Genomic DNA, 72,089 nt, shown 5'->3' with positions numbered 1-72,089 from the left:
GGGGGAGTGTAGAAAATAGTTATACGATTAGATGAATAACTGTTGCGGTTTGTAGTTAGTGTTTAGAAGTTGAGTAAACAATTACTTAGTTTTTGTTGGTGTTTTTAGAGTTAAGATAACAAAAAAAAATACTTAGCAAAATTTCTAGTTGCTTTTTTTTTTAATTTTCATCCAACAGATTACAATATATAAGTGGGGTGGTTACAAGTAATCAACTAATCTTACCAAAATTTCTAGGAAAAGTAAAAATAAAACTTGTACTCAAATGGATTAGGTAAATCAATACTTAAAAACATCCAATCAATACTAACTCTGCTTGCTTTAACAACTAATCTCAATCAAGCAAACTAAACAAAATATTGTTGTCAGCATACGTGAACCTTGCTTGCACTTCAATTGGGGGTTCACCAAAAAATTTAATAGCTCACACTTGATGTGCTCACAACTTAGGTCGAGCTCGCAACTTTGATGAGCTCGCGTCTTTGGATGAGCTCGCAGCTTCAGGTAAGCTTACAACTATAAAGCTCGCAGATAAGTTCGCAACTGCATGAATGGCCACTTTGCAACACTCCTCATTGGCTATAATGTTTCGAACTCCAATATCATGTATTAGCTTCTCAAACCTTATCTTTCTAAGAGGTTTTGTAAGAATATCAGCAAGTTGAACATCTGACCTGCAATGAACTGTGTTCACTTCATTTGATTGCTCGACCTCTCTAACAAAGTGATATTTTATCTTGAAATGTTTTGTCTTGCCATGAAAGATGAGGTTCTTTGCAATTGAAACAATAGATTGGTTGTCACAATATATCTCTGTTGCTCCCACTTCCTTCATATTTAGATCATTCATCAATTTTCTTAGCCAAAGTGCTTTACTTACTACAATAATGTATTCAGCTTTAGTGGTTGGTTGTACAACATCCTTTTGCTTCCTTGAGCTCTAAACGAATACACTTGATCCCAAGGTGCTCTTTATATCTTCAACAGAAACAGCCCAATCACTGTCTATGAACCCAGTCAACTTCAACTCCTTTTCTTTCACATACTCAACTTTGTAACTTAGGGTCCCTTTGACATATCTTAGAATCCCCTTCTCAACTTTAAAGTGAATTACATTGCAACAATGGATGTATCTTGAAAGCAAGCTAACAACGAACATGATATTTGGCCTTGACGTTGTTAAATAGAGTAAACATCCTATAAGACTTCTATAGGTTCCTTCATCAACTTTTTCAAGGTCATATTGGCTTGCGAGCTTTTCTCCTTGAGTAATAAAGTGCTTGCTGGCTTGTAGTTTTCCATACAAACCTGATCAAGATCTTTAAAACAAAGCTTTTTTGGCTGATAAAGATACCTCGTTCAAACTGAAACACTTCCAAACCAAGGAAATAAGTCATGTCTCCTAAATCAGACTTCTCAAATTCAACTCACATCTGATTCTTGAACTCCATCAATTGTCTTTTATAACCTCCAATTACCAGCGAGTCATCAACATATAAAGATATTGTCAGCGAGGTCTCTTTTCCTTCTTTCTTCACATACAAGGTGGGTTCACTGATGCTCCTATCGAATCCCAACCTCACCAAGTGCATATAAATTATTTCATACTAGGATCGTGGAGCCTGTTTAAGGCCATACAAAACCTTCTTAAACTTGCATACCATATGCTCTTTGCCATCGACTACAATTCCCTGTGGCTGTTCAACATAAACTTTTTCTTTCAAAATATAATTGAGGAATGTAGACTTTACGTAAAGCTGATGTATATTCCACCCTTTCTGAGCTACCATAGTCAGTAGCAGCTTGATGGTGTCCAATCTAGCTACTGATGTGAAGGTTTCAATATAGTCTACCCCATATTGTTGACTATAACCATTTGTGACCAGCCTGTCTTTAAGTTTGTTCACTGAACCATCAACATCTAACTTGGTCCTATAAATCCATTTTACTCCAATAACCTTCTTGCAAAATGGTCTTTCAACTAGCTCCCAAGTCTTATTCTTTTTTATCATGGCTAACTCAGCTTCCATAGCTTCTTTCCAGCCATTTTCATTTGCTGCCTCTTCATATCTCGTAGGCTCTAGCACAGCAACATCACACCTTTCATAAATATCATAGATAGGCCTGGTGCCTCTGACTGGTAGATCATCAACACTATGACCATCTTGGTGTTGAACTTCATCAGTTCCCACATTGAACTCAATTTGGCTTTGTTCAACCAAATCGGCTTTTGTAGCTTACCAATTCTATAAAGCTTCCTCATTAGACTTAACATATCTACTTTCAAACACTTTACTGGTAAAGGGATAAAAAATCCTATACCCTTTCTTGCAACTGCTATAACCAACAAAGATACCTAGTTGTGCTCTTCTTTCCAACTTATTCTCTGAACAATAGGAATGAGTGCATAACACAAGCAACCAAAGATCTTCAGGTGTGACACTGATGTTTTGAACCCAAACCATCCTTCTAATGGTGTCTTATCTTTCACAGCTCTTGTTGTCTATCTGTTGAGTAGATAAACAAAGGTTTTTGTAGCTTCAGCCCACAGCTTGTTTGGTAGCTTCTTCTTGAACAACAAACATCTCAACATATACATAACTATTCTATTCTTTTTTTCACATACACCAATTTTTTGAGGAGTGTATGTGTTTGCAATTGATGCTCAATCCCAGCATCTTCACAAAACTCTTGAAACATTTTAGAAGTGTACTTAATCCTATTGTCTAACCTAAGTATTCCTACCTTGCAACAAGCTTGATTCTCAACAGCAGCTTTAAACTTCCAAAATACCTCAACAACTTTATACTTGGTCTTCAAAAAATACACCCAACAATATCTAGTGTAGTCCTCAATAAACAAAATGAAGTACTTGCTATTGCTAAGTGAAACAGTCTTCATCAGTCTAATACATCAGTGTGAACTAGGTGTAGCTTCTCAGTAGCTCGTGATGCCTTGTTAACAGAAAATGGAAGTCTTGTTTGCTTCCCAAATTGACATACTTCATACACTACAGTTCATTCAACAACTTCAGACATGTTCTCAACCAAACCATGCTTACACAAAAGATCATATGACCTGAAATTGACATGCCCCAATCTTTTGTGCCACAAGTCAAAATCATCAGTAGAACTAGAGTAAGCTTTCAAGGTTACTAAGTTCCATTTTAGAATAAAGCTCCTATCTTTTTACTAACATAAGCTCATGACCATTTGAATCAGATATAACACACATTCTGCTATAAAAAAACAAAAGAATTTTTCTAAACAAGCTGACCTACACTAAGCAAGTTCTGATCAATATTAGGTACAAAGAGAACATCAGTAATAACTTTTATACCTGTTGGAGTGTTAACCTAAACATCTTCCTTTCCCTCTGCATCAATAATTTGGCTATTTCCAACTCTGATTCTCGAACTGAAGGACTTGTCAATTCTTTTGAACATGCTTTCATCTGAAACCATGTGGTTCGTACAACCACTGTCAATCAACCAAATTTTCTTCACATGGTTGTTGGTTGTGAAGCATGAGGCAGTGAATGTGAGCTCCTCTTGAGCTTGATTTTCATCAGTAGCTTGAGTGTGATTAGTGTGCTGCTATTGTTGTCGCTTTCTATTTTTACAAACTTTCTCAACATGACCGAATTGTTTACAGTTTCTACACTGCACACCAGGTCTAAACCAACAAAAATTTTCTGAGGGACTTGTCTTTTTGTAATGACTGCATGGTGGATACTTTTTCTTCTCACTATCTCTTTTTGGTCTGTCTTTTCTTTCATTCCATTTCTTCTTGCCTTTATTGCTTGAAGAACATGGACTTTTCTTATTTCTTGCTTGGAAAGCACCTTCAATGTTCCTCCTTCTCTGCTTGCTCTTCTTTGTTCCTGTGCATACAGAGTATTTAGAGCTCTGACAAAGAGATTGTTGTTAAGTCTCTCGAGTCCTCCAAGGATGAGATCTTAGACTCATACTTCTCTAGCAATGATGTGATAACTTTCTCAACAATTCTCCTGTCATTGAATTGATCACCAAGAAGCCATATGTTGTTGACAATAGACATGATCCTGTCTGCATATTGCTTGATCCTTCCAGTCTCTTTCATCTTCAAGTTCACAAAATTTCTCCTCAAGTTCAAAATTTGTTGTTGCCTTGTCTTCTCAGTCCCTTGGAACTCCTCTTTGAGCTTGTTTTAATCTTGTTTTGGTGTCTCACAAGCTATGATCCTTGTGAAGATAACATCTGACACACCATTTTAAAGGCATGATAAAGCCTTGTATTTATTAGTAGACTCATCATTATGTTGTCTGATTTCAACTATTGTTGGATTAGCTCGTAATGGTGCTGGCTCTCTATCTATCTCAACCACTTCCCATAAGTCATATGCTTGAAGATACATCTTCATCTCCACTACCCAAATCTGGTAGTTTTCACTAGAAAAAATAAGAAGTAGAGGTGGCATAAAGCTTCCAGATGACATGGTGACACTAACAAAATGCAATCAGCTTCTTCTTTCATAAAAACGAACACACACAAAAGGCCATCAAAGACTTAGGCTCTTGATACCAATTGTTGGTGTTTTTAGAGTTGAGATAACAGAACAAAAAAAATACTCGATAGAATTTCTACCTGCTTTTTTTTTAAATTTTCATCCAGTTGATTACAATATATAAGTGGAGTGGTTACAAGTAATCAACTAATCTTACCAAATTTTTGTAGGAAAAGTAAAAATAAAACTTGTACACAAATGGATTAGGTAAATCAATACCTAAAAACATCCAATCAATACTAACTCTATTTGCTTTAACAAGTAATCTCAATCACGCAGACTAAACAAAATATCGATGTCAGCATATGTGAACCCTGCTTACACTTCAACTGGGGTTTCACTAAAAACTTTAATAACTCACACGTGCTCACAACTTAGGTTGAGCTCGAAGCTTTAGATGAGCTCGCAACTGTAAAGCTCCCAGATGAGCTCATCACTTCATGAATGGCTACTTTGCAACAGTTTTGGCAATTAAAAGTAATATTGTACAACCCAATTTTGCCTAGGCCCAAATGGCCCATTACCCTAACCTAAACAGCACCCAAAACCCAACAGGCCCAAGCTACCTAACCCTAGCCCATTTTCAGAACAGAAAAGAAAAAAATAGCAGCAACCCTAGGTGCACTGCACCTATGGTCTTCTGCCCACCTGCCGCTCCTGCCACCGTGACATCACCCCATTTGCCTGCAGAGAAGTGACAAGCAAAAATATAGATTAAAAAATTGTCAAAATGGCTATAAAGCCATAGAAACTTTTGTAATAAAAGGGGGGAAGATCGGAAGAGGACCGATCTTGATGTTTGTAAAAGGGGGGCTCTCTTTTTTTGAATACAAGAATAGGGATTCAAACAAAAAAACAATAACGCAAAGTAGATCGAAAAAGGAAATCTGAATCGGAAAAGGTTATTTTTTCTTGAGTTTTCGAAATATTTCTTTATTTTTGGTTTATTTCAAAAGCTATACATATACATATATATAGCAAATATACAAAAAAAAATTACCGTTTAAACTTTTCGGCCACCGTGTATGGTGGCACCGTCGCGGACGACCGGTGGCCGATGCGGTGGCGACCGGTCAGAACTTCACCGGAGATCAGAGAGTGAGAGAGAGCGGAGAAAGCTCTCACAATTGTTTTTTTTAAAAAGAATAGGCAGAATGTTTTTTTAACAAAAATATTAGCTTTTATAGAGGTTCAAAACGACGTCGTTTTGAGCTCCAAGCCCAGGCACCAAAAGGACGTCGTTTTGGCTTTGACCCGATCCGTCCGACCCGACCCAGGCAGGATCCGCGTGTTTTTACGGAGGGGCAAATTTCACTTCTAGCCCCTCCGCGTTTTACTGTTTTCGCAATCAATTTTTTTATATTTTTAAATCTGCCCCTTTAGTTTATTTTCTATTTCAGTTTAGTCTACGCCAGAACTACGTCGTTTTGAGGGAAAGGAAAAATTGCTCTTTCAATCCCTCCATGTTATGCGCATCTTCAAAATGGTCTTTCTCTTTTAATTTCTTCATGGATTTGCCCCAAATTTCTATTTTAAGTTCAAATTAGTCCTTTTGTTGATATTTTTATTAAATTAATTAATTTCTAATCATTATTATCACTTCTCTTACTATTATTTTATCATTACTCATATTATTACTTTATTTTTACTATTACTACTATTATTATTGCTATTATTATTATTATTAACATTATTTGCTTATTTATACATTTTTAGATTTTAGATTTAATTATATATATACATACATATCTTGATATATGCATACTTCTACACTTTATATACTTTATAATTTATATATATATACGTTATACATATATTTTTATAATATATATACACATATATACCTATACATGTACATGTACATATTTTTATAACTTATTTATATATATGTATACATACATACATACTTATATATTCTATATATTTTATAATTTATATACATATCTATATATGTATTTATATACATTTTTACGAATACATATACATACTTATATGTTTTTTTTATAAACTTTATATACATAAACGTGTATATACATACTTGTATAAACTTTTATATTTAATAATTTTAAAATATATATACATATTTTTCTCATATTTTCATAATTTTATGTATCCACATACATATATGTTTCCTTTATATGTACATATATATTTTTACATTTTATAATTTTTATCTATTTTCTTTATTGTTATTATTGTTTTACTTGTTATTTATTTATATATTTATATGCCCGTATTTTTTAATATTTTAGTTTTTTTATTCACTTGTTTTGTATATATATGATTGATTTGATTTTTTTTATTTTTCGTTTTTTGCTCATATTATTTTTATTCACATTACCATGTTTATTATTCCATTATGCATATTAACACCATACTTCAAAAAAGGAAAATTTTTCTAAATAAGGTAATATTTTGCGTTTGGAAATTTGAGAAAACGTGCCCTAATGTGCTGGGTTTCGACTTTTCTCGTTTGACCAAATAGCCAAATATCCTTTTAAAAATTTCAAAATAAGGCAATATTTTGCGTTTGAAAATTCGAGAAAACGTGCCCTAATGTGCTGGGTTTCGATTTTTCTCGTTCGACCAAATAGCCAAATATCCTTTTAAAATTTCAAAGTAAGGCAATGTCTTGCGTTTAGAAATTCGAGAAGGTCGTACCCTAACTTACTGGGTTTCGATTTTTACGATGAATCTAAATACGCGAGTCTTTTTTCAAACCTAAGCTTTAAACGATTTCGGAAATTAAGAAAATATCAAGTTCTAACTTACTGGGCTTGATCTCTTTATTTTAAAATCCGAGATAGTTAAATATCTTTTAAATAAGCAAATTTTTAGCATCCATTCGCGTATCGGGAATTCGAAACATTGTGTCCTAACTTACTGGATATGATTCTCTTTCTCGATTAACGTGAAATATGCCCATTTTCCATAAAATTTTCAACATTTCAATAAAGGATCGTATTTTAAATCTCTTCAAAGTTTTCACTCTTCGACACTAAGACATTAACTAATCAACTAGGTACCAATTTTTGGGCGTTACGAGGGTGCTAATCCTTCCTAGTACGTAACCGACTCCTGAACCATTTTCTGTATTTTGCAGACCAAAATCGTTATTTTAATAAAATCAAATCGTTTATTAAAAAACAACCACTTTTTTCAAGGTTATTCGATCCCACCTTATAAAAAAGGATTGGTGGCGACTCCCGTTTTCGTTTTCAAAATCCAAGTCAACCCTGTTTTATCAAAAAAATGGTGTCAACAAATACTATATAAAGAAAACTTGTAACCTTATTTAGATGAATGAATTGAATCATTCTCCATTTCCAATTCTGTTCGAGCTTCTTCTTTGTAATTCATTGATTTCAGTGACCATTTTAACAATAGCCTTCCTTGGAAGGCTGAAATAACTGAAAGACTGGTGAGCTTTGATAACAAATGTGTGTTTTTTTTGCCTCTTTGAAGCTGAGTCTGTTGGCCATCTGTTTCTCCATTGTACTTTTGCAAAGTCCATTTGATTTGGTTGTAATCTAGGCATACGTACTCATCTTCTGAGGGAAACCCCAATAAGTGACTTCATAAAAGTTTGGTTGCTATCTGATAGGAATTCCCTCAACGTATGTCTTGACAAATTCCTAATGTTGGGTGTATTTTTATTCATAGATATGAAGTTATCTTCCAAGGCCTGGAAGCAAAACCATTTGAACCTCATTCATTATGCCAGACAGATCGCTCTACAATGGTTCTCTAGTTTCCAACAGCATACATATAGTTTGTCCTTCTCCAACAGCTCACCTGCTACTCCTACTCCATTCAAGTTAGCTAATGGTCCTTTTCCAAAAAGGTACGATGTGGCTTACCTATTAGTAAACAGACCAGGTCAATATCTAGCTTGGTACCACTGCACTTTATTCTGCAAATCATCAGGGAGGCTTTACTCATGCCAAGGAATTTCAATATTCTGATTGATCAATGTGGGTCAAAGCTCTATTATCTCTTCCAAACCGAAATCTCCTGTTTCACATCCGAAGATCCAAAGCTAAGTAGGAAAGTCAAACGATGGACTTTCAACCAGCATATTTTAGTTCAAAATCATAGTTTTCATATTTAATGTTCGGTCGTTTGTCACAAGCTTGTTGTTAATACGTTTGGCTTGTAAGTCTCCACCAGTCAAAGTTGATTCCGTATACGACATTTTATGACTACTTAAAAATCAATAATAGCCGCCCAGCACTTCAATTGCAATTTAATTTGACAAATGAGAAACACCTCAGTCACTTCTACTTAAATAGACAAAAATGCTTATGTATGCACTTACCTCACCTGCAAAACCAATCACACTTAACCAGTTCTTTTTCTTTTTTGTTTTACATGCAATATATTAAAATATCTAAAATATTACACGCATAATAAAAATATCAAATTTTATATAGATATATGGAATCAGACTAATATACTAAGCTTATGATTTAGTTTCAACAGTTTCGATGGCTACTCCTACCCAAGAGGAGCAGCAGCTTCACTTTGTGGTGTTTCCCTTCATGGCTCAAGGCCATATGACCCCTATGATTGACATTGCTAGATTGCTGGCACAGCGAGGCGTGATTATAACCATCATTACAACGCCTCGAAATGCAGCAAGATTTAAGGCAACCCTCGATCGTGCCATGGAATCGGGGCTCTCCATCCGTCTACTCGAGTTTCAGTTTCCATGTGCCGAATTTGGATTGCCGGAAGGGTGCGAGAGCTTTGACATGCTGCCTTCCTTTAGCTTAGCCTTGCATTTCTTCCAAGCAGCCAACATGCTCGAAAAACCAGTCAGAAAACTGTTCCCTGAGCTAACGCCACGCCCCACCTGTATCCTTTCTGATGTGTTGTTGCTCTACACGCTCGACATTGCCAACCAGTTTCAGATTCCGCGTATCGTGTTCCAGGGAGTTTGTTGCTTTCTTCTTGTTTGTCTCCATAATTTACGTATCTCCAACGTACTTGACCAAGTAACCTCCGAGACAGAGTACTTCGTTATGCCTAACATGCCCCACGAAGTTGAGTTCACTAAATGCCAAATCCCACAAGTTTTGCATGAAAACCTCAAGCAATATTCTGAGGAACGGAAAAAGGCAGATCTCGAGTCTTACGGTGTCATCGTAAACTCTTTTGAAGAGATGGAACCTGAATATGTTAAGGAATACAAGAAGACAAGGGAGGACAAAGTATGGTGCATTGGTCCGGTTTCTCTATGTAACAAGGAGGCAATGGATAAAGCTCAGAGAGGCAACAAGGCCTCGGTTGATGAACAACAGCTCTTGGGATGGCTTGATTCTCAAAAACCAGGTACCGTAATCTATGCTTGTCTGGGAAGCATATCGAATGTGACACCCCCACAAACAATACAGCTCGGTTTAGGCCTAGAGGCATCCAATAGGCCATTTATTTGGGTTATAAGAGGAAGTGATGCATCAAATGAATTAGACAAGTGGATTTCAGAGGATGGTTTCGAGGAAAGAACGAAAGGAAGAGGGCTTGTGATCCGGGGTTGGGCGCCGCAAGTGCTAATACTGTCGCATCCAGCTATTGGAGGGTTCTTAACTCATTGTGGTTGGAACTCGACGATCGAATGCATCTCCGCCGGTGTTCCATTAATAACTTGGCCGCTTTTTGCAGATCAGTTTGCCAATGAGAAACTGGCTGTACAAATTCTTGAAATCGGAGTGAGGGTGGGAGTAGAGGAGCCAATGAGGTGGGGCGAAGAAGAGAAAATTGGAGTATTAGTGAAGAAAGAAGATGTTAAAGAGGCTATTGAAAAGCTGATGGATGAAGGAGAGGAAGGAGAAGAGAGAAGAAAGAGAGCTAAGGGACTTGGAGAAATGGCAAATAAGGCTGTTGAAATAGGGGGATCTTCTCACCTCAACATTACACGGTTAATCCAAGATATCAGGCGAAGGGCTAATGAAAGGAAGCAACTTAGCACCTGAGACGATGCAGCAACGTCATATCTCCATTGTAATTTTCTTTACACAGATTCGGACATATCTCCAAATACATGAAACAATTTAGAAAAAATAGAACATACCCAACATGAGTCACCCACTCGTATAACTGGAGTTAGTTCATGGTCACTTGTATGCATTGCTATGAATACCCGAGAAATATATTTATAAAATGCAAATCGCCCAATCTCAAGAAAAATGAATGGAGTACAGGCTCACAGCACATCCCTGAACTTCCTCTGTATCTGCAAGAAATAACACAACTTAAAAAAAGCGTCAACAGGGTAAGACCAACAAGACCAAATAATCTAATGTTTTTCTCGGATAAACTAAATAATTACACGCACATAATAGAAAAATGTACTTTTAGACATAATGCTATAATTGGAAACCGACACACTCAGTAGTTAACATTGTGATTATAACAGAATTTATGAAACTATATTATCTCCATGAAATTTCATTATCATAGTGATGCATCCGAGGGATGATGAAATTAACAAAACCTTCCAAGGAACACAATCAATGTGTTTAAACTTATGTTGCTTTGACGCTTCATGTTTATTAAAATACTCATGCTCGATTCCCACGTGGATATGAAGATATAATTTAAAAAGATCCTTCAATCCTTGTCAGAAACCTACGGAGTAACATAGGCATAAACACAAAGTAGCTTCAATAGAGAGAACGCAGAATTGCATATGTTTAGAGAGAAATATTGGCATATGGTATAAATGAGACTTTACAATACTAAAAGTGGATTTGAAAGAAAACATAATAATTATTACATGATGATAACACTCAACCAAATATTTTTTTATCGAAATTAGGGTATTCATTGCCTTAGTAATAGGTAATTTCTTTGTCGCAAATACTCTCTAAAAAAGTAAATGGGGTTGGGATTGAATCTTCATTTCATTGTTAAGAGATGATATAAGCAACCACTACACGACACCTCAAGCAAACCTTTATTTATTTTTTTATAATTCAATAGAAACTTGAACAGGCCGATTTCCATTTATGGGTGAAATTTTTTAACTCATAATAGCAAATTATAATTATCACACCACCTTTTCCTATATTTTATACTTAAATTTTTATTTAACTCTGTTTTATAATCAGTCCAATTTTTTAATCAATAATTCTAATTTAAATTATAATTATTTTTAAATCTGTAATTACCACAATTCTTATTAAATTATAATTATTTCGCAACTTCTATTTTCTTTCTAAGTTAAATATTATAATTATTTTAAAATGTGAATTTAGTATTACAATTAACAATAAAGATATTCTTGTCAGTTCAAAAGTTTTTCCAAACTCATGCTTATATATATATATATATTATAAATTAGTTATACAAATAATTTTTATTTTCTTGAAAATTCATGACTTACTATTATTATTATTATTATTATTATTATTATTATTATTATTATTATCAATTGGTCTCAACTTAGTTGAGAAATTACAATAAACCCAATAGTTTTAGAAAACAATAAAAGTATTTTTGAGAGTGTTTTTGTATTTTACATACAATTTGGAAAATTACCTACATAATGAGATTTAAACTCAAGACCCCAAAATCTTTCTTCTGTTAATTTTACGATTTCAATAAAGCCACAACTAATTTTAATATAATTTTTTAATAGATTTCTTACATAAAATTTTTCACCCACATCGTGGATGTGTCATAATCTAGTTATTATATTGAAGTTTGACTTAGGTATCTAATATGAATTTGTTTGTATCACACTAAGTTTCCTTTAAACCCGAAATTGGGGATTTAATTGAATAAGACTGTAAGTTGGCGATCTTTATTGGAAAATCAAGAAAAGGTAAAAATGAAATTGAACATGGTTGAAATCTAATTCTGATTCGACCGGATCATAATCAGGCGGTTCCTTAGTGGGAGACAAAATGATTATGGACGAATGATTGTTATACGGTGGAAGACCACACATGAAGGGTTATAAATAGTTGGGAAATGACTTCCCGAGGAGGATTCAACTCCATTCTGTTTCATTTTCATCTTCCTTTCATCTTCTTCCTTAGTAGCTCCTAGAGGAGATGATTATAAGAAAACTTTGCATGGGGCAATGATATTAAGTAGGAAAAGTAGAGAATCCAGTAAGTTGGTAAGATCATGAATCCTTCTGTGTATGTAAGATTTAAGAACCAAAGTTAAGGACTTCCAAAAACCATTTTAAGGATTCTGCATGTTTCTAGAAAACTAAGCTTAAATTGGGATTACTAAGTTTAACCCATGAATTGGTTGTCTTGCTTAGTTTCCAAGAGAAGGGAAGATTCGGCTTTCGAAAAAAGCTAAGTGGATGAGACAAAGAAGCATCAAGTGAGTTTTTGCACTTCATCCCTAGATGTTAGGTATGTTAAGATCGTATAGGTATGTAAGTATCCGCCGCATTGGTTCAAAATACATGAATTGATTATGATACCATGGAAATTTATTTATGAGGTGCATTTATGGCATGTGGAACATGAAAGGGGAAACATTGATGGTTTAGATGAAGTTAGGATCAAGGAAACAAGACTTTCTATTAGATACCACCATACAATGTTACTATGTGCACTCGTGATGTGTAAAGCTCCAGGCCTTGTGAAGGGGACACTGCGGTGTTCGAGCATCAAGATTAGGAATAGTGAAATGGATGAATAGATGGAATGAAACAGATAGGTAAATATATAAAACGTGGCCAGGCCATATGACTGGTTGGAGGCTATACGCTTAAAATGAGTAAGACCATACCTGAAAGGCACTATGACATCATGATAAAAACTAGTAAGACAATAACTAAAAGATGTTATGACATCATGATAGAAATGAGTAAGACCATAGCTGAAAGATGTTAGGACATCATGTGAAAACTTGCCAGTGGCTAAATAGGACTAAGACCATGGCTAAAAAATGTTATGGCATCCTTCGATAATTCGTCAGATAGTAAACACGGGGTTATACTATGTAAGACCCTAGTTGAAAGACGTTTCGGTATCATAGATAATCCAATAGGATATTAAATGCGAGATGGCCAATCAAGATTGTACAAGCCCAATTTTGACCCGGGCCCATACCTGCAGATAATAATAAAGAGCAGTCCAGATACAATGGCCCAAAACCCACCTAAACCTACCCGGGCCCAAAACAACCCAACAAGCCCAAAACAATAACAGAAAAAAACAAAAAACCCTAACCCTAGGTGCGCCGCACCTAGGGCCTTCTAACTCTTCTGCCAGTGTTGCCACCGTCGCGCCGCACGTCACTGTTCACGTACCATTGTCCCATCACCCTACTTGCTACCTGCAACAAATAACAAAACCACAACAACAAGCAAATGAGGGATTTTGAAAGGGGATTTTTGTTTTGAAATCGGTATAAAAATTGATTGAAACCATTGTAACAGAGGGCTCTTTTTTTTTGTAATATTTTCACAGAAATAAGAAACAAAAATCAAAGGTGATTTCTTAGTCATTGTATTCTGTTTTCTTTTGATGTTCTAACTCCTTTTTATTTCATTTTATTTTTGTTTGTTTATTTGCGTATATATATAATATAAAGAAAAAAGAGAAACTCACCGGGGAAAGGGGCTTCAAAATCGCCGGCTATGGCGGTGGTGCGATGGGTGGATGAACGGCGTGGCGGAGGTTGTGGAACTCCAAAGGTTGGAGTCTGGAAGACTCCAAAGAGAGGATCTCTCTCTCTTTCTCTCTCTCTTTTTCAGCAAAAAATGAAGTTTTAGAATATTTTTTTTGATTTTAAAGATTATCAAAACGGTGCCGTTTTGACATGCCTGACCTGCGCGTCAACCCGATCCGACCCAGAGGATCCGCATGTTTTCTAAAAAGGGTATAATTGCGTGCGTAGTCCTCCGACTTTGCAACGCTTTGCAATTTGGCCCTTTTTCATTATTTTCTTTTACTTTTAATTTAGCCACAAGGTTTTATTTTTATTCCATTTTAGTCCACTGCAGTACCGCCTTCTTGGGGATTTGGTTTATTTGCTATTTGGTCCCCCTCTTTCGGAGCGTGTCACAATTTGGTCCTTTTCGTCTTTTTATTTCAAATTCGCCCAGTATTTTTGTTTTTATTTCGATTTAATCCCCCTTTTAGTAATTTTATTATTATTATTATTATCATTATTATTATTATTATTACTATTATTATTAGTATTAATATTATTGTTATTTCCCTTATATTTCTAGTTATATTTACTTATGTAAATTTTAGATATAGGTGTCTTATCATATTATTATTATTATATAATAGCTTATATATATATACATGTATATACCTTTTTATTTAATACATACATAAATACTCCTTTTTTATAAACATATCTATACGTATGTATGTCTATATACTTTTCTTTCCCGAATATGTATATACTTATTCGTATATATATATTTATATATTAAAATATGTATATTTTTATATATTAAAGTATGTATGTACGTACACTTATATAATTTTTTATGTATAGTAGTTTTAAAAAAAAGGATGTATACATGCACATGTTTTTCATACTTTCATCATTTTATACGTGTATATATATATATATATGTTTATATATCTTTTGTTAATTTTTTTCACTCATTTATTTACATGTTTATTATTGTTTGTTTTATTACTTCAGTTTCTTATTATTTGTTATTTTGCCCGTATGATTGTTTTTATTGTTTATTATTTTGCTTGTATCATTTTATTTACGTTGTCATCATTATTATTATTTTGCACCCATTTTACTTGATATATCAAAACTTGTTTTAAATAAATGGCATTTCGTGTTTAGATGCAAGAAGGTCGTACCCTAACTTACTGGGTTTCGATTTTCACAATAAATCTAAATGCGTGAATGTTCTAGAACTCAAGTTTTAAACGATCTCGGGAATTAAAAAAGATTATGTCCTAACTTACTGGGCATGATCCTTTTTTTCTCAAGTTCTAAACAATCTCGGGATTTGAAAAAGAGATCGCGTCCTAACTCACTGGTCGTGATCCCTCTTTTTTTTAAATCCGAGATAGCTAAATATCTTTTAAATAAGAATTTTTTTTTGGCATTCATTCATGTATCGGGAATTCGAGAAGTTGTGTCCTAACTTACTGGATATGATGTTTTTTTCTCGATTAACGTGAAATATACTCACTTTCCCAAAATTTTTTAACGTTTTAATACAAGGATCGTATTTTTAAAATTCTTCAAAGTTTTCAATTTTTTAACATTAAGACATTAACTAATCAACTAGGTACCAATTTTGGGCGTTACGAGGGTGTTAATCCTTCCTCGTACGTAACCGACTCCCGAACCTGATTTTCTAAATTTCGTGGACCAAAATCGTTGTTTTAATAAAATTAGATCGTTTATTAAAAACAACCACTTTTCAAGGTGATCCAATCACACCTTATCAAAAAGGATTGGTGGTGACTCCCGTTTTCGTTGTCGTTTTAAAAATCCAAGTTGACCCCGTTTTCATTAAAAAAAATGGTGTCAACAAAGATAATAAGCACAAGGATTATGGGGGTAAGACCATAGTTAGACTATGTCAACTAATGGAATCCACCAGGACATTAAACATGGAACCTAATGAGTAAGACCATAGTTTGACTATGGCAACCAATGGAGTTCGCCAAGACATTAAACATGGAACCTGAATGGTAAGACCATAGTTCGACTGTGGTAACCAATGGAGTCCGTCAGGACATTAAACATGGAACCTAACGAGTAAGACCATAGGTTAGCTGTGGAAGTATAAAAGGTCCATAGAGATAACAAACACGGGTGGAAAATCAGAACAAAAATCATGGGACAACCTATAAACAAGTAAAAAGGGTTGTATAAAAATTAGAAGTATGGGCATACATTAAATAGCCAACGGGATGAAGGAATTCACCAATAAATAAGGAAACATAAAGATAGAAAAGACTACTAGAATAACATTTATGAAAGCCAGAAAAGCATGTGGGAGGAAAGCCAAAAAGAAAAATCATGGAATTGGAAGCACTAGCGGTGCCTGATTCTAGATAAGGATCCATCAATAAAAGCTACTAGGGGACGCTCAGAGTAACCCTATATCCTAGTAGGTGGTCTTGGGAACCAGGTTAGACCTTAAGAAAAAGAAGGGCTAAATAGAACCCATTAACAAAAAAGGATACATGGGATGACGGATAAGTCTGTTAAGACTATTCTTCTTTAAGGCGAAATCATTGAGGACGTATCAACCAAATGGCGAACCATGAGGGGATGTAGTATGACAGAGAAATCATGAACTCAAAAAACCACACAGCGACATTCAACTGAGTACTAAAGTTCATAGTAGGCCTTAGCAGAAGGGCGTGCTACACTTAAAGGTAAGGTCATGCAACTGAAGTGGATTACAAAGAAGTAATCGAACCACTATTTAAGCTAAGCATGATTTAGTCTGCTAGGGTGGCATGGGACCTTACCAGTCATGCCAAAGGGTGAAAGGTGACCAAGTGATACGAGATTAAGATAAGGAAAGAGTCTACCATGGACTAAAGAGGTTGAGAATACTTACCAAGGGCCTTTAGCAGGGTAAAAGGCCGTATTAATAGGGCATAATGATGGGAAGAAGAAATCCACACTAGGGATAAGTGGAAGAAAGAATTTAATAAAAAAGAAAGATAGAGTCCACAGTGATGGCAAGACATTTGGAGGAAATGTTAAGGCTGATCGAATGCTGGTAGAATGATCGGAAGGAAATTGCTCAACGATCTATCCGCCAATGGATAGGATCGAGAATAGGATAAGGCCCGCTATGATAATTTCAGAGAAATGTTCCAAATGAGCAAGGAGTTTGTTGTATCTATTATTATTTATTTGGACCTCAACAAGGTGGCGAATATGTTTTGTAGTGAAGAAACTCTCTAAGTTCATTTGAACTTATAATGGTTGACTTGTGATTGCAGGGCTTGATAGATAAGGAACTCAGGGAGGGACTAAGCCAAATCGGGATAAGTCAAGAGGCATCAAAGGAAAGTGTTATGCACATAGGAAGAGGGTACATTTAGAAACTTCCCCTTGGGGACAAATATATATATGTGTTGTAAAAATTTAAATCCCTTAGAGTCCGGAGTTCGGACAATGAAATTTATATTGTCACTGTTGTAAATTTTATAACTAGGTAATACAAGATGTTTTTAACTTAGTGAGATCTTAGTATGAATAATAACCTGGTTCAGTTGTGACACCCATACCTGAACTCGACGAACGGATTGGATGAGGGTGTTAAATTTGGACTAATACAATCAAATAATAAATTAAAATTAAATAAAAAAAAGATAGCTTAAGAATAAAAATAGATGCACGTACCTAGCATGTCCCTCTAATATAGAGACAGGATCAAATTAGTCTCTTTATTATTAAATAGATCAGTTTAGTTCCTAAACTATTAAAAATAATCAAATAAGTCCAAATTTCAACAAAGATAGCATTTAGTACATAAAAATATAATTTACTCTTTCATAGAGTTTATATTTGTTATGATTCTACAAATGGATTTTTTTTTGTTTGCATTGAACTGTAAAGGAAAAAAAACTTCCATGTAATTTTTAAACAATAAATGTTAATTCTGCTCCAATTTGGTTTTATTTTATTCTTTTTAATAGTGGAATAATTAAATTGATTCGTTTAATATTAGTGGACGAATTTGATCCTATAACACCCCTTAAGTAAGGAATGTTACATTTATAAAATGATCACTTTAATTTTAGTTCTAAATTATACATTCAAGTTTTAGACCAATTTTTAAGGTCATTTAAGACTTTTCAAACCATTTCTAAATTTTCCGTACGTTTTGGCTTTGATTGGGAGTTGTTCTAGGGCCTTTCAAAGAAAAAGAAGAAAATTTCTAGGTGCAAGCCAATGTATCTCGATACATTACCCTAGAAATATAGAATTTTGATTCAATGTTGCCTTGTCTCAATACATAGTCTTAAGACAATGAACTATGTCTTGAGACAAAGCAACATATGTCTCGAGATAAAACTCAATATGTCTCGAGACATACTTCTGGGACTGTATTATTTTAGCTTCGAAGTTTGTTTGTCTCGAGACATAAGCCCTCATGTCTCGAGAATTAGGATAGAGACCTGGAAATTTTATTTTCAAACATTTACCAACCATACCAATTTTTTTCATAATCAATCCAAACATCACCAAAAACTCATAAATTATGTAATACCTTATATATTTCACTCAAAACACAATTAACATGAGTATTGAAACAACTAGACGTTGACTTACTAATTTCATTATTACATTTATGTACATGTCATTTTTTTAAATAAAAATTAATGGAGATGTCATACTCTTCTCCAAGTCCTTGGGATGTGATGATATGTGTTAAGGTCACTACTTCAGTCGAGAGCTTCAAACTGATCTTTCACCTACATGTTACGTAGCAACGCGTTAAGCTACATTGTAGCTTAGTAAGTACCCATGAATTCAAATATTACCATTTCTATAATTTATTAAATATTAAAAATATTACTATTATAATCTAACGACTACATCATAATAATCTAGAGGTTATTCAATATTTACAAAATTCATTATTTTATCACTTTACTACTTAACATGAATTATTATCAGAAATCAATTATCACGACTTTTAGCCCATGTTAGACATGTTTGAGTGAGATGAATATACAAAACATAATCACGATATATGGAGCACATAAGTGTTGGAAACACAGGCATCGAAGTGCATTACCAAAACAGAATGGCACCGAAGTGCAATATCACGATTAACACAGGAACACTTGGGTTCCTATAACATGCCAACTATATCCACGAAGTTCAACACTAGTCACATGGGCGCTTGAATACCACTAGAGTTACATTAGTTATACACAAATGTAATAGTTCACGATTTTCACAATTTCACTACATTTTTGCACTTATTCAATTTAGTCCTCATTTTCACGATTTAAAGCAAAATTGCAAATTTCAATTACAATAATCATGAAATTTTATTCACTAAATTCTTGGTCCATAATACATCATATGTTTCGTACTCTCTACATCATTTTCACTTATCAAATAATAACACATAGAACTTTCACATACTTTTCAATTTAGTCCCTTTTGCCACGAAATTCAATATCCAATACTTAGACACTTTAAATAAGTTCTCTTCCATGCAACATTTCAATTTAGTCCTTAACAATATAAAATTCAATAATTATTATAATATCATTTTAATTTCACATTTCATTCAAATTCACTATCAGATCAATCAATTAATTCATCATAATATCATATTTCACATATCTATTTTTTATGCACTTCACTTCTCTTATTTCAACTATAAATTTCACAAAGTTCACAATTCAGTCATTAGCATCATGAAAATTTAATATTTACTATAATTTCACTTTAACATCCCTTTATGTTTAATTCACTACCATATTACACTTCAGTGAAGCCTTCTATAATAACATTTTATTTCGCATATCAAATTACTTTACACTTTATTTTACTAGTTTACCACAAAATTCGTAAAGTTTACATTTTAGTCTTTAAGTAACAAGAGAATTCAAGGGTACTACCTATCTTCCACTTTAAATCCCTTGGTTTAATTTCTCAATTTCTTTCTTCGACAACACGTTAAGAACATAAAAATTTTCATGAGAAATCTTTTCTTTAACATCATTTCTATACCTTTTTAGCAAGATTCAACTTGAAAACATGATAACTTTGATATTCTTACCTTGTTCTCTTAATTTCAAGCCTTATCTTGATTTTCGCTCTCCACCAACATGAACATACAATCTTCCTTCTTGAAATCTAAGTTCACTAGATTGTTGAAGGCTTGATTTTACTAGAAGTTTTAAGGATTTCTCTCTTAATTTCAAGGAAATGACCAAATTGCGAAGAAACCAAAATTTATTTTCTCTATGGATGGTGATGGCGTGAACTTGAAAGAAAGATGGAGAGAATTATTTTCTTTTCAACTTTTACTTAATCATTAATCAATATAAAAATATCTTAAAATAAAATAATAGTAAAATAATAAAATATTTTAACTAACAATATTTCTACACCATTCATCCTTAATTATTACACTTAATATTTATCCAAATTATGAAATCGCCATTTTACCCTTCATAGTTCTCTACAATTCCATCCTTGAATCACTATTGACTTTTGGAAAATTATAATTTAGTCCCTCATATTTCTCCACTTATTCAATTCAGTCATTGCTTACCAATTTCGTGTCATAAGGAATTTTAGGTTATGCTCACTTTTGATCCTTCAACTTTCCCACATTTAAATATCAACTCTTCAAATTTCGAATAATTATAGTTGTCCCAAAACTTTTCACATCTTTATGATTTAATCCCTACCTTAAATTAATATATCATAACATACTTCTTAATTCAACTTCCTTTGGCATCCATCATCATTCTCTTCCATCAAGTATGTACCTTAATTATTTTACCAAGAATTCCACCATTTGTGATCACAACTTTTCCACTTTTCATAGCATAGCGATTTTAGGGGTGTTAAAAATCTAGTCCTATAATAGAGAAATATTGCAAATGCATTCAATAGTTAAAAATGTATTTATTTCAAAATAAATGAAAAATATCTTTTTGATCTCACAATACATGTGTTTGAAGACAAAGTCTGGTTTTGAATACATATTGTATTTATCAGCTATTTGTTATTAATCTTATTACATTTGATGAAGGAAGAAAAATATATTAAGTTTATAATTCAGCAAATTCAACTGTTTTCTTCCCATCGTGTGCTTTACGAAAGAAATGTTTGACGTAATCTGAATAAAGAACTTGTTTGTAAATTGGTATCTCACCATTTGCGACCAATTCAGGCAATGGTCCTATCATATCAGTAGGTCTTGGATTCACAAAAAATGGGGGCTGAAATTCTATTCTTACTTCCATTAGCGACCACACGATGTTCAACACTCCTATACCTTCCATTGCTCATTATTTGTAGTGCATCTCCAACATTGATCACAAGAGAACCTTTAATTGGAGGAACATGGATCCAATCACCTCCCTCGTTTCCTCTTACGAAAAGTCCTCTAATCTCTTCTTGAAGAAGAATTGTAAGAGTTGGGACATCAGAGTGGCGACCTACTCCGACAGTGAGTTTAGGGTTTGGACATTTAGGATAGTAGTTAAGGTTAGTCCTTATTGAACCCATTAGTAATGATTCTTTTGCCTCATAATTTCATTGACATTTAGGCCCTTCATTAGCACTTGTAATAGTTGTTTAATGACAACTTAAGACTTCTTCATGTAACCTAACACTTGGTCCCTAAAAAAGAAAACCAAAAAGGTTTATTAATATATTTGTCAACAAAAGGAATGCATGGCCTGATGTTTAAGGATTCAATAAAATCTAACAATTAACAATTTTTCTACCTGCAGACAGAAGGCCATAGTGCAAAAGCTTATTCTTTAGAGACGTAAAACAAGCTTAGATAATCTTTCCACTCAAGAGCCTTTTCTGCTTGAGGGGTAACACTTGTGCCAACCTCACATTGTTTTAAGATGAATGTTCCTTGGAATACTTATTTTTAACCTTAGCTGGCAATCTAAAGAAGTTATAAGTAGCGTCTTTAACATTTTCCAACACTTCAACAGGTACATCATAGTTAACAATCTGGAAGAAGCCCCATTTTGAAGCAGCATCCCAAATAGATTTCACTACTTTGGGATCTTCCCAATTTGACATATCAATTATGGGAATTGATCCTTGAGGTATGATATTGGTCATGCACATCCTCTCTTCCAAAGGTTGGATATATTGTTTAGGGAGGGCTGTAAGACCCAGTTTAGACAAACCCTTCACTCCATTCCCTTGGTTAATAACAAATTCAACGAGAGTAGAAGAATCATTGAACGGATCAGCAAGTGTTGGAGCCATTGGTTTGAGAAAATTTTGAGTTAAATGATAGCAAGGTAGTGTTTGTGAAAGGGGATAAGAGTGATACAAGAGAAGGCAATGGTGCAGCTCGGTTTCAGTGGAGTGACTATTTATATAGAAAATTTTCGAGGTTGGCGATGACTTTGGTGCTTTAGTCTTACTTTGAATGGGTGTTCAAGGCGGGCTTAGCAACCCAAGTACTTTGCCGCAGTTACTACCAACCTTGGTTGGCACAAAGCCTAATGGAAACATAAAATATTCGCATTACTTTTAATTGTTTCAAGTCCAAAATGGTTGGCTGAATTCAGAAGAACTCCACCCTTGGTATATTACAATACAAAAACTCATAGTAAATATTTATTTATAATTTGTGTAAAATTATTTTATATTTGTTGATTTTGACTCTAGCATCTCATGTACACCTTATATCTTAAATTTTTAGTCAATTAAAAATGTCAATTTGTTTTTTATATAGTCATAACAATTTATAATTTATTTCTATAAATGTACGAGAAAAGAATAATTTGGCCGAGAAAAGAATCAGATAATAATTTGGTTGCTTTGGTCAAACCTGATTGATTTTTTTTCCATAATAAACTTATTTAGTCTGCTAATTTTATGTAAAAATAATTATTTTGAACCGTACTTTAATTTTTCGTCTCTTTTAGTCTTTAAATTTATATTTTTTGCCAAATTGGTTCAAGATAAATAAAAAAATAAATATCTGTTGTTGACAAGACATCCACGTGTATGTCACATCAATAATTAAATAAAATTTTTTATACTTGTTAGTAATATTAATAACTTATTTAATTTTAAAATTTTAAAATATAAAAATTAATTCATTACTAACGTGGATATCACATTAGCAAAGATAATTAATATTAACTTTTTTATCCATTCTTCGATTGATAGTGCAAGTTTAAAGACTTAAAAAAATAAAAATAAAGGTTAAAATAAATTTTTTTTATAAAGTTGACAGATTAAATAAATTATTATTAAGCCTGTTTTTTTTTAAATCAAATATCTTCGTGTCTATTTTGTGATTTAGAGGTAAATTTTATCAAAAATTTTTACTACCCACTTGTAATTATTATATCATAATCAGCAAAGACTAATGCTTCTTTAGATATGCAAATAAATACATATATCATTTTCGCTTCTTTTTTTGATAAATTTAATCAGTTGTATTGAGTTTACATTTATATATAAAAGTAAAACAGGAATGAAAATGCAATGTAAGGGTGACATGGATTCCATTTGTAAGAAGAAAAGAACAAGTAAAATATTACAACTAATTGACATTTTGGACGCCATGACGTCTGACAAAACCTTTTTAATATGGATCTTTTATATAAATGAAGTAAATAACTGCCCAATCCATGCTATGTGTTTGGTCCTCGTCTTTTAATTTTATTTTTTCGTACATTATGGTAACTAAACTATTGTTTCTTTGTTATTTTGGTCACTAAATTTTTTTTTTATTTTTGTTACTAAGCTATTCGAAATCAATTTTTTTGTCACTGAAAGTTAACAGCCGTGTGAAATTCGATGGAAGTGCCGACGTGGACCTTTTTATTGATCTAATAATAAATTTAATCTTCTAATATTTACACATAGTATCTGTTTAATCCTAAATATACTATATCAATCACTTTTTCTACAAATTGCAAAGTGCGGGGGCGGGTGAGGAAAAACACCCTTAATGGGCAAATTTTGAACTTGTTTGTAACCAATGGAAATATGGAATGGCAACCTTCAATCCAAAACCATCCCCATCTTTCCTTTTCTTTCTTCTCTCTCCAAATCACCATTCCTTACCCAAGTTCCTTATATAAATAGATTTTACAAAATTTCTCATTTACAATTATAAATGAAGAGAGCTAAATTTTTTTGATTTTTTTGAAATTTGAACTAAAATGAAGAATTTTGTAAATATTGAGGACAAGATTTGTTGAATTTTTTATATTTATGATAAAATTGACAAAATGTATAAATATTAGAGGACTAAATTTATTAGTAGACTAATAAAAAAGTCCACATTAACACTTCCATCAAATTTCAAATGGCTGCTAATGTTCGGTAACCAAAAACTTTAATTTCACATAATTTAGTGATCAAAATAAAATGCGGGCAATATTTTGGTGGCCATTTCTATATTGTACCCTTAATTAATTATTAATAAAATGTATATTTCTCCAACGAAATGATGTAATTAGTGCTGCAAAGTTAGAACAAGAAAGCACAGGAGAGGCACCCAAAGTATGACGAGAAAATAGATGTACAAAACTACAGATAGCACGAGAGGCACGACACAATTAATAAAGGTTAAATTATGGTTCAAGTCCCTTTATTTTTCATATATTTGAAATTTAATTTTTTATTTTTATTTTAAAAAATTTAGTCTCTTTACTTTTTAAATTTAAAATTCAAATATAATAATTAATATTGTTAAAGGTTTTTGTCGAATTTATAGGTGCAACATTTTAAACTAAAAAAAGGTACTCATTCAATACCTATGTAACCAAAAAAAAACATTTTAATGCATCTAAATTTATTAAAAAAAATTAATGATAATAATAATTGAAGTTGTGATTTAAAGTAAAATAACTAAAGTTTAAATATATTATAGGTATAGAGAATCAAAGTATATTTTAGGCTTCTTAAAGCATAGATGTTCAGCAACCAACTATAAATCATACCTGGGTTTAGATTCGTAGGATACACGAATATGTCACTATATAAATAAAATTAAGTATAATATATTAATATTAAATTTTAGAAGAATATAAAATTTTAATAAAAAATAAACCTAAATATTAAAGACAAAATATATGAAATAATATTTGGTACAATATTCTTAAAATTTTTCACAAAACAAAAATATTTCATTTAATTTTTTTAGGTGGGATTGATTAGACCTAGTGGAGGTAGATGTTTGCAAAAGAAAAATGAACTATGAAGCCATTGGAAGAAGTTGTACTCTAAGAGCAGAGGCCAAGGTTTGTTTGTACTCTTAAAATGGAAAATTTAAGTTTTAGACTTTTCAAAATTTATTAAGTAAATATATGGTAAAATTATAATCTAACCCTTAAAAATGATAAAATTTTTATATAATTTTTTTTAATTATAATAATATATATTGATACCATAGTAAAATTTATCCAAACACAATAGTTACAAATACTAGCATTCTGAAATGATAAATTTTAATATACAAGCATTCCAAAAGTCTCCGAAATCTTAAGCTTTCTTATCCAGGCACACCATTTGGATAAAAATTAAATAAAAAGAAAGGTTAAGACATTTATTATTATTTCAAATAAATGAATGATTTTTTTATCTTATACAAGATACACATTTTCATAGACAACTGCCAATTCCATACATATTATTTATCTTAGCCATGTTTTATTACAAAATCAAGGGCTTCAGTAGATTAGATAAAGAAATAGAAGATGTTTATAATTCGGCAAATTCAACTGTTTTCTTCCCATCATGTGCTTTACGAAAGAAATGTTTGACGTAATCTGAATAAAGAACTTGTTTGTAAATTGGTTTCTCACCATTTGCGACCAGTTCAGGCAACGGTCCTATCATATCAGCAGGTCTTGGATTCACAAAAATAGGGACTGAAATTCTGTTCTTACTTCCATTAGCTACCACACGATGTTCAACACTCCTATACCTTCCATTGCTCATTATTTGTAGTGCATCTCCAACATTGATCACAAGAGAACCTTTAATTGGAGGAACATGAATCCAATCATCTCCCTCGTTTCCTCTTACGAAAAGTCCTCCAATTTCGTCTTGAAGAAGAATTGTAAGAGTTGAGACATCAGAGTGACGACCTACTCCGACAGTGAGTTCAGGGTTTGGACATTTAGGATAGTAGTTAAGGTTAGTCCTCATTGAACCCATCAATAGTGATTCTTTTGCCTCATCAATCTCATTGACATTTAGACCCTTCATTAGCACCTGTAATAGTTGTTTAATGACAACTTTAGACTTCTTCATGTAATCTAACACTTGCTCCCTAAAAAAGAATACCAAAAAGGTATTAATATATTTGTCAGCAAAAGGAGTGCAAGCCATGATGTTTAAGGGTTAAAGAAAATCTAATGATTAACTTTTTTTCCTACCTGCAAATAGAAGGCCATAGTGTAAAAGCTTCTTCTTCGGAGACATAAAACAAGCTGAGATAATCTTTCCACTCGAGAGCCTTTTCTGCTTGAGGAGTAAAACTTGTGCCAAACCTCACATTGTTTGAAGATGAATGTTCCTTGGAATACTTATTTTTAATCTCAGCTGGCGATCTAAAGAAGTTATAAGTAGCATATTTAACATTCTCCAACACTTCAACTGGCACATCATGATTAACAATTTGAAAGAAGCCCCATTCCGAAGCAGCATCACAAATTGATTTCACTACTTTGGGATCTTCCCAGTTTGACATATCAATGATAGGAATTGATCCTTGGGGTACGATATTGGTCATGCACATCCTCTCTTCCAAAGGTTGGATATATTGCTTAGGGAGGGCTTTAAGACCCAGTTCGGATAAGCCCTTCACTCCATTCCCTTGATTAATAACAAAGTCAATGAGAGCAGAAGAATCATTGAATGGAACGGCAAGTGTTGGAGCCATTGGTTTGTGTAAATTTGGAGTTAAAAGAGAGCAAGGTGCTGGTTGTGGAAGAGGATAAGAGTGTTACAAGAGAAGGCAACGGTGCAGCTTGATTTCAATGGAGTGCCTATTTATATAGAAAATTTTGAAGGTTGACATTGACTTCAGTGCCTTAGTCTTAATTTGAATGCGTGTGCATGGCAGGCTCACCAACCCAATTACACTGCATGCTGCACGCTGTTACCGTGCACCAACCTTGTTTGGCGCAAAGCCTAAAAGAAGTATGAAGCATTTGCACTACCTAGAGAAAGTTTAAAGCCTAAAATGGTTGGCTGAGGTTAGAAAGAACTCCACCATTGATATATTAAAGTCATAATATATATTAGGAATATATTATAGATCGGTGTAAAATTAATTTAAAGTGTAACTCGAAATTATATAATTTTAAATCATAATAAAAACATAATTTAAATATGGATATAGAGTGTAATTTCATCTTTTTATTTTTAATATTTAAAATTTAATAATAAAGATAAAATTTATTCTAATATTTTTATGCCAAAATATGATAATTTTTTTTCTTTTTGTGTTAAACAAAAGTAATTAATTTAAATCTAAAATAAGTAAATATAAAATTTAATATTTTTATTTATATTTATATAAATTCATTAAAAAATCTTTCAACTTAATAAAAAAACTAGAATAATTATTTTTATAAAATTAGATGAGAAAAATAAAAAGTTTTAGGTACAGCAGCCCAAGCCATGCTAACGTGTTTGGTGGTGGCTCTGTAAATGATTTTTGTTTTTCATTATTAGTTAGTAATAAAATGTGGATTTATGTTGAAATGAAATGAAGAGTAGGAAGAAAGCAGCCAAGGTCAGGCAAGGACATACACACACAGCATGAGAGGAACCACACAATTAATAATTGTTCATCTTAATTTGGCCAATTATCTTTCAACTAAAGTTTATTAATATTTCTTAATTCTCCATCTATACTGCATTAAAAAGAATATTCCTAAGCTTTCTTTTTAGAACATCTTTCCAACCTCCATTCCTTTGTTTGAGACATGTTAATTCTTCATATAATTATATTTTTAATCATTATTTTCTTTTTTAAATATTGAATGTCAGAAAGATCGATATTTTATTTCATAAAAGAATTTTAAAAATGAGTTTTAAAAAATATATATTTAAAGTACATCAGGAATCATTTTTTTAAAAAAAATTAATTTTCTTATACAATATTGGGGTGAAAATAAGGTGACAAGATTTGAACTCAGATGTCTAATAATGTATTTAATTAAACTAGTATCAGGAATTAATTAGGTAAAAATTAATATATCTTTTTTATTAAATAGTTACTAATATTATTATGATGACACTTTTATATAATCTTTAAATAAAAGAACTAAAATTAACATATCCTAGGATCAAACATATATTTAATAGATTTATAAATAAGTTCTTTACCATTATTGAATAATTTTTTTTTAAAAAAATCAAATGTTTTCTTTCACCCATTAATAGGTGTGAAATAATTTATTGTTAAGGCAGTTTTTGCTCGTATCTACTAGTGTTTGACGCTACTTAAACTCATAAACATTCCATATTTTGAAGAGATTAGATTAGATGGAGTAAAATTAGAATATTAATAATCTTTGATAATAAAAAACAAGTTGTAAAAAATATAAAAATTATTGCATTATATTGCAACAATTATTAAATGTTGCTTTTTAATGTATTAAGCAACATACAATACTTAATAGTAGCACACATTCCATTTATATAATTGCTTAAACTTGTATTGGTAACCAACATAAATAAAAGACCACTGCATATTTTGAAAGTCTAAAATAACAACATGAATTATTGTTGCATAAATTTTCATATTTAAGCAACATTTCACCTTTTTTGTAGCCATAGTTATTAATTACATGTAATATCATTATTTAGCAACATATATAATTTTTTTCGTATAAATGCTTTTACATATAACTTGATTTTTTTTTAAATTTTAAAATTCTCAAAAGAGATTTGGAGTAACTCAATTTCAACTAAAAAAAAAAGATGATTTTTCAAAATTCACATGGTACTAGAAATTTAAAAAAAAAAAACCTTACAATGTAATTTTTATTTAATTCCAATATTATTTTTATCCAACCCTTCTTGGCTAAATGAGAAAATTGCTCTTTAGACTCTCTCCAAATTAAAAGATTCAATTTAGGTTTTTCTAATCTTTGACTAAATGAAAAAGAGAGAGATGATTTTAACTCTTTTAAAAAATTAATAATTCAATTTAATCATTTTTACTCAACAAAGAATAAAAGCTTTGGTTTCGGCTCATCGGGATAGAGATAGGGAAAAAAGGGATTTTCATCGTTTCAGGATCACTCGAATAAATGCAATAATTCGCGGAGTGGGGGTATCCAATAATTATAGTAGATTAATAGACAATCTGTGCAAGAAATAATTGTTTCTGAATTGTAAAATACTTGTAGAAATATCTATTCCAAATAGGAATTGTCTTTATCTAATTTCTAACGAGATTTAAAAAATAAGATTGAAAAGAATCCAGCGAAAAGTTTTAAATGAATGGGTTTCTGTCAAGAATGAACTCAAGGAAGGTAGAGTAGAAATTAATATGATAAAAAAAATTTATTTTGATAAGGCCATCAAAACAAGATGAACAAATACACTCAATAAAATAACTTTTTATCTTCCTCAACCGATACTATTCTTTTATTTAGTTTCTCAAAAAAGATTATGATTTTATCTTGCCCCAAACAAAAATTTATGACTTCGTCCCTAATTTTTATATTTTATATTATTAAATATAATTATATATTTTAAAAATCTAATGTTATTTATATTGCATATTTTTATATTATTCATATTAATATCATTATTCTTCTTTTATATTTTTTTTTATCTTTGAAATCTTAGTAACTTAAACTATTCTAAAAAAAATCCAAATAAAATAATTACAAATACTAACATTTTGAAATGATAAGTTTTAAAATACAAGTCTTTTAAAAGTCTCCAAAATTTGCAAAGTGCAGAAGGATATGAGTTCGAGTGTGCTTATCCTCCTTTTTTTTTAAACTATAAAAATATATATTGATACCATAGTAAAATTTATACAAATATAATAGTTACAAATACTAGCATTTTGAAATGATGAATTTTAATATACAAGCATTCTAAAAGTCTCCGAAACCTTAAACTTTCTTATCCAGCACACCATTTGGATAGAAATTGAATAAAAAGAAAGATTAAGACATTTTTTATTATTTCAAAATCAATGAATGATTTTTTTATCTTATACTAATACACATTTTCTTAGACAACGGCCAGTTCCATACATATTATTTATCTTAGTCATTTTTCATTACAAAATCAAGAGCTTCACTAGATTAGATAAAAGAAATAGGAGATGTTTATAATTCAGCAAATTCAACTGTTTTCTTCCCGTCATGTGCTTTACGAAAGAAATGTTTGACGTAATCTGAATAAAGAACTTGTTTGTAAATTGGTTTCTCACCATTTGCGACCAGTTCAGGCAATGGTCCTATCATATCAACAGGTCTTGGATTCACAAAAATAGGGACTGAAATTCTATTCTTACTTCCATTTGCGACCACACGATGTTCAGCACTCCTATACCTTCCATTGCTCATTATTTGTAGTGCATCTCCAACATTGATCACAAGAGAACCTTTAATTGGAGGAACATGAATCCAATCATCTCCCTTGTTTCCTCTTACGAAAAGTCCCCCAATTTCATCTTGAAGAAGAATTGTAAGAGTTGAGACATCAGAGTGACGACCTACTCCGACAGTGAGTTCAGGGTTTGGACATTTAGGATAGTAGTTAAGGTTAGTCCTCATTGAACCCATCAATAGTGATTCTTTTGCCTCATCAATCTCATTGACATTTAGACCCTTCATTAGCACCTGTAATAGTTGTTTAATGACAACTTTAGACTTCTTCATGTAATCTAACACTTGCTCCCTAAAAAAGAATACAAAAAAGGTATTAATATATTTGTCAGCAAAAGGAGTGCAAGCCATGATGTTTAAGGGTTAAAGAAAATCTAATGATTAACTTTTTTTCATACCTGCAAATAGAATGCCATAGTGCAGAAGCTTCTTCTTCAGAGACATAAAACAAGCTGAGATAATCTTTCCACTCGAGAGCCTTTTCTGCTTGAGGGGTAAAACTTGTACCAAACCTCATTGTTTGAAGATGAATGTTCCTTGGAATACTTATTTTTAACCTCAGCTGGCAATCTAAAGAAGTTATAAGTAGCATATTTAACATTCTCCAACACTTCAACAGGCACATCATGATTAACAATTTGGAAGAAGCCCCATTCCGACGCAACATCACAAATTGATTTCGCTAAGTTGGGATCTTCCCAGTTTGACATATCAATGATGGGAATTGACCCTTGGGGTACAATATTGGTCATGCACACCCTCTCTTCCAAAGGTTGGACATACTGCTTAGGGAGGGCTTTAAGACCCGGTTCGGACAAACCCTTCACTCCATTCCCTTGGTTAATAACAAAGTCAATGAGAGCAGAAGAATCATTGAATGGATCAGCAAGTGTTGGAGCCATTGGTTTGTGTAAATTTGAGTTAAAAGATAGCGAAGTGGTGTTTGTGGAAGAGGATAAGAGTGATACACGAGAGGGCAATGGTGCAGCTTGGTTTCAGTGGAGTGCCCATTTATATAGAAAGTTTTCAAGGTTGACATTGGCTTTAGTGCCTTAGTCTTAATTTGAATGCGTGTGCAAGGCAGGCTCACCAACCCATGTACACTGCACGCTGTTACCGTGCACCAACCTTGTTTGGCGAAAAGCCTTAAAGAAATATGAAATATTTGCACTACCTTAAGAAAGTTCAAGTCTAAAATGGCTGACTAAGGTTGGAAGTCCTCCACAGAATGTAAAAACTCGTATGCATATATACATATATTTATTATATATTTGTACTATTGTCAAATTGATTAAAGTTTTACAAGGTTTTATAAGTTTTATATGATATATATTTATTTATTCCAAATGTTTCATCTCACTGTACATATTAAATTTCGAGTAAAGTATAAAAAAAAAACTGTTTATTCAATATAAAGAAGTTTAATAAGCCAAGATATTAAAAGAAATATATTCTTAATCGATATAGTCATATAAATATAAAATTGATTGAAAAAAGATGACAATAATAGGGTTTAATCTTGGTTTTTTTTGGAATACCAATAAAGATTTAACTGTACTGCTTATAAATTTAATTAACTAATTATTAATGAGATATGTTTTTGAATTTAAATGCAACGATAAAAATAAAATTAAAATAAAAAAATTATTACTAAGGACATTAAATATTAAAATGTGTATTTAAAATAAAATATCAAAATCTTTTATAAATTATATTTAAATTAAATAATAAAATATATCTGGCCAAAAAAATATAAATATAAATTATATTTATCCTAGATTATAAATAAAATTTAAAAAAATTATATTTATTAAAAATAAATTATAAAAATATTTATTATATAATAATTTATTAAGATTATGTTATTGAATAAAAGAAATATGCATTGAAAACTCTCTATCACTCTATTTAAACCTAAAACAAGTATAATGTAGCTTATTAAAATGCAATTAATGCAAATATCTAATTTTTGAAAAGTAGTTTCCGAATATGTGTTGAATAAAGAGTATATTGGTGAAAGTTTTATCGATATCAACTCCCTTGCAGATCAAATCTTTTATATAATGAAACTTTTGACCTTTTTAAAAGTCTTTGCTTAACTTAGATACTTGCTAATAGTCTTTAAAGATATGCATGTGAAAGCTCTAATAATTTTGGTCAAGATATGCTAACAAAATAAAGTAAGTTATAATGACTTGTCATATGTTGCTTGAGTTGCATCTACCTTTTATAGCTAGCATTAACAATCTTTCTTATTAACATTTTTGAATAAAAACATAACAATACATCAAGTAAAGTAATTTAGTCAATATAATCTTGATACTTCCTTTTAATCCAATTATTCAACTAAAAATTAAGGTCATAGAATTAATTAGGAATGTCATAACAGAAATACATGAGACCATTCCCCAAAACATGAAGGGATCATCCAAAGTACACAAAAATTAAAGAAGAAAAACAGAACTTCAAAAAACTTCGGTAGAAAGAACTCCCAAAAATGAACTCACTTCCTACTATCTACCGTCATATGGGATCTTTTTAGGAAACTGATTTAATTTTTTTAAATGACATTTTCTATTTTTTGTTATGATGAAGCTATTCTTAAAACACTAAATTATCATTTTCAAATTTAATTTTTCACAAAACAAAAATATTTCATTTAATTTTCTTAGGTTGGATTGATTAGACCTAGTGTAGCTAGATGTTTGCAAAAGAAAAATGAACTATGAAGGTATTGGAAGTTGTACTCTAAGAGCAGGGGCGAAGGTGTGTTGGTTCTCTTAAAATGGAACTTTCAAGTTTTAGATTTTTCAAAGTTTATTAAGTAAATATAGAGTAAAATTATAATTTGAACTTTAAAAATGATAAAATTTTTGTTAAGTTTTTTTAAAACTATAAAAATATATATTGATACCATAGTAAAATTTATACAAATATAATAGTTACAAATACTAGCATTTTGAAATGATGAATTTTAATATACAAGCATTCTAAAAGTCTCTGAAATCTTAAACTTTCTTATCCAGGCACACCATTTGGATAGAAATTGAATAAAAAGAAAGATTAAGACATTTTTTATTATTTCAAAATCAATGAATGATTCTTTTATCTTATACAAATACACATTTTCTTAGACAACGGCCAGTTCCATACATATTATTTATCTTAGCCATTTTTCATTACAAAATCAAGAGCTTCACTAGATTAGATAAAAGAAATAGGAGATGTTTATAATTCAGCAAATTCAACTGTTTTCTTCCCGTCATGTGCTTTACGAAAGAAATGTTTGACGTAATCTGAATAAAGAACTTGTTTGTAAATTGGTTTCTCACCATTTGCGACCAGTTCAGGCAATGGTCCTATCATATCAATAGGTCTTGGATTCACAAAAATAGGGACTGAAATTCTGTTCTTATTTCCATTAGCGACCACACGATGTTCAACACTCCTATACCTTCCATTGCTCATTATTTGTAGTGCATCTCCAACATTGATCACAAGAGAACCTTTAATTGGAGGAACATGAATCCAATCATCTCCCTCGTTTCCTCTAACGAAAAGTCCCCCAATTTCGTCTTGAAGAAGAATTGTAAGAGTTGAGACATCAGAGTGACGACCTACTCCGACAGTGAGTTCAGGGTTTGGACATTTAGGATAGTAGTTAAGGTTAGTCCTCATTGAACCCATCAATAATGATTCTTTTGCCTCATCAATCTCATTGACATATAGACCCTTCATTAGCACTTGTAATAGTTGTTTAATGACAACTTCAGACTTCTTCATGTAATCTAACACTTGCTCCCTAAAAAAACCGAAAAGATATATTAATATATTTGTCAGCAAAAGGAGTGCAAGCCATGATGTTTAAGGATTAAAGAAAATCTAATGATTAACTTTTTTTCCTACCTGCAAATAGAAGGCCATAGTGCAGAAGCTTCTTCTTCGGAGACATAAAACAAGCTGAGATAATCTTTCCACTCGAGAGCCTTTTCTGCTTGAGGAGTAAAACTTGTGCCAAACCTCACATTGTTTGAAGATGAATGTTCCTTGGAATACTTATTTTTAACCTCAGCTGGCAATCTAAAGAAGTTATAAGTAGCACCTTTAACATTCTCCAACACTTCAACAGGCACATCATGATTAACAATTTGGAAGAAGCCCCATTCCGAAGCAGCATCACAAATTGATTTCGCTACTTTAGGATCTTCCCAGTTTGACATATCAATGATAGGAATTGATCCTTGGGGTATGATATTGATCATGCACATCCTCTCTTCAAAAGGTTGGATATATTGCTTAGGAAGGGCTTTAAGACCCAGTTCAGACAAACCCTTCACTCCATTCCCTTGGTTAATAACAAAGTCAATGAGAGCAGAAGAATCATTGAATGGATCAGCAAGTGTTGGAGCCATTGGTTTGTATAAATTTGGAGTTAAAAGAGAGCGGGGTGCTGGTTGTGGAAGAGGGTAAGAGTGATACAAGAGAAGGGAACGGTGCGTCTTGGTTTCAGTGGAGTGCCTATTTATATAGAAAATTTTCAAGGCTGACATTGACTTTAGTGCCTTAGTCTTAATTTGAATGCGTCTGTATGGCAGGCTCACCAACCCAAGTACACTGCACGCTGTTACCGTGCACCAACCTTGTTTGGCGCAAAGCCTAAAAGAAATATGAAATATTTGCACTACCTTAAGAAAGTTCAAGTCTAAAATGGTTAGCTGAGGTAAGAAGTCCTCCACAGAATGTATAAACTCTTATGTATATATGCATATATTTATTATATATTTGTATTATTGTAAAATTGATTGAAGTTTTACAAGGTTTTATAAGTTTTATATGATATATATTTATTTATTCCAAACAGGGGCAGAGCCAGGAGGGAGGGACCCGGTCCCCCTAAAATAGAAATTTTTTTATTTAGTCTTTTTACAATTTATAAAATTTTAAATTAGTAATGGTAAAATTACACTTTGGCCATCAAAATGATAAAAATTTGATTTAATCTCTTAAAAGTTATAAAGATAATGACTATTAAAATGATAAAATTATATTTTTATTGTCGTAAAAATATATAATCTACTTTCGAACCCTAAAGAAATTTCTAACTTCGTCGTGATTCCAATATTGCATCTCTCTTTTTATTTAGGTTGTATATATTAAATTTTGAGTCAATTAAAAAAACGAACTGTTTATTTAATTTAGAAAAGTTTAATATTCCAAAATATTAAGAGAGATATTCTTCATGGATATAGTCGTATAAATATCAATTTTTTTTAGAAAAAAGATGACAATAACAAGCTTTAATCTTGGTTTTTTTAATGCCAACAAAGATTTAATTACTTCTTACAAGTCTAATTATTTTACTAAATTAATTCAATATATAATATTTATTGTATGGTATAATATTACATATTCAACCAAACAAAGGAAGTGAGATTAAACCTTAAAAGGGTGGAATCAGAGAGTGAGTTTTCACTTGAGATTAAACCTTAAAAGGTTGGAAACAGAGAATGAGTTTTCACTTCGTTAATTGAGGACTGATTCAAAATTTTTTATTAATTATGAAAATGATTCATTTGTAAAATCATGTAAAAAATAACCCGCTTGTTACAGTAATTTTGGTGCCGCTATTATTATTGGCGGCATTAGTAAAAATATGTGTACATGCCATATTAAAATACTCGTATTCTAAAAAAAATTTATATTTTAATAAGTGTTTCCGTTGTCATTGGCGGCATCGACGTTTTTATTGAAAAAAATTTTGGGTCAGATTTTTTTTTTGGTGTTGTCCTTGGCAGCATCGGTGTCAGTGGGTGGGTTAGAAATTTGAATTTTTTTTTGTCGGCCTTGACATTGGTAGTGCAGTAAATCATTGAGTGAAGAAGCATGAGGATAAAGAAAAAAATTTGATATATACCTGGTTAAAAACAAAAGCTTCAATGATGAGAAAGATGAATCTAGAGTGAGAGAAAGATAGAGGAGAAAGAAATGATTGTTTTGGTGGTTAATCCAATAGTGAGAAAAAGTAAAAAGTTATGGGGGAGATTGAAGAAAAGTTAAAATAATAAAGAAAATGGTTAGTTAGCTGGATTAAATAGCATTTACCAACCTATTTTTTTTTCTTTCCAAAAATAATGGGTTAATTAATGGGTTAAGAACACATTAAATACAAAAGATATTTTTTTATGGAAAATAGATGAATTTTATTCATTAAATAAACGGTTAAGTATGCAAACACAATAAATGATAATAAAACCAAGAAAGCAAAAAAGGTGCTTGGGGAAATAAAATGTTCCCTCAAGAACTAATGAAAATACTCTTTAATGATTTTCTATTTGCTTTATTGTTTTTGTCTGTCAGGGGAGAAGAAAGCTTTTGATAAGTTTTTGTCTTGTTTTAATTTTCAGTGTTTTGACTGTTCATTGCTTTTGTAATTTTTAATGCTCTTTTTCTCTTTTAATGGAAGTCATTCATTATCATTCCAAAAAATTTTGGGTCAATTTTTTTAAAAATTCTGCTAGTTGATTGTGAATAGTGAGCAATATTATATTGAGCAAGACCTCAATATATATACAAGTAATGTACCAGGAGTTTTACTGTAAAGGAATCATATTGTAACAAACAAATGGTGAATGGTGAATCAGTTGAGAATTGAGCTAAGCTTGGCCATTCTGTTTTTTATTCATTTCTTCTGGTACTCCCTCTACAATTCCTTGCTTAAATTCTTCAAGTGCAATAACATTCAGTTGATTTTGAAATCTGGAAAACACACTTGCTGTTAGTGGCTTTGTTAAAACGTCTGCTACTTGATCATGCCCTGGAACATAGTTCACTTGAAGTTTGCCATTTAACACATTGTCATGCACAAAATGCACATTGAGCTCAACATGTTTGACACCTGCATGTAAGACTGGGTTTGCTGCCAAGGCTACAAAGCAGGAATTATCATACCACACTACTAGAGCCTGTTGTAAAGAAATCCCTATCTCACTGAGAAGAGACTGAAACCAAGTTATCTCTACAGTAGCATTTGCAAGGCTTTTATATTCAGCCTCAGATGTGGACCTGGACACAACCCCTTGTTTCTTAGACAACCATCCAATCAAGTTGTCACCAAGATAGATGCAAAAACTAGTTGTTGACTTGCAGTCTTCAAGTGAGCTTGCCCAGTCAGCATCAGAGAACCTTGTCGGATGGATTGCTAAGGGTTGGAAAACCAGACCATGATCTAACGTGCCTCGAACGTACCTTAAGATTCTTTTTACTGCAATCCAACGCACATCATATGGCAACTGCATATACTGTGAGACTTTATTCACTGCAAATGTAATGTCAGGTTGAGTTAAACAGAGGTATTGAAGGCCCCTTACAATCTGCCTATATTTGGTCCCATCTTGGAAGTGTGAACCAACAAGAGAGGACAACGTTGGTGAGCTGACCATAGGCGTAGCAACAGATTTGGCATTCCACATGTCTGCTTTCTAAAAGAGCTCTTTTGCATACTTTATTTGTGATACATGCATTGTATTACCACAGTGAGCTACCTCAAGTCCAAGAAAGAAATTAAGCTCTCCTAAATCCTTCAGAGAAAATTGACTATTGAAAGATTGAATAACTGATTCAATCGAAGAATTAGAGTCACTAGTAACTATGATATCATCGGCATAAACAAGAAGAAACACATTACTACTAATAGGGTACTTCTTGAAGAACAATGAATAACCAACCTTGAAAGACTGAAATTGCAGGTCCTGAACTAATAAACCATGAAGTTTTTAAACCAAGCTCTAGGAGCCTGTTTAAGCTCATATAAAGCCTTGTCAAGTTTACAAGCTAGTAGATTTCCATGAGCATCGACAACCTCGAACCCTAGTGGTTGTCTCATGTACACCTCCTCAGCCAAACTCCCATTCAAGAATCCATTGTTGACATCCGCTTGTCTTAACTTCCACCTGTTAGAAACAGCCAAAGCAAGCATGTGCGCACTATGTTAGCTTTAATAACAGGACTAAATGTTTCATGATAATCCATACCGCAACTTTAGAGAAACCTTGTGCTACGAGTCATGCCTTGTTTCGAACAATTAAGCCGTCAGGATTCTTTTTTATTTTTGGGCAACCACTTACACCCAATAAAGGGGGGCGATTTAGAGGAGGGAGAACCAAATCCCAGGTGCCATTAGTAATCAGAGCCTGTAACTCATCAAGAACAACATCTTTTCATGATAGGATAGACATGGCTTCATGAATGTTGGAGGGTTCCATTGTACTAACAGTTGCAACATATGCTTTAGGTTTGAAAAGCCATCTTTACTCCTTGTAACCATAGAATGGATGTTGCCAAGAGGAGGTGGATTAGGATCATATTGTGTAGCACTTGTTAAAGAATCAAGAGACAACGGGTTGTTAACAGAATCAGATGAGACTAATGGAAGCAAAGTATGGGAGCTCTCATGAGAAGTAGCAGTGGGGAGAAGCAATGGAGACTCAGATAGAATAGAAGAGACCACAACATGTGGTGGTGCAAGGATAAGTGGTAGTGTACACATAGAATCATTGGCGGTGGAGTTATTGACTGGAGAGGCTGTAGATAAATCAGAACGATCAACATGAGGAAAAACACCCTCATCAAACTATACATGTCACGAAATGTGGATCTTGCCATGTTTGTCGACACACTTGTACCCTTTATAACCTAGAGCATACCCCAAGAATGTGCACAGAGTGTATCGAAACTGGAGCTTGTATCTGTTATACGGTCTTAGATGAGGGTAGTAAAGACAGCTAAGCACTTTGAGGAATTTGTAATCAGGTTGTTGGTTAAACAACTTCTATGCAGGGGATACACTATGGAGTGCTTTTGTAGGCAGTAAATTCATTAAATAAATAGCAGAATTGAAAGCGTCAACCTAATATGATAGAGGTAATAATGCTTGAGCAAGAAGGGCTAAGCCAGTTTCAACTACCTGTCGATGGCATCTTTCAACCTGTCCATTCTGTTCAGATGTATGTGGGCAAGAAACACGATGTTGAATGCCAAAATGTTGGGGAGGAATGTCAAAACTATAAAATTCCCCACTTCCATCATTGTTTGATCTTAGTTCCTAAATGCAACTAAACATTCTGTTTAAAAAGTAAAAAATGATTGTAAGGTATTTGACTTGTTCCGAAGAAAGTATATCCATGTATGTCGAGAGAAACAATCCACAAATGAAATATAATATTTATAACCGTTAGAATAATGAGCAGGGCCTCATAGATCCATAACAACCAGTTCAAGTGGTTTAGTATTGACAGATGTGGAAGACTTAAATGGCAATTTGTGACTCTTGCCAAGTGCACACGCGTTACAAGGAAATTTGATTCATGGAACAATGATATTACATGATTGTAACACATTAGCTAAAACTTCAGTGGAAGGATGACCCAGACGTTGATGCGACCGAGTGAGTTGAATTGTGCTTTCGAGAGCCATAGACTTGCTAGTAGACGCGTCATGGACAGAGAAACTAGATATAGTGTTATTGAAAGCAGCAAATTGTTTTGTGGAAGGTGTAGGTAGCAGCTGATATAACCCATTTGACATAGTAACATGAGGGATGAAATTGTGAGTCACTAGATCCTTAACATAGTAACATGAGGGATGAAATTCAAAGAACACGTTGTTATCTTTTGTAAACTTAGAATCTGACAAAAGATTTTTGTGTATTACAGGAACATATAGCAAATCGGTGAGAGGCATGTGAACGGAACCAAAAGAAATATACAACTCACTAATATGAAAAATAGAAGCAGAATTACCATTCCCCACAATCATTTTACTTGAGCCAATGTAAGGGTTACAACTGGAAAACTTGAACGGATCCTTAGTCATATGAGCTGCGGCGCCACCATTAGGATACCAAGTTGCACCAGTGACAATGCTTGTGGTAGTAGGCTTGGAAGTAGTGGATGAAGAATCACCTACACATGAGTAAACAGTAGAGTGGAAAGAGGGCTTGTAAGAATTAGTATGAACAAAATGGGCTTAAGGATGACAATGCCCAATAAAACCATTATCTATGAAGCACATGTGGGCTGAACAAGGGCCGAAACTTGTGCGAGTGATAGGACTAGAAGAAATTGATCCCATATAGCCAGATCCAAAGTGTAAAACAGCACCAACAGAATCTTCATAGGAATTGTCATAGCGATAAAAGCACTGACAAGCCATATGGCCAATTTTGCCATAGATTTGGCATTGTGGTCGAGACGTACCACCTGAACGATCATGGCCATGACCTTGACCGCGACCACGAGCAAACCTAGAAACTTGATTGGAACGGAAAGACTGTGATAGAGGTTGACTATTATAGGCAGGAAGCAATGAAGTGTCTTTCTTAGTTACAACAAGATTTACAGTAACAGGAACCTGAGAGAAATGAGCCTGGTGTCAAGCCTCGGCATCCAATAAGGCTGTTGTAATCCCTTGTAAATTAAAAGGCATTTGACGTGTGGTGATAATGGACACAACGTGATCGAACTCAAGTGAAAGGCCGTTTATTGGAAATTGGCCAACCATGCTGCTGTTACATTTTGTGGTTGAAGTGCATGCAGCTTGATGACATGCTGCAGCACATATGCTTGCTGTAACAGCAAGGTTTCTCTTTAGTTTCATTCTAATTAATCTAGTTTAAAATGGACAAGTTGATGACAACTTGATGCATTAGGTGTTGAATGACTAGTTTAGGTGGCTTGTTTATGTGTACAAGCAATGTTTTAATAGTCCCAATGCTGATTAGTGGGGTTAGTTGACTATTTGGTGATGTATTTGACTATAAATGTATGTTTTTTCTAGTTGAATGAATGAGCTGAATGAGCTATCAGCCATTAGCTCCCTTGCTGCACATTTGTGAGCAAGTAAAAATGCTTCTTGCACCTTGCTTCATGTTCTGTGCTCTTGTTCTCTCTTTTGTTGCTGCCTCTTGCTCCAACAATTGGTATCATGAGCCTATGTCTTACGGGACCATTGATTTTGCTTCCCCTGCTTGTTGAAAAGAAAGAAGCTGTCAAAGCACAAGCAAGTCATTAAGGACTGCTTGTAGAGAAGATAATATCGGCTCAAACTTATAAGATCCCCAAACTAGCTTGAATAAGCTGGAGGAGTTTAAAGGAAAGGTGTGAGCTTTCCAAATGTGCAAGCTTAGCAAGATGTCAAAGCTGCAAGCTTAGCAAAGTGCGAGCCTGATGAAGACACCTGTTGAAGACAATATGCAAAGATGTGAGTCTGTCAAAGGTGTGAGCTCAGCAACATGTGGAAGCTCAATGCGTGTTGTATAGTTGCAAGCCTCTTGAAGACAGTAAGCAAAGTGTGAGCCTGTCGAATTGCAAGCCAAAATGGCAGAATGAAGGCAAGCAACTATACTCACGAACTGTTTGTGCAAGAAGAAAATGAATTGGTCAGCTTGAATCAAAGCATCTAAGAGCTGCCAAGTTCAAAAAACTTGATGAATGACTGGTATTTGCAGCATGGAGTCCAAGGAGGAGTATTGGAAATTGGCCAACCATGCTGCTGTTACATTTTGTGGTTGAAGTGCATGCAGCTTGATGACATGCTGCAGCACATATGCTTGCTGTAACAGCAAGGTTTCTCTTTAGTTTCATTCTAATTAATCTAGTTTAAAATGGACAAGTTGATGACAACTTGATGCATTAGGTGTTGAATGACTAGTTTAGGTGGCTTGTTTATGTGTACAAGCAATGTTTTAATAGTCCCAATGCTGATTAGTGGGGTTAGTTGACTATTTGGTGATGTATTTGACTATAAATGTATGTTTTTTCTAGTTGAATGAATGAGCTGAATGAGCTATCAGCCATTAGCTCCCTTGCTGCACATTTGTGAGCAAGTAAAAATGCTTCTTGCACCTTGCTTCATGTTCTGTGCTCTTGTTCTCTCTTTTGTTGCTGCCTCTTGCTCCAACACCGTTAATAATCGCTGACTGATGTTCTTCAAGATACACATAGTGGTCGCAGCTTGCTAGAGAATCGTAGAGATGTTTGATGCCTGCTAGATATGCTGACATAGAGAAGTCATTTTTCTTAAAATTGTGAAGCAGAGATCAATACCTCATTGCCTTGGTAGTGGACTGTGCACCAAAGATTCAATTCAATGCCTACCAGAGCTCAAATGCAGAAGAAGAAGAACCAATAAGTTGATTAAGCAAAGAAACATTAATAGTAGAAAGAAGCCATGTCGAGAGAGCAGAATCTTGTTGCTCATAGTGAATAAATGTCGGATTCTCCGCAGCTATATTGTCATCGCCAAGATTCTCCTAAGGTGGTACAACAATTGAGCCATCGATGTATGATTAAAGACGATGGGTCTTGATGATAAGTAGCACATGCTAATTCCAAGCAAGAAAAGTACTATCATCTATAAGAGTCGCCACCTTTTGGGTAGCAAAGGTAACCGAATTAAAGGACTTCCCAGGTGTCGGATCTGTAGATCCAATCTCCATGATCGGAAGCGAAAAAAAATCTGCTACTCTAATACCATACCAGAAAATATATATAAAAGGGAAAATATTGTCATTGTCATATCTGTTAAGGAGCATAGGACCTCAGTATATATACAAGTAATGTCCCAGATTTTTTACTGTAAAGTAACAAACAAATGGTGAATGGTGAATCAGTTGAGAATTGAGCTGAGCTGACCATTCTGTTCGTTATTCATCTCCTCTAATAATAACTTACAAATTTCAAGTGAAGCTTGATGATTTTGGTTGTCAGATGCAAGTGTTTGTGGGATGGATACATCTTTGTTAGAACGAGAAATTAAGATTACAATTGAAGTGAAGTTCGTTGACATCTCAATATAGACCTAATACTTTATTATGGCTTGGGAATATTCTCTTATTTATTGAAATTATTTTAAAAATGATTCTCTTATTTAATACTAAATAAATGCTTGAACAATACGTGCAATCAAATTCACCTATAAAAGATGCCATTAATTACAATGAAAACTAAAAGGAAATTTATATAACAACATAACACATCTTGAATTTAGGCGTATGCCAAAGCAAATTTCAATGGGAATCTTTGGTTTGGAGTTTGATTGTTGCACTGCCGTATGCCATCTCTGCTTCCTTTTCTTCAGCTTTACAAGATTTTCAAGATTGGGAGAAAATGTGAAAGAGGATGGTAATATATGAATTTGTTGAATTTTTTTTTCCAAATTTTTATTTAGATGCAATTGGTTTAATTAACAACTATCAAATAAGAAATTCAGATGCAATTGGATTAATTAACAATTATAAAATAAGAAATAGCACCTAAGTTTAATTATGTTGTTCAAAAACTTCTTACATCTATAGGACTTGTTGAGAGAGTAATCCATTAAAAAAGTGCAGTATGTGATTTAGGTTGCAACATCACTCCTATACTCCTATATAAACCATGCTTTTACCAAGTCTTTTCCCTAAAAACTTAGTTGTAAATTGATGAACAAAATAGTTTACTCGCACAAATATGCATTGAAAATAAGTTCCTCCACGAACAAGTGTTCTCTGTTACTCTACTTAAACCTAAAATAAGCAGCCTTTTAAATAAGTATAACGTAACTTGTTAAGATGCAATCTATGCGAATATCTAACTCTTGAAAAGTAGTTTTCAAATATGTCTTCGAAAAAGACGATATTAGTAAAGGTCTTCTCAATATCAATTTCCCTGCAAATCGAATCTTTTATATAAGGAAACTTTTGATTATATCAAGTCTTTTAAAAAAGTTTTTTGCTTAACTTGATTCTTGCATGACTAGTCTTTGGTAAGAGTTGCTAATAGTTTTTAAAGATATGCGTTCCAAAGTTCTAACAATTTTAGTCAAAATATGTCAACTAAATAAGATAAGATATAATGACTCATTGAGTTGCAATGACATTGCATCAAACCTTTATAGCAAGCACTAACAAACTTTCTTATTAACATTTTTGAAAAGAAAAAAACATAAGAAGACATCAAGTAAAATAATTTAATCAATATAATCTCGACACTCCCTTTCAATCCAACTATTCAACTAAGAATTAAAATAATAGAATTAATTGTTAATGTAAGGTAAGACAAGCATCAATAACCAAAATGTTGAGTAATAAGTGAAAGAGAAATCCTTAAGGCACACATTAGAAACAAGATGACACCTTTAAAGCATAGTCACCAAGTGTTACTTGAAATTCAAAAACTCCCATATAGCTGAAGTCAACCCCTTGATCAACAATTCAAAGCACCAGAAAAAGGCGACGATGATCTGTGAAATATACCTACAAAATGAATCCATGATTAACAAAACCAAAAGAATTATATGTATACATGAAGATGAGAATAACAACAACTGTTAGGTTCAGCAGCTTATACTTACTTGATATGATATACTTTGGCTTCAGTAGTCTTACTGCCTCTGGTGCAGAGGTGCTCATGGGCCGGGCCAGGTTTGGGCCGAGCCGGGCTTATGAATTTTTTCTCGGGTCGGGCCTAGGCAAAATTTTAGACCCATATTTCGGGTCGGGCCCGGGCCTAGGACTCGGGCCAAAATTTTTTTCTGGGCCCGGCCCATGAGCACCTCTACTCTGGTGATAATAAGAAAGAACAGAAAATATAGTTTGTAGTATATTAAGCAGGAGCAACACAAGTGCAGCAAGAAATGATATGAGCGACCAGGGAGTGTTAAAATAATCTTTCTTTAATTTTGCCTTCCATATGTTCCAGTCTTTCTTGCAATGCTCGTTCACTTGACTAGCTATGTCCTTATAGTAAAACTTTTCGGCGTTGTATGAAATGGAGCCACCCATTTTTTTAAACATTTGGGTAACTGCCTCATCGTTTCCTAGCAAATTACCAATAATTCTTCTTTTACGGAGTAGCTCCACATCCTTGCTTGTGTTGATGAGATCATCTATGAATACCACATAATCAACAAAGTAAGTTGGCACCTCCCATGGCAAGAATTGTTCGTAGGCCATAAAATTTCGAAACAAACGCTCAGTGGAATCGTTGACTTGTAAGGTTGGAATCTTGAGTTCTTTGGTGCCATTGTCAAACGTTATACCGAACATGCACAATTTTCGTTGCTCCTGGATTTTCATTTCTGGGATAGGGACACTTAATAAATGGATTCCTGCATCTTCCAGCTCTGTTGCGCTAGGCATCGAGTTCTGTGAGCTTTCTGCTTCTGCTTGGGTTTCTGAAGGGTGGAAAGTGTTGGATTCTAACTTAGCAAACAAAGTTTAAAAACAACTTAGATGAATGTTTTAGATGTTTGAAAGCTTAAAACAGGAGCAAGAACAAGCAAAAGGTTGAATGAGCAAAGTGTTTTTCTCATTGCCCGAATAAGTGCATGGTTACATACATAAATAGAACAAAGCTACATAGAAAGAAAACACAGCTTGCTTGTGTAAGTAACTAAAGGTTTACATCAACAAAATGACAACCTAATTTGACTACTAAATCAGCTAAGCACACATTTTAACCTTAGCTGATCAAAGCATATAATGATTACACCATAGACTAACAAAAGTCAACTAAATAAACAAGGCTTGTCGAATTGCACAATGGATTTTAACATGCTTCAGCCGAGTTTTTGGTTTCATGCATGCAACGTAAGTTTGCATGGATTCTTAAACTTTGCTGCTGTCGTTGCCACCTTTTAAACACTCCTCCTTGGCTACAAAGCAGCAAACTCCGATTTTCTTCTTCAAATATTCAAACCTTGAAGCAGCCAATGGTTTGGTTAATAGATCAGCAAGTTGATCTTTTGAGCAGCAGTGAACTAAGCTTATCTCCTTGGACATTTCAGCTTCTCTCACAAAATGATATCTAATTTTAAAATGCTTGGTCTTACCATGAAAAACCGGATTTTTGGCAATGGCTACAGCCGATTGGTTGTCAACCTTAATCACAGTGGCCTCCTTTGGATCAGCATTCAGATCACACAATATTTTCCTAAGCCAAATGGCTTGATTTACAGCAGAAGCAGCTGCGATGTATTATGCCTCAGCAGTGGACTGAGCCACTGTCTGTTGCTTCTTCGAGCTCCAGCAGAAAACACTTGAGCCAAGGGTGAAGAAGTAGCCTGATGTGCTCTTCATGTCATCAACAGAACCAGCCCAATCACTATCTGAATATCCCACTAGTCTCAGCTCCTCAGCCCTTTCAAACTTCACTCCACAACTCAGAGTCCCTTTGACATACCTTAGGACCCTTTTTGCTGCTTTAAAATGTGCAACTGTGCAGCAATGCATGAATCTCGATAGAAGACCAACAGCATGCATGATGTCTGGTCTAGTTGCAGTCAAATAGAGCAGGCAGCCAACCAAGCTTCTGTAATTCTTTTCATCCACTCGATCTTCATCTCCTAGGCTGGTGAGTTTTTCTCCTAAAGCCACAGGAGTGCTAGCAGGCTTGCAGTTTGTCATGCAAAACCTGCTCAAACCTTCGATGCGAATGCCTTCTGGCCTATGAAAATACCTTGTTCATTTTGTTTCACTTCCATGCCAAGGAAGTATGTCATTAATCCAAGGTCAGTCATCTCAAACACAGTTTGCATTTGCTTCTTAAAGGTTTCAATTTCCTCCCTTTTGCAGCCAGTGACCAATAAATCATCAACATACAATGAAACAATTAGCAAAGTTTCATTACCTTCCTTCTTAACATAGAGAGTAGGCTCACTGGTGCTCTTTGTGAACTCGAGCCTTGTCAGGTAGGTATCCATTCAATCGTACCAGGCCCTTGGAGCTTGCTTGAGACCATACAGGGCCTTTTTGAGCTTGTAGACCTTCTCTTCTTCTCCTTGAACTTCAAAGCCTTCAGGTTGATCTATGAAGATTTCCTCCATGAGAAATCCATTTAAAAAGGCTGATTTGACATCCAGTTGATGCACCTGCCACTGTTTCTAGGCTGCTAAGGCAAACAACATTCTTATAGTGTCCAGCCTTGCAACAGGAGCAAATGTTTCAAAGAAATCGACTCCCTGCTGTTGGCTATACCCTTTCACAACTAATCTAGCTTTGTGTCTGTTCAGTGATCCATCTGCATTATTTTTTATCTTGAACACCCATTTAACTCCAATGATCTTCCTACCTTCTGGTCTATCAACCAGCTCCCAGGTTTCATTCTTTTGAATCATCCTTAGTTCAGCTTCCATAGCCTCTTGCCAGCATTTCTCTTTCGAGGCTTCAGCATAGCAGGATGGCTCAACCATGGTCACAGCACATCTTTCATAGATGTCTGCCAATGTTCTGGTGCCCCTAACAGGCATATCATCAAAATCATCCATAGCTTCATTTTCAACTTCAGCATGTTGGTGATCAAGGTCCTGCAAGTCTTCTTCAGTTAAGCTTGCATCTGTCCCATTCCACTTCCAACAGCTTCCTTCATTGAACTTGACATCTCTGCTTACAATAACCTTTTTTGTTGATGGATCAAAGATCCTATAACCCTTCTTCACACTGCTGTAGCCTACAAATACCCCTGGCACAGACTTTCTTTCCAGCTTGGTTCTCTTCTCTGCTGGCACAAGAGCATAGCATAAGCATCCAAACACTTTCAAGTGTGACACGATTGGTTTCTGCCCGAACCAGGCCTCAAAAGGTGTTTTACCTTTGACTGCTTTAGTTGGTAGTCTATTTAGTAAGTAGACAGATGTGTTTACTGCCTCAGCCCAGAAGTTGTTTGGCATTTTGGCCTCAAACAGTAGGCATCTGGCCATATCAAGAACAGTCTTGTTTTTCCTCTCACAAACACCATTTTGCTGTGGTGTGTAGACAGTGGTCAGTTGGTGTAGGATGTCAGCATCATCACAAATCTTCTGGAACCTCTGAGACACATACTCGGCTCCATTGTCTGACCTTAGGCTCTTGAGTTTGCTGTTGGCTTGGTTTTCAGCCAAAGCCTTGAACTTGCGAAAGAAGTCAGTGACATCTGACTTTTGTTTCAAGAAGGTTACCCAACAAAACCTGGTGCAGTCATCAATGAACAAGGCAAAATACTTGCAGCCATTTAGTGAGCTGGTCTTCATAGGTCCACAGATGTCAGTGTGAACCAACTGAAGTTTCTCTTGGGCTCTCCATGCCTTATTGACTGGAAAGGGCAGTCTGGTTAGCTTGCCAAGCTGACAGACTTCACACACCTCTTTGTTTGGCTCGAACTTAGCCATATCTTCAACCAAATTCAGTTTTTGCATTTGCCCGAGTGAGTTGTAGTTCACATGCCCCATTCTTTTGTGCCACAAACTTGCCTCATCAGTCTTGAGTTCTAGGTTAATTAATATTTCATTTTTCGATTTTATTTAAAAAGGGTCTCATTTTAGATTTAATTTTTAATAATAAATGATGTTGATTAATAAATAAAATAAAGAAATATTTATTTTTATTCTATTTTTTTGAAAAAAATCAGACTGATATAATAATAAAAAGAATAGAAGAAACAAGTGGGCTAACTGTAACGCCCTGAATAATTTAAGTCTGCTTTTGGTGAAATTTGGCATAAATGAGTACAGTGGTTAAGTGTTCTAGGTGGGTGTGTGTGTGTGAGGTTTTGGGTTCAAGTCTTAGTTTTGGCAATTTTGTTATTTTTAATCCTAGCCTTATCCTTGCTGGGTAGGCTTATGTAATATTGTTGGTAAACTTGTATTAGAATGAGCTTGTTGGTTTGAGTAGTAATTAAGGAGTAAGCTTGTTGGAGGTCTTGTGTTTGAATCCTTGTGTGAGCATGGGTGATAGATTTTTGCTCCAGTTATCAATATATTTATACTTGTCATGCATGTAAATTTTTTAATTGATCCGATATTTCTATTATATCGATCTAAAATATTGTTTATACTAAAAGACAAATAAAGAATTTATAGATATTAATATTTGAACCCATATCACCTGCATCTATAAAATTATAAATGTATAAAACAAATAAAATATTTTCGTTACCACTTCAATCAAAATTTTATTTTAATATTTTTGTACATTTCAATTTTATTAGACAAATAAAATATCAAATTTACCCCAACAATCAATGCTTTGTTTTGATTTTTTTTTTGGTATTTTAATATCATTACACAAGTATATTTCGTTCTTATTTCATTATATATATGTTGTTATTATTGGGTTTTTTACAAAATTATTATAAAAAAATAAAAAATAACCAAAATATTATAACTTTTTTTATTTACCAAAATATTATAAATTAACTAAAAACTAACAAAAATCACTTAAGAAACTAATTTTAATCAACAACTAAAACTTCCATTTCATCATTTCACATCCAAAATAACAGGGTTTCATCAATGGAAACATCTAAAATTTTTGATAGTTTCAAAAACAAAGCCACGAGTTAGCTACACGTAGTTGCAATAATCTCAAAAACATAAAAATTATAATAAACGAGTTTAAAACGAGCTACATGCAAATTGATGTAGCCGAACCTAAAGCTCCAACCATGGAGATTTTACCTTCAATTTTCCGTGGAGAACCATTTGAGAAGATGATAGAATTTTGTTTATTTTTATTAATCTTTGTTTAATTCTATTTAATTACAAAATTACCCTTATTATAAACTTAAAATTTAACAATTAAAAGACCCTTAACCGTCCATCTATATACCTTATGGACTAATTGCTTCTCAAATCCTCTTTCATTTGATAATTAAGCTATCAAATCAATACAATTCAATGATTATGAAGTTTTGTGTCTTTCACAATTTAATCCTTTTTATCGAACCATGGCTTGGATCAACTGCTCGTTCACATTGATTGCTACCAAGTAAGCTATATCCCCGTATTTTCAGTAAAGATGCCCCTAGTATCTGAGTCCCACTGCTTCCAAATCTCAATCAAGTCTTCAAGATCATTCTGACGCACATTCAAGGTCACACACTCGGGAAGATCAGAGGTGTATCCTTCCTTCAAACTGTCCCCTTTCGCTTTTTGAGTCGTCAAAGACCAATCTCGGACTACAGCATTTTTCTCGGTTACTCATGTAATTGACTCCTCCATCAGAAACCTGTTTTTGGCAACCAATCTCTAATCAACACCTTCCTAATGAGATGCCTATGATGCATGATGACAAAAAGAATAAAAAACGAATAACCTCGGTTAGTGATCACAACAGATATAAACAGAAGAAAAAAGAAAAATAAGAACCATAGAAAGTTTAACGAATTAAGCTATTCAATCATGCAATTTAAGGGTGTAAAACCACAAGTTTTATATCGGTGTAAATGGATCCCTCCCCCAATATAAATAAATTGTTTTTTTTTAATTTAAGGATAAAATTGTCATTTTAACATATTCCTTATCTATTCTGCAATGTTATTAAGCATAATGATAAATTTAACCCTCAACGTTTACATTTTTTATCACTTTGACCCTTATTCTTTTTTTTAGTTAGATTTGACCCTTAACCTTTAAAAAAAAGTCAAATTGCATTTTTTTAAGGGAAATTATAACAAACTTTAATTTTTAATGTTATTGGCTTGACAACTTGCATGACAGTTCATGTACACATCATGCTAACATAACATCATTTGTCATATATGTCACATCAACAAATAATTCAAAAATTATAAAATTAATATCAAAATATATAAAAGTTCCATAAAAAAATTTTAAAAATGGTGCAATCTATGTTTAAAATTTTAAAATTTTAGTTAGTATTTTTGTTTAAAAACAAATCATTTCGACTCTTTTCAAAATGTTGATAGTCAAATTTGATTCTTTTTAAAAAGTTGAAGGCCAAATTTAGCTAAATAAAAAGAATAAGGGTCAAATTGATAAAAGATGTAAACATTAAGAGTTAAATTTGACATTATGCCATATTAGTTTACTCAACCAAACAAAGTAATGTTGTTACATGTTTATTTCATTCCATCTAACCAAACTATTGTTATAGTTATTACATCCCGTAACATTTTTACTTCATTCCTACAGAATAAATTCCACTATAGCTCTATTTTATTTCAGCGAACCAAATTTCATTCCAACAGAATAAATTCCTCTATAGTTCTATATTATTCGCTATATAGTAAGTGTTAGATTGAATTTACATTACCAATCAGTTGTGTTTATATATATATATATACTACAAAAAAGTAGAAAAATACACTATTTGAACCTAAAGATAATTCCCTTTGCCCGGGGAAGTTGTACGCTTCAAACTGCTAAAGCTGTGCCTAGACAAGTACATAGCTCAGGGCTCAGGCTGTGTCGAGAAAACCTGGCGTGCTTCTGAATATTTTCAAAAAGCAGTAGCACACAGTGATATCTTAAGAAAAGCCGCAGCTAAAACTAAAGGATTTTGGGGAAGGGAAATAGCCAAACTTGTGGTTAGGGTTGAAGGTGTTTATGGGAGTGAGAAATGTGTGCTTGACCCCACCCTATTTCGTGAAGTGGTGGATTATAAGGTTGCAGAACATCAAAAGAAAAGAAAACTGGCTGCTGTCGATAGAGGTCCAAATCGTGTGATCCAATTAATAGTCACTATTTTCAAGTTGGTATTGGCATACCAGGGAAGAGTCTTAGCACTTTCCTACTGAGCTTTAACATATTCGATGCTGAAGTTGGTCGTAGGTTTATTATTTGTTTAAATTGTTTCTGAACTGAGAGGGGTCGATGGAGTTAGCTGACACTAGCAGAATGCAATTCCAATGCAACATGAAATGAGCTTTCAGAAACCCAATGCCTGCTCGATTTAGGTTCTAACTACTTAGCGGGTCTTTGTTTTATAAGCTTAGGACAAAATGTGTATCAACAATTCAATCCTAGTGCAAGTAAAATTGAGTTTACCTGTGTTAAATATTGCCAAGTCTAGCAAAACTCTGAGCTACACCGGTAGTCATCAGTATCTACCAATGAACTTAAAGGGGCGTGGTGTAGTATCCTGGGTGGGAGGAAACTCTTTTTTTATAGTTTTCATTTCTTTTATGTACAATTAACCTTCTTAAAAACATTATCAGTATAACTTGAAAGTAAGTTCCCAAAATATCAAGCATGCATGCACTCTCTTGCACTTGTCAAATGAACAATATAGGCATCGTCTTCACATGAAAATGTGAAAGGGCTTTCATGTCTCCTCGATCTCACTATGCTTACTGATAAGAAGGAAGAAGAAAATAAATCAAGCCTGGAAATATATGATATTAACTCAATTATGCAAATGGAAGATTAGACCATAGGTGTTCAAATTTACTTTCGAAATATCTTCTCAAATGAGAACTTCAAACACTTATTATGTGAAAAAGAAAGAAAAAACATTACACTAAAATGGGTTCATCAAATTTGTTACCAACAAGCTGAAACAGAGAAAAGTGCCCCATGGGTACAGCAAAATAACAATTGTCCCAACAGCCTGAGAAGAATTAAAAAGTAGTTTCTAGTGATGGTGCTCTTGAACGTAGCGTAGGCTGCAATACTTGCATACAGCAGGCTCTTTCAAGTCAAGGCATATGAATTCAATTGGGTGTCCCAAAGCAGGATTATTATCTAAAACCAAATACCAACAAAGACCAGGAAAACTTGTGTGTATCAGCCAAAAGATTCATGCAACATTATTTAGGGTTTATCATCTTATATATTTATTTAGGCCTTGGATTTTTCTTAGTTTTACCTGTCAGTGAGCAAAGCTTAGACGAGTTAAAATTAAATATTTATCTTTAGAGAATAACAAAATGGATGACTTCACTTGATTTGAAACTACATTTCAGTAACACATCTTAGCCATTTGCTCTTTTATAAAATATGATTTTAGGTTACCTATTGTGCCAGTACATAATTTAACTACTAATAAGCTTGTTCCCCAAGTAAAAAGGAAAATAAGGATCAGGACTAACCTCCTTCACAAGCTACAATCCGGCCTTCAACCTTGATTGGAGGGACTTCATTGATCAACTCCATAGGAGATTTCTTGCTTGAATCCTGCAAATTTGGGAAAAGAAAACAACAAAATAAAATAAATAAGAAAGCTTAATTTCTTCATTTCATTGCCCTCTTGTATTTTGGGAGGCAAAGGCCAATTGATTAATGATCATTTTATACATGATGAGAAACATACTAACTTACTAAGTTATTGGAGTGGACTTTACCCTAACATTAACCATTTCTCTTAAGCACTTATAGGCATGACAAATTAACGAAAGTTACAAGGTAACCATGTTGAGACACACCTATTCTTATGCCAAATACATGTCTATGAACCAAGGTATTCACGCATATGGTTAAAGTAAAAAGCAGTATGATCAAGGCTATTTAACACTTTAAAGCTTTCTCCAAAATCGAAGTACTAAATTAGGGGGAAACAAAGATTCCTTATGTAAAACCAGAAAACATCTGCAGAGTATTCTACTTTGTTCATAAACAAAAAATAATCAAAGCTTAAAAGCCACTTCATGTGCTTCAAAACGTAGGTAACTATAATCTGCCAGCACCTTCAATAATTCAAATTACCCAACAGGATGTAGAACACTTAACAAACAACCACAAGTAGACTCGAAAAATTGAAAGTTTTCAAAAGGGCTTCAAGCCTTCAGCGTACTCAATTTACAGAGTTAAGCACCATAAACAATAAAAATATAAGGAAATTGCTGGATAAATAACTAGATAATCAGTCAAAGACAATAATTTCCAATTTTTAGTAAAACTTTCTTTTAAGAAAGTAAAATTACTTATTTTTTCTTTTCCGATAACTAAAATTTATGCTTGTCAGCTGAAATCAACGAAACCAAACATATTATTACGTCAAGAACCTGATACGGAATTCAGATTTAGATTCTACAAGAATGTTAAAAAACCAGAATGAAATATCAATTAAAGTTCCGATATTCATTTGTTTATAATAGTTTCAAGTAAAGCCCATAAAGGCCTAAAGCATAACCCCAATCTTCCATAAATTTCAGCAGAAATGGATAAAAAAAAGAGAGTGAAAATCTGGGATTAAGTACCTGCATCCATTTCGCAGTGTGATTGCTGATTTGGCTGCTAACAAGGCTGAAATTACGAGTCGTAGATCCCAAATGCGATGACCTGATTAGGGTTTTCAGAACACCCGAATACGCCATTTTTTTTATAAAAAAAAAAGGGGAAATTTTCTTCTCTTCTTTTTTCTGCGTAATGAAATTCGAAGCTCGAGAGGGTGGAGATTCGAAAGAGCTAAAATATTGGTTAAAGGGCCTTCAAACGAAGATTGTTGGGTTGGGTCTTTTTGGATGGATGCTAAGCCCGTTCTAAACATCAAATTAGCAAAATGAAAACAAAGCACAGTTTATATTTCCTAATTATATTTCAAAAGATATTATATCAACTTGTGCATGACTCAATTGTAAATGTATTTATTGATATCTGATATTAACGAAGATGGAGAGGGGGTTAGTGTCAAGGAAGATCGATTCGACCTTGTTGGGGCCTAGAGCTGGAAAAGTAAGGAGGTTAAGCGAAGGTGGTTAAGAACTTAACATATTAGAATTTTGAGAAATGCTAGGAGTATTTATAGAAGTGATAGTTCCCAGATAGTCTCTTATTGAGGAGAGTGTACCCATTAATAGCGGGTGGCCTAACAAAGGGTCCAACTAATTGGTTAAGGGCAGATGGTCCTTCCCATGGATGATACAAAGCATGTGGGTAGTTGGTCATTGAATGACCATCCAGACGGTACAAGGTTGAGGGTGGTTCACCAGTGCCTCTCCAATCGCTTCTCATATTTCTCTATGTCCCACTCGAGGTAGGGTTTAAGAATTAAATGTAAGTTTGTATTTGACGTAAGAAGACTAATTTTTTTCTTTTTATTACATATTCAAGTTGTTCATATAGTAAGTATGCATTTTAAATTTAAACTGTTGACTAGACTAACAAATGACTTGATTGATATAATATTAATACTTTAAAATTTCAATTATAATGTTGAAAAAGTTTCAAACAATTTAAATTTTATACCATAATTTGTAAAGTCTAATGCAATTATATCTATCTAACTTATACAATTTGAAAGCTTCATAGACTTTATTTCATTTTAGGGTTAAATATTAAAATTATACATAAATTTTGATTCAAAATACAATTTGATATATGAATTTTAATTTGGAAAGATTATATGAATTGAATTTTGATTTTGATTCAATCATATGTATATTTTTTAAAATAAATCAATTTATTTTTATATTAGATAAATATAATTATTTTTGCTTACAATATTTAGACATAAAATGATATTACATTGACAATGATATTATGATTTATGAAAATTGAACTAAATCAATATTTTATATATAAAATTATACAAAATCAAAATTTATGTATAGGATTACAAATTTAGTCTTTAGATATGCTTTTTTTTTTTCATTTTTATTAAAAGTTTTCTCAATTAACAAACTATTGACGAGTTTTAAGGTGGGATTTTTAAAACAAGCTTTTCATCAGACCTAATTATGTAAAAATTAATGTTATTTGAATTAAATCAAATAAAATTTAATGTTATTTAAATTGAATAGATTAAATTAAAAATTGTACCCAAATTATTACTCAATCACATAAAACATAACTCTTTTACTCAAATTATTAGAAGTGTTTAATATTTGGTGTAAATTACAAAATACAGAAAAAGTGGGGATCTCTGAGGAGGCAGTGGCCATGAGTCCTTGGGAAATTGGATTCAAGAAGACAACTTGACTGCTCCAGCCGACACTCACATTAACAGAAGTGACAGGGAAGCTGCTTAAATTTTAATTCCCGGTAAGAACTTGGAGAATACAAGGGAAAAGTTCAAAGATGGGTTGCAATCCAAAGATGCCATTGCAATTAAGCCCAATAATGGGATGGAAGGAGACTCTAGAATGGACCATGTAAATTTGGGCATTAACTTTTGAAGGCCCATCTGATGAGTTTCGGATCCGGATAATGACTGTTTAGTGGGTCATGAGCATGATGGCTTGGATGAGGCTCTATTGTCAGTCATAACCAAAACTAAGGTGAGGAAGATTCGGTCAACAACTGGGTATTTGTGAGGCCAAGATAATTACAAAGAGAGGAGGAGGGAGACCGCCTGAGAAGAAGAAGGAAGGGGCCAAAGTGGTGAACGACTCGCTCTCCGACTCAGATTTCATCGATCGAAGGAGAGTCATCCGTAAAGAAGCTGAGGAAGCTTGGGAAATGGGAAAAATCTTGGGTCTGAGGGCCAGCTGCAGCGATGAGGTCGTTATTTCAGAATTCATAAGGCTAGAAGAAGGGAGGGAGTTGTAGAGTAAGGGATTTTGGTAAACTCTTGAGGCTTCAAGTAAGGGGAATTGAAGAAGAGGTTGTGAGAGAGTTGTTTTGCTATTGCAGACAGGCCAGCCTTGATGTAGGACGTTGGGGGAACTTGAAGGTTCGGGTTTGAAAGTGGTGTCGTGCATTGTTCTTTAATGGAAGGGTCGATCAAAATTTTGATTGTGTACTGGTCAAATTTTTGTCCTTGTGAGATTGAGGAGCAAAAAGGTATTTGATTTATGTTGTGAATATGAATGTCAGTGTTGGTATCATGTTGTGCTTTGGGGTGAAGACTTTTTTTTTTCCCTTCTTCTTATTTGATGAGCCGAACAGTTTTAATGGTTTTACCAACGAATGGAAATTGACTTGCAGTGGTTGACTCTCATTAAGGGTCTTTTTAGCAGAGATATTATATATTCTCCTCCGATCATGTATATGTTTTTTATGCCAATGAAGTTGTCTATGGAAGGGTCAGCCTTCGAAGCTTTAGAGAGTGTGATGACAGAATTGGACCAAAATGTTGCTACATCTTTTATGTGAGGCGTTTATTGGGGCTCTGTGGTGATTTTGGCTATGATGCTTTTGCTGTTTGAGGCGAGGACTGATCCTATTTTTGGTTTATTCATGCTTGAAGAGCTTGTTTTCCTTGAATTGGAAGCAATCTGATTTTGAGGAAATTGATTAGGAACATGATGGTTCTTTTAAATGAGAATCAGCCTTGGAAGTGATGGTGATATCTAGCTTAGTTGAGGTTTTGGCTTCTCAGTATTATTTGTTGCTTAATTTTCTTAGCTTGGTGTTTCTATGGTGTTTTTTTAGGCGATCTTCTGTAGCTTTGAAATTTCTAATTTATTAATAATATTATTAAGTAAATAGATGTGTTTACAGGCTCAACTCAAAAGTTTTTAGGTATTTTGGCCTCAAACAGAAGACACCTAGCCATATCGAGGATTATCCTATTCTTTCTCTCACAAACACCATTCTACTGTGGTGTGTAAATGGTAGTTAGTTGGTGTTGAATTCCAGCTTCATCACATATCTTTTGGAACCTCAGAGACACATACTCAGTTTCATTGTCTAACCTTAAGCATTTAAGCTTGCAACTAGCTCGGTTCTCAGCCAATGCCTTGAATTTACAAAAGAAGTTAGCAACATCTAACTTTTGTTTCAAGAAGCTTACCCAACAAAACCTGGTGCAATCATCAATAAACAGTGCAAAATACCTGCTGCCATTTAAGGAGGAGGTTTTCATAGGTCCACAGATGTCTGTATCGACCAGTTGGAGCCTATCTTGGGCTCTCCATACTTTGTTGAGAGGAAAAGGTAGTTTGGTCTACTTGCCAAGCTGACAGCCTCACACACTTCTTTCTTTGGCTTAATCTTGGACATGTCTTCAACCAAATTCATTTTTTGCAATAGGCTAAGTGAATTGTAGTTCATATGCCCCAACCTCCTATGCCACAAGCTTGCTCCATTAGCCTGAGCTGTATGTGCATTTGCTTGCAGCTGATCCACATCCACAATGAAGGTTCTATCGTGCATAGCGACTATTGTTAACACTTAGTCAGTAGCATCTTTGATCACACAAGTTTTACCTTCAAAAATAAGAGAGTATCCCTTCTCTAGTAGCTGACCAACACTCAGTAAATTTTGATCAATGTCAGGTACATAAAGAACCTCAGAAATGGTTTTATTACCTAACTTAGTGTCAATCACAGCCTTACCCTTACCTTTGACCTTAAGGAGCTCACCGTTCCCAATTCTGACTTTGGACACAAAGGTGGTGTCTAGCTCCTTAAACATGCTTTTATCTGAAGCCATATGGTGAGTACATCCACTGTCAATTAGCCAAATCTTGCTAACCTTGCTCGAGCTTGCAAAATAAGAGGCTGTGAAAACATGCTCTTCCTATGCTTCAACATCCTCAGCAGCTTGAGCTTGATTCTGGTGCTGTGGCTGTGCTTTTGGCTTGTTTTTGCACACTTTTTCAATATGGCCAAGCTGTTTGCAGCCTCTGCACTGAATGTCTGGCCTGTACCAGCAGTGTTTTTCAAGGTGAGTGGTCTTCTTGCAATAAGCATAAGGTGGAAACTTCTTCTTAGCAGCTTTCTTCTTCCCTTTTTCTTTCTTCTCTGTCCAAGGCTTCTTGCCTTTGTAATTTGAGCTCGAGCTTGAGCTTTCTCTGCTTTTGGCTTGAAAAGCTCCCTTAGAATACTCCTCCATTCTGTTTTCTCTTCTCTATTCTTGTGCATAGAAAGCATTTATCAGCTCTATTAAGGGAATGACTAATAGATCTCTTGAGTCCTCCAAAGAAGAAATTTTTTATTCATACTTCTCTGACAATATTGTTATGACTTTCTTAACTACCCTTTGGTCACTAAACTCATCTCCAAGTAGTCTTATGTTGTTGACTGTAGCCATAATTCTGTCAGCATACTGCTTAATTGTTTCTGAGTCTTTCATTCTCAGATTCTCAAAGTCTCTTCTTAAGTTGATTAGCTGTTGTTGCCTGGTTTTATCTGACCCCTAAAACTGTTATTTGACTCTGTCCCAAGCCCACTTTAGAGTGTTACAAGCCATTATCCTTGTGAAAATCACATCTGAAACTCCATTTTGAAGGCATGACATAGCCTTATACTTCTTGGCACAGTCTTCATTGTGCTGCTTGATTTGAGCTATTGTTGGATTGGCTCTCAAATGTGGTGGCTCTGTGTCAGTTTGAACAATATTCCACAGGCCATGAGCCTATAGATATGTCTTCATTCTCACAGCCCAAATGTTGTAGCTTTCATCAGCAAAAACAAGTGGAGGTGGTGGTGAAAAACTCATCTTCTCGCAGCAGCCAAACAAGTCAACAAAGACAGTTCATGTTTCTTCTCTTTCAAGCACGAGTCACCCACAAACACAATACACAACAAGAGGCCTTCAAAGATAACAGGCTCTTGATGCCATTTGTTGAGTTTTTGATTAACAACAAAGGAATAAAACAAAGTTTTTATGTTTGAAAGATGAAAAGCAGAACCAAAAACGAAAGCTTGATGGTGAAGAATAAAGTTTAACTTCATTACATGAAAATGAGTAAAACAAAATACATAAGTAGTTCACAAATTACATTGAAAGAAAATAAAGCTTGCTTGTGCAAGTATCTAAGCTATTACATCAACTTAATGACAACCTAAGTGACTACTAAATCAGCTAAGTCTTGCAGACATACTGACCAAACCATTAGCTGCTAATAGATTCAAGTATTTGAAGAATGACATTGGAGTTTGTTGCTTTGCAGCCAATGAGGAGTGTTCAAATGTGGCAACATAACAGCAACATGCAAGAAACCATGGAACACATCTGAAGCATGCAAGTAACCAGGAACACAGCTGAAGCATACTAATGTCTATGGTGTAATTTGACTGTAGAGCCTTTGCACAGTTGACTTTTGTTAGCTTATGTTGTAATCATTTTTATTTAATCAGCTAAGGTTTAATTGTGTGCTTAGCTAATTTAGTATTCACTTAGGTTGTCATTAAGTTGATGTAATAGCTTAGATACTTGCACAAGCAAGCTTTGTTTTCTTTCAATGTAATTTGTGAACTTATGTATTTTTTTTTACTTTCATGTAATGAAGTTAAGCTTTATTCTTCACCATCAAGCTTTCATTTTTGGTTCTGTTTTTCATCTTTCAAACACAAAAACTTTTCTTTTTTCCTTTGCTGTTAATCGAAAACTCAACATATCCTTAAAAAGTATAAGGCACGAATCGGTTAGGTGGCCATAATTAGCACAAATGGCATATGCTTTGGCTTGTTGGGCCTTTTTAATGCCATTTGTTCAACCATAGTAGTTTAGTTTATCAGCTCGTTGTTAAAGAGAAGAAGAATTTACCTCATTCATTCTTCACAGTAACCAAATTGTTGCGAATAATGTCGAAACCATTTTTTGAAAAAAAAACAATTGTCGACTTCAAAACAAAAATTAGAGTCGCCACCAATCTTTTATTAAGGTGTGATCAGTTCACCTTAAAAACAATTTTAGGTCTATGAATTTTGAAAGAATAGGTTTGGGAGTTAGTTACGCACGAAGAAGGGTTAGCACCCTTGTAACGCCCAAAATCGGTACCAAACTAATTGTAATGTCTTGGTGTCAAGGGTTAAAAATATTTTTTTTTTAAAAACAAACTCAAAAGATGAAATCTGAAAAGAATAATCAATTGTTTAAGTCAGACGAAGAAATTGAGACCCAATACGTTAGGGTACAATTTCTCAAAATCCCCAAACTTTGAATACCGCTTTTATTTTATAAGAAAATCTTCATTTCGAGAAAGCAATATGTCATGCCCAATACATTAGGACACAACAAGTTAAGTTCCCGAAAATGATTTTTATGCTTATGCATTTTAAATAAAGAATATTCTCGGTTATTTATGATTAATAAAGAAAATCGAAACCCAATACGTTAGGGCTCAATTTCCTCGAAAATCCCGAACATCAAATATTGCATTATTTTAAAAGCCTTTGAATCAAAAGAAAATGATTTTAATGTTTTGACAAAACCAAAATATATAAATGATTTTAATGTTTTGACGAAACCAAAATATATATTTTCTAAAAGGTATGTCAAAAATTTAATGTACAATATGAAACAAATACTTTAATTTAAATCATATATGTATTTGTATGTACAAATTATGTATGTGAAATTTATGAAAATAATGGAATATACAAAAATAATAAAGAAAAAGTGTGTATATATTATAGAAAATGCATGTATGTTTTGAATTATAAGATATGGGAAATAAATTTGTTACAAAATGTATATGTATATAAAATATAAATGTATACATATGTATATAAAAGTTATGCAAATAGAATAATAATATATATAATATGTGCATGTATTTATAAAAGTTTTTTAAAAAATGTATGTATATTTTATTATAAAAAAATATGCGTATGTATATATATAGTAATAATAATAACAATAATAATAACTTAATAACAAATGGGGACTAAATCGAAACTAAACAAAATTTTAGGGCTAAAATTAAAAAAAAAAAAAGACTAAATCAAATTGCGCATGAAAGGAGGAGGACCAAAAAGGGAAATATCCCCACTCTGGTCAAACGGCACTGTTCCAGTGGGCGCATGCACATGGTTTATGGACCAGATTGAAACGGGAAAGAAATTTTGTGGCTAAATTGAAAATACATGAAATACTGCATTAAAATCAAATAAACAAATGGGGGACCAAACGCGCAAATTTCCCATTAACAAGAAAAACACGCGGATCTAGTGTTTCTCGGGTTGGGTCATCAGGTTCGACCCTATACGACGTCGTTTTGAGGCCACTGAAGCAGGCCTCAAACGGCGTCTTTTCGCAGCCGTTATAAAAACAAAAAAAATTCTAAAATCTTCATTTTTTCCCTTTAATTCAAAAAACAAATAAACCCTCTGCTAGGGTTTCATCTTTTCATGCCGCCGCCAATGAAGGCTTTCCCACGGCCTCAGTCGCTGCCTTGGCCTTCGATTGCAACGGAGATGGGGAAAAGCCCCGATGACACCAGGTAAGCGTCTCTTTAACTGTTTCTTTTTTATACGATTTAAAATAAAATAAAAAAATATAGAAAAAATAGAAGAAAATAAGAACCTTCTTTCCAATTTTTATTTCTTTTCGTATAAATTTTTCTTCTCTTTTCAATATCCCCCAAAATTAGCAAATCTCCCTCCTTTGAGTACATGAAAATAGGGCTTTTATAGCCCGAAAATAAAAAAAAACTCTATTCTCTATTCGAATTTTTCCTTTTGCTTCGCTGTTATCTTTTTATTATTTTTCTTCTTTTTCGTTGTTGTTTTTTTCTGTTTGTTGCTGCAGGTACTGCTGGAGGTGCGGCGCGCAAGGCGTGGCGCGCGTGGAGGAGGTCGGCTCCAAGTCTTGTATGTGGCGGCTGAGATGCTGCTAACTGCTAGGGTTTTTTTATTTTGTTTTGTGTTTTAGGCTAGGTATTGGGCTACATGGGACTGGGCTATATTTTGTTTTTGGGTTTATTTGGTCTAATTTGGGCTTTATTGTTATTATTTTTTATATCTATTTATTCAGGCTCGGGTAAAATTTGGTATTACAGCTGCCCCTCTTTGCTTGTTATTGTGTAACATGAACAAAGTAAAGACTTTAAAATGACGAATTTTGCTCGGTCATGCTAGACCTTGGTGTTCTTCTTCTTCTTCAAATAACCTCATTCCTTCCTACTGCATTTTCAGAGGTATAGGAACTAGTGCTTCAATCTACTCCATTGCAACGTCAGGGAGATAAGACTTGTACCTTGTAGCTTCTCATAAGAACAAAATTTACTATCTCTAGTCTGCTCCACTACAACTTCAGGGAGATAAGACTTGTAGCTTCAACTTATTCTACTGTAACTTTAAAGATAAGTCTGATGCGATCTGCTCTACTGCAACTTCAGAGAGATAAGATCTGTGGTTTTAATCCACTCCACTGCAACTTCAAGAAGATAGGATTGGATGCGATATGCTCTACTGTAACTTTAGAGAGATAAGATCTGTGGTTTTAATCCGCTCCACTGCAACCTCAGGGAGATAGGATTGGTTTCTTCTCTCTGCTCCACTGCAACTTCAGAGAGATAAGACTGGATGCGATCTGCTCTGCTGCAACTTCAAAGAGATAATATCTGTGGTTTTAATCCGCTCCACTATAACTTCAAAGAGATAGGATTAATTTTTTTCTATTTGCTCTACTGCAACTTCAGGGAGATAAGACCTGTGGTTTTAATCCGCTCCACTGCAACTTCAGGAAGATAGGATTATTGGCCTCAATCTACTTCGATGCATCTTCAGGGAGATAAGATTCGCCATCTTCAATCTATTTAACTATAATGTTGAGGAAGCAAGATTCATCGTCGTAGCTTCAATCTGTTCCATTACACTGCCAGAGAAGTAAAATTTACCATTGTGGCTTCAATCTATTCTACTGTAATGCAAAAGAGATAGGATTCGCTGCCCACAACTTCAATCTGCTCCACTTCAGCTACTTCAAGCCTTAACGCTAGGGAGATAAGATCCGCTGTCATGGCTTCAATCTGCTCCATTGCAATGCCAGGGAAGTAATATTTGCCGTTGTGGCTTCAATCTTTTCCATTGCAACGTCAAGGCGATAAGACTGGTGTCTTCAATCTACTTCTCTGCCAGTACAGGAAGGCAAGATCTGTCATTTTCAATCTACTCCACTGCTGCTCAAGGAGACAAGGCTGGTATCTTTAATCTACTTCGCTGCCAGTACAGGAAGACAAGATCTGCTATCTTTAACCTACTCTACTGCTGCTCAGGGAGATAAAGCTGAGGTCTCACCAATCTGTTCTCTAGGGAACATGTCCTGTATAATTCATTTTATGAACCTAATTATGTCTAGTGAATAGGATGTCATTATTAGAATGAATCAAATGCTCCTAACTAGACGTGTATGAATGACATTTGAATGAATGTAGAATAATATTTTAATGAATGCAGAATGTCATTTTTTCGAGAATGATCCCTCTTTAAAGCTTAGGTTGTCATTACTCAAAGTTTATTAAGGTTTTATCACTAATGTGTTATAACACTTTCTTGCTCAGCTGGCGTCTTCAAAGAAATACTTAGTCAAATTACCCCCTTTGTAAACCTCAAAATCCACCAGAACACAAAACTTGTACCATCCTTCTCCCGTTGTAACCCAAGGGTAGAAAAATTTGGCTTTTCTTTAATCCTCTCCTATCGTAATTCAATGATACAAAATGTAAAGCTCTTTGGTCTTTTACACCAATTCTAGGGTGTCATGCGAAATGCTCATGCACCAATGAAGAAGTTTTTCTCTGAGAAAACCTCTTCTTATTGCTTGGTGATCATTACTTGCTTGTTCATTAAAGCTTTGTCATCAGCCTAACATCTTGCCATTTTGTTCAATTAATATTTTTGACAACAAAATCTAAAGAGAAAGTCTTAATTTAGACTCTTCCTTATCAGATTTCCAACCTTTAAGCTTGGTGCATTCTAAATAATAGTCTTGTTTCAGATTCCCGTATTATTTAGAAACTTCTAGAGTAATATGCAAAATTTCCCATGTGAAAGTTTTATTAGTCCCTTAATCATTATTCTAATGCAACATGCTTGCGAGAGATCATAACAATAGGTAGGAATAGGATTGATTTAAAGCATCAAGGATATTAAGAATAAAAGAGGAATTGACTGGGAACACGTATCTTGAAAAAGAATGAAGTATTCCAAGAACAACGAATTCAAAATAAATAAATAGTATGAAGAATAGGTGCCCCAGATATCGCAGCCTGAACTTTCCTGTACAAACTTTCTGAAGACCATTTTGAGTTTGGCATGTGTTTAAGTGATTTACAGCACTTTTTCGATGCCCCAGGATGTCATGCACCCTTTCCTGTTGATTCAGGTATAGCAAGACCATTGCATGCCCTATTCTGATCAATATTTGAGCTGCTCTGACAATTTCAAGCACCATTTTGATTAACATTTGAGCCGCTCTTTTCAGGTTTTCAACTCAAATCCCTTTTGTTCCTAAGGCACCCTTTACAGGTTTTTACCTTAGCCTCTCCATTTTCTTTTTTTTTGGACTCAAAGTATCCTTTGTAAGTTTTCCCCTTGGTCTTCTTTTTTAGGAAAAGTACTTCTTAACTGAATCTAAGTTTACAGGGTTTGGAACATCCTTACCATCCATCTCTCTCAAGATCAAACCTTCCCCAAAAAAGGCTTTCTTTACAACATATGGATCATCCTAATTTGGCATCCATTTTCCTCTAAAATCCTTTTGTATAGGAAGGATCTTTTTCAACACTAGCTCCCCCTTGTAAAATTCTTTGGGATGAACCTTTGGATCTTCTTCTTAGGATAAAAAATACAGAAAAGTGGCAATTCGACTTCAATGAGCAAAGCTATGATAAGTCAAAAAGAAAGACATTGCCCCAGTAAAGAATGTTCAATGCATCGTTCATAACATTAATTTTGAACATACTGCGAATTTCTGACATCATACTGTTATTCAGATTATAATGTCAGTGCTTAACCCGAGCATATCTTGGTATGACCATGTGAAGACATCACTAAATTTTTAGGGTAACTCAATAAGGTCTCACTTCGTTTTTGTGGTCATGTCAATTCCAATCTTCACCAAGATCACAATTTCTAATGATTCTTTGTAAGGTAAGATCTGTCTATCCTCTTATTCTACCATCCTCAACAAGTTTGAAGATAAGCTACAATCTATGTCATCTTCAAAGTCATGAGATCCCTCTAAACACATGTCTCACTCAAAAGGAGATTCTGAGTCTGTGGCAGCTTCACTCATGTCATTAATATCTAGGAACCTATTGTAGGTGCTAAAGAATATACAAAGAATGTATGAATTTATAGATAATATGATTATGAATGAGTGAAATAATGGTTTGGCAAAAAAAAATCCTAAAGAATGAAAGAATCTTAAAGAATGAAAGAACATTTGCTCAAAGATGATTGCAATAATGTATTTCATTAATATAATAATGTCTAGACATGAACCTATTTCACAAAGAAGTTCTTACTATTTTTAGGCTAAAAGCAACAAGTTTGTTTTGAACATTACTCTAGCAAACTCTAAATACTATAGGGGTTTCTACTGATGTCCTATTATTTAGAACACCTCCAAGGCGAATATCTAACAATGACCCTTTTAAGGGCATCGATGTGAAAATTTCTTACCACCTCTTCATACATTGCATTCACCCTTTTATCAATCATGATTGGGTAGTGAATTTTCTGCACTAGATGAGTCACCAAACTTGGCAACACCCATGTTGATGAGTCTTTCAACTAGTTTCTTGAAGGTAATACAATTCTCTATTGAGTGTCCTGTAATTCCCGCATTGTAGTCACATTGTACATTCGCATCATACCATTCAGGATACAGAGGTTGTAGAGGCTTCACATGAAAAGGGGAAACAACATGTACATCAAATAAATTTTGATACAGTTCCCTATACGGTACTGGGATTGGTGAAAACTGGAACCTCTCAGTCTTTATGCTGGAATCTTGCCTTGATGAATTTTGTTGATTACAAACCACCTTTCCTGGTTGACTCATAGTAACTGATTTAGAGTAACCTGTGTTATTCACCTCATTTTCTTTTCTCCCTGAGACTGACTTCTTATTACTCTCTCCTCCATCCATTCTTCCACTTCTAATGGCATGCTTAATCATTTCGCCATTCATAACTATGTCAGAAAAAATTTTTGTAGCACTTCCTAACATATGCGTGATGAATGGAGCCTTCAGCGTATCGATAGAAAACATTGTTGTTGCTCTTTCCAATAACGGTGGCTGAATTTGAACAGCCACCTCCCTCCATCTTTGTGCATATTGCCTAAAGCTCTCGTTCGGCTTCTTTTCCATATTTTGAAGGGTGATTCTGTTAAGTACCATGTCTGTTACATGACTCTACTGTTTCATGAACGCTTGTGCTAAATCCCTCCATGAACCGATCATGGTACGGCTCAATTGATTGTACCATTTAGATGTTTCCCCTGTGAGGCTATCCTGAAAACAATGTATTAATAGCTGGTCATTGTTAACATATCCAGCCATCCGCCTGCAAAACATAATGATATGAGCTTCTGGGCAACTGGTTCCACTGTACTTTTCGAATTCTGACATTTTAAACTTCTGAGGGAGTACCAATTCCGGGACGAAGCTCAGATATTTAGCATCAATTCCGCGATAGTTTTCGGTGATTTTCATTGCCCTAAACTTTTTTTCGAGCCATTTGCACCTTTCTTCTAACTGTCTTGGCAATTCCTCATTTATTTTTTCTTTTTTAGCCACTTAATCGAAGTCAGGCATGGCAGAGTTAGCAAAGTTGTTTCTGGGGTTAGAGCCTGATCCCGCCTGGAAGATCGTTGGTATTAAGGCACCGACCTGAAACGGCTGAGGCCTGATTGTGACAATAGATTTGTGCGGGTATGCCTCAGATTGGGTTCGCACATGTGGAGGAGTAAAGCCTGGAGGATAGAGAAGTTCATCATCATTAACCTTTTCGACATTAGCCATAAGGCCCTTTCCTTTATCTTCTCCCCAACCAACAGTTGGGTCAACTTAGCCATCATATCCTTTTGGGATTCTAGCATTTTCTCTAACATATCCTGTTGCATTTTGTCTAACCGCTCCTGCACTTGTAGCTGAAGTCGGTCTTGCATTTTCTTCTGGTACTGTTTGAGCTTTTCCAATCTCTGATCCATGTCTTTAATCTTTGCTCGAGTGACGTAATGGTGTTTGGTTGGTTGGTTTCCAGGTTAACTGAGCAATGATTTTAATTAATAAGATCTTTTAATAATTTTAATGCATATGATGTAATGTAATGCAAATGCATGAAATGAATGCAAAAATAGACGTTGATTCTGGTTCAATTCTTTACTAGAAACACTCAGTAGAAAACAAATCTCTTTACACAAAGTGGATATATATACGACTTCGCCCTAGTAATCCAAGAGAAGACATCGGCCATTCGGATATTAAGATACATCTCGCGAATTTTAGATCCTTTTTGTTTGATTTGGGTCGTAACTCCGCTCATTCATGCCCATGAGCTTCTTTAAGAGGTTGGGACGTTTGATAACTCTTGAATAATTTTTGACAACTTGAATCCTCATGCAATGCAGCAAAGTCGTATACTCCTCTTGTTAGGCTATTACACCATTCGTGTCACGTTTTCTTAGACTATAATCGGACAACCATATTATCTTTCACCTTATCAAGAAATCTATTTTCCATGGCAAGCTCTCTATTTAACAACCAAACATGAATCAACATCTCTTTTCTATAATGAAATACCATGTAGTCAAAATGCCATGCAGTCAAAGTGAAACACAAAAAGTCAGTATTATGTACAAACAATCAAAACACCTATTCATGTGTCTACAAGGATTCAGTGTAATTCTACCTAGGGTGAGTTCCTAAGGTTCACTATATGAGGTTTGACTTCTAGAGCAAAGGTACCTGAACCAGCAGATTCCTCAATCCTCACCCATTATAGGCTCATATGGATCGAGTTCAGTTCAAGGGAATACATTTCCCTATGGCTTCACGGAGATGAAAATCTCACGAAGACATAGGTACGGATGTATCCCGAAAGCGGTCCACTACCCTGCACGGAGGTGAAAACCTCACGAAGGACTAGCTTCTCGCTCCCACTTAAAGGGGTAAAACTGACCAACCAATGCAATGCAAAATGCAGATACAGATTAACCGACTCGGACCAATCATGCAAACATATCATAATGAAAACCAATGAATGCGAAGGGAAATCATGATTTTAAAACAAAATTTAATTTTTTTACCACAAGAAAAAAAATTAATCAATTTATGGCTTGACTTTTCAACAAGTTCCCAGCGGAGTCGCCAAGCTGTCGAAACCATTTTTTGAAAAAAATAATTGTCGACTTAAAAACAAAAATTAGAGTCGCCACTAATCTTTTATTAAGGTGTGATCGGTTCACCTTGAAAACGATTTTAAGTCTACGAATTTTGAGAAAATAGGTTTCGGAGTCAGTTACACACGAGGAAGGGTTAGCACCCTCGTAACGCCCAAAATCGGTACCAAACTGATTGTTTAATATCTTGGTGTCGAGGGTTAAAAAGATTTTTTTTAAAAAAAAACTCAAATGATGAAATCTAAAAAAGATAATCAATTGTTTAAGTCAGATGAAGAAATCGAGACACAATACGTTAGGGTACAATTTCTCAAAATTCCCAAACTTTGAATACCGCTTTTATTTTATAAGAAAATCTTCATTTCGAGAAAGCAATATGTCATGCCCAATACATTAAGACACAACAAGTTAAGTTCCCAAAAATGATTTTTATGCTTATGCATTTTGAATAAAAAATATTCTCGGTTATTTAGGATTAATAAAGAAAATCGGAACCCAATACGTTAGGGCTCAATTTCCTCGAAAATCCCGAACATCGAATATTGCATTATTTTAAAAGCCTTTGAATCAAAAGAAAATGATTTTAATGTTTTGACGAAACCAAAATATATATTTTTTAAAAGGTATGTCAAAAAGTTAATGTACAATATGAAACAAATACTTTAATTTAAATCATATATGTATATGTATGTACAAAGTATGTATGTGAAATTTATGAAAATAATGGAATATATAAGATAATAAAGAAAAAGTGTGTATATATTATAGAAAATGCATGTATGTTTTGAATTATAAGATATGAGAAATAAATTTTTACAAAATGTATATGTATATAAAATATAAATGTATACATATGTATATAAAAGTTATGCAAATAGAATAATAATATATATAATATGTGCATGTATTTATAAAAGTTTTTTAAAAAATGTATGTATATATTATTATAAAAAAATATGCGTATGTATATATATATAGTAATAATAATAACAATAATAATAATAACTTAATAACAAATGGGGACTAAATCGAAACTAAACAAAATTTTAGGGCTACAATTAAAAAAAATAAAAAAAAGACTAAATCAAATTGCGCATGAAAGGAGGAGGACCAAAAAGGGAAATATCCCCACTCTGGTCAAACGACACCGTTCCAGTGGGCGCATGCACATGATTTATGGACCAGATTGAAAAGGGAAAGAAATTTTGTGGCTAAATTGAAAATACATGAAATACTACATTAAAATCAAATAAACAAATGGGGGACCAAACGCGCAAATTTCCCATTAACAAGAAAAACACGCGGATCTAGTGTTTCTCGGGTTGGGTTATCGGGTTCGACCCTATACGACGTCGTTTTGTGGCATGTGGCGTTGTTTCGCAGCCGTTATAAAAACAAAATTTTTTTTTAAAATCCTCATTTTTTCCCTTTAATACAAAAAAACAGAGAAACCCTCTGCTAGGGTTTCATCTTTTCATGCCGCTGCCGCCAATCAAGGCTTTCCTACGGCCTCAGTTGCCGCACTGGCCTCCGATTGCAACAGAGAGGGGAAAAGCCCTGACGACACAAGGTAAGCGTCTCTCTAACTGTTTTTTTATACGATTTAAAAGAAAATAAAAAATATGGAAAAAACAAAAGAAAATAAGAACCTTCTTTCCAATTTTTATTTCTTTTCGTATAGATTTTTCTTCTCTTTTTCAATATCTCCCAAAACTAGCAGATCTCCCTCTTTTGAGTACATGAAAATAGGGCTTTTATAGCCCAAAAATAATAGAAAAAAAACTCTATTCTCTATTTGAATTTTTCCTTTTGCTTCGCTGTTATCTTTCTATTATTTTTCTTCGTTTTCGTTACTGTTTTTTTCTATTTGTTGCTGCAGGTACTGCTGGAGGTGCGGCGCGCAAGGCGTGGCACATGTGGAGGAGGCCGGCTCCGAGTCTTGCGTGTGGCGGCTGAGATGTTGCTAACTGCTAAGGTTTTTTTTTCTGTGTTTTAGGCTAGGTATTGGTCTATATGGGACTTGGCTGTATTGTGTTTTTGAGTTTATTTGGTCTAATTTGGACTTTATTGTTATTATTTTTTTATGTCTATTTATTTGGGGCCGGGTAAAATTTGGTATTACAAATAGCAGCCATGATTGAAATTAGTTCTCGAGCCTTGCAATGCAGCATCCATCATCCATCATCTTTTGCTCCATTAATAGAAGTCCATAGAAATAATGGATGATCAATTGTTTTAAAATTCCATGTTGTAGGCAACTTACACTCAATTGTTTAAATCGTTAATAAAGGCTTTCCATGTCTTTCTGTCTGATTCTGCCAATCTCTTTTCTGATAGAAGTAGCACGTGAAGCATGAAAAAATTTGTATAAAAATAATATTACCTTCTCTTCCCACGTGTAAACAATTCTAGAAGGTAAATAATAGAGTCAATCGTTTGGGTTTTTTACAAAATTATTATAAAAAAATAAAAAATAACCAAAATATTATAACTTTTTTTTTATTTACCAAAATATATCAAAAAAACAAAAAAAACAAAAAAAATACCTGCAAAAAGCCTGC

General features: G+C 33.8%; 4 protein-coding genes, 1 long non-coding RNA gene and 2 pseudogenes across 9 annotated transcripts; 1 reads left to right on the top strand and 6 right to left on the bottom strand.

Annotated features, from left to right (window-relative positions):
* Positions 1–8,854: 8,854 nt before the first annotated feature.
* On the top strand, positions 8,855–10,733 carry LOC107918571 (UDP-glycosyltransferase 73C3). The gene has a single exon (XM_016848158.2). It carries the CDS (start codon positions 9,032–9,034, stop codon positions 10,517–10,519), a length of 1,488 nt encoding a protein of 495 aa, XP_016703647.1. The 5' UTR covers positions 8,855–9,031; the 3' UTR covers positions 10,520–10,733.
* A 10,547-nt stretch (positions 10,734–21,280) lies between these two features.
* Positions 21,281–22,466, bottom strand: LOC107919772 (feruloyl CoA ortho-hydroxylase F6H1-3-like; annotated as a pseudogene).
* A 3,348-nt stretch (positions 22,467–25,814) lies between these two features.
* LOC107919564 (feruloyl CoA ortho-hydroxylase F6H1-3) lies at positions 25,815–27,182 on the bottom strand. The gene is made up of 2 exons (XM_016849005.2): positions 26,609–27,182; positions 25,815–26,502 (listed from the first exon to the last, which is right to left on the bottom strand). Exons 1-2 carry the CDS (start codon positions 27,112–27,114, stop codon positions 25,929–25,931), a joined length of 1,080 nt encoding a protein of 359 aa, XP_016704494.1. The 5' UTR covers positions 27,115–27,182; the 3' UTR covers positions 25,815–25,928.
* A 3,229-nt stretch (positions 27,183–30,411) lies between these two features.
* Positions 30,412–31,784, bottom strand: LOC107919580 (feruloyl CoA ortho-hydroxylase F6H1-3-like; annotated as a pseudogene).
* A 2,084-nt stretch (positions 31,785–33,868) lies between these two features.
* LOC107919558 (feruloyl CoA ortho-hydroxylase F6H1-3) lies at positions 33,869–35,298 on the bottom strand. The gene is made up of 2 exons (XM_016848999.2): positions 34,724–35,298; positions 33,869–34,619 (listed from the first exon to the last, which is right to left on the bottom strand). The coding sequence occupies exons 1-2, from the start codon at positions 35,227–35,229 to the stop codon at positions 34,046–34,048; spliced, it is 1,080 nt and encodes a 359-aa protein (XP_016704488.2). The 5' UTR covers positions 35,230–35,298; the 3' UTR covers positions 33,869–34,045.
* An 8,461-nt stretch (positions 35,299–43,759) lies between these two features.
* On the bottom strand, positions 43,760–45,279 carry LOC121225133 (uncharacterized). Its single transcript, XR_005923033.1, has 2 exons — positions 45,206–45,279; positions 43,760–45,107 (listed from the first exon to the last, which is right to left on the bottom strand). It is a non-coding gene; the product is annotated as an uncharacterized lncRNA (long non-coding RNA).
* Positions 45,280–50,451: 5,172 nt separating this feature from the next.
* Positions 50,452–55,281, bottom strand: LOC107918384 (NADH dehydrogenase [ubiquinone] iron-sulfur protein 6, mitochondrial). 5 transcript variants are annotated; one of them, XR_005923032.1, is made up of 5 exons: positions 54,766–54,994; positions 53,659–53,743; positions 53,115–53,311; positions 52,616–52,920; positions 50,452–50,834 (listed from the first exon to the last, which is right to left on the bottom strand). XR_005923032.1 is itself a non-coding variant. In XM_016847938.2 (3 exons), the coding sequence occupies exons 1-3, from the start codon at positions 54,880–54,882 to the stop codon at positions 52,814–52,816; spliced, it is 309 nt and encodes a 102-aa protein (XP_016703427.1). In that variant the 5' UTR covers positions 54,883–54,994; the 3' UTR covers positions 50,452–52,813. The 5 variants fall into 5 exon arrangements, 2 of the variants coding, with proteins under 2 accessions (XP_016703427.1, XP_016703426.1); XR_005923031.1 differs by having other exon boundaries at positions 50,452–52,920; XR_001690080.2 differs by lacking the exon at positions 53,115–53,311.
* Between the last annotated feature and the right edge of the window lie 16,808 nt (positions 55,282–72,089).

The sequence above is a fragment of the Gossypium hirsutum genome, chromosome D13, assembly GCF_007990345.1.
Source record: "Gossypium hirsutum isolate 1008001.06 chromosome D13, Gossypium_hirsutum_v2.1, whole genome shotgun sequence".
Classification (NCBI taxonomy): Eukaryota; Viridiplantae; Streptophyta; class Magnoliopsida; order Malvales; family Malvaceae; genus Gossypium; species Gossypium hirsutum.
The sequence above is the reverse complement of the archived record's forward strand: the minus strand, read 5'-3'. Positions and strand labels throughout refer to the sequence as shown.

Excerpts from the sequence above, each read along its gene's own strand:
- LOC107918571 (XM_016848158.2), top strand. The coding sequence starts at position 9,032 with ATGGCTACTCCTACCCAAGAGGAGCAGCAGCTTCACTTTGTGGTGTTT.
- LOC107919564 (XM_016849005.2), bottom strand. The coding sequence starts at position 27,114 with ATGGCTCCAACACTTGCCGTTCCATTCAATGATTCTTCTGCTCTCATT. Across the intron at positions 26,503-26,608 it reads CTATGGCCTTCTATTTGCAG|GGAGCAAGTGTTAGATTACA; the intron begins GTAGGAAAAAAA and ends ATTCTTTTTTAG.
- LOC107919558 (XM_016848999.2), bottom strand. The coding sequence starts at position 35,229 with ATGGCTCCAACACTTGCTGATCCATTCAATGATTCTTCTGCTCTCATT. Across the intron at positions 34,620-34,723 it reads CTATGGCCTTCTATTTGCAG|GGAGCAAGTGTTAGATTACA; the intron begins GTAGGAAAAAAA and ends CGGTTTTTTTAG.
- LOC107918384 (XM_016847937.2), bottom strand. The coding sequence starts at position 54,882 with ATGGCGTATTCGGGTGTTCTGAAAACCCTAATCAGGTCATCGCATTTG. Across the intron at positions 53,744-54,765 it reads ACACTGCGAAATGGATGCAG|GATTCAAGCAAGAAATCTCC; the intron begins GTACTTAATCCC and ends CCAAATTTGCAG. Across the intron at positions 53,312-53,658 it reads GATTGTAGCTTGTGAAGGAG|ATAATAATCCTGCTTTGGGA; the intron begins GTTAGTCCTGAT and ends ATTTGGTTTTAG.